The following is a 72,089-nucleotide window of genomic DNA, read 5'->3' as shown; positions in this document are numbered from 1 at the left end:
TTTGGCCCTAGTTATTTTGGAAATTATATTTCGACTCTTTAACTAAAGCATATTCAAGCTAGTGAAAAAATGTAGGACTTTAGGCTTTGGTTCATAAGTGAAGCATACTCTTTACTTTATGCTTTAGTTATTTCTTAAACCAAAGTCTATTAATTCCTATATATTTTTTTTAGAAAAATATTGTTTCAATTTTTTTCCCTCCTCAACATCCCAACATTTCCACCCTAGAACCACCACAGAACCATCATGCTCTCCACCAACAAATAAAGTCACCACAACCTTTTTCACCCCCACATTGAATAAAAGACATTAAAAAAATACTTGTATTAGGAAGAAAGGGTTATGAAACAGAAAAAAAATGCAAGATGAGAGAACAAACCTTTTTGCTGCTTTCAAAATAGAAAGGAAAGAGAGGCTCGCAGTGGTGACGTGACGACACAGTTTACATTGTCCATGAGGAAGGGAAGGGAGAAGAGTGGAAGAGTAATAGCGAAAACGACGATGTGGTTCGTGTTTGGCAACGAAGAAAGAAGTATAATGACTCTTGCAGTGAAGGAGTGATGTAACAACACAAATGGAAAAACTTTGACGAGAGTGCAAAATTTGTAAAATTTTAACTCTAACAGACAAATAGGCCTCGATTATTTAAATAACTTAAATCTATAGTTTTACAAATAATTTCAAAAATATCATTAGAAACATATACTAGTATAGACTTTAGTTATTTTAAAATTAAAACTTATATTTATAAAAAAAAATAAACATGTTACCTCATTTTAAAAGATTTCACTTTTTAAAAACTAAACCATATGAGATGATTTCGAAAGCATTATATAGTGATATCAGTGATTATACATACTACAATAACATATGTTTCGAAGGTAATTGATGGTTGTGTTTTTATTTGAATTTTGTTACTGTATGTTATGAGGACCTTCCAACTATAAGATGGTTGTATTATACAATTAAAGTATGTATATAGTTTACATATTTATAAAGTTTTATTAAGTGTTCGCTAGTATAATACAAACTTTTTTTAAATCACAACTTCTTATGATATTTTCATTTCAATTACCAAATTTCAATTGTTTGTTTATGCAAAGTAAGAAGGAAGGGAAGCACTAATGGCTTTGGAGAACAACATTCAATCTAAAATGGTTGGAGTGGGTCATAAGACCTAATATTAGTTGTCAAATTGGGATGAGAATGAATAAGATTTATTGCTTTGAAATAAGTAGGTCATGTGCCTCACTCACCAATTTATTGTATCAATACATTGGATGGTAATAAAATCAACAAATGAAGTTTAGGATAGAGTTACATTTGGCTATCTTGATGTGTAGGGCACTTTAAACGAAAAAATTCAAAAAAAAATCTTTCCATGTGAGAAAATAAAAAAAAAGTTACTATAATTTTAAAATTACAATTAAAAATATTTTCCACCAAAATTAAAACTTAAAAATAAGCATATATTTTGTAAGATTATTATTGATTATGATTGATAATATGATAAATTTAAAAATGACTATTACTGGTTTTACTAGTCTCAAGGAGTTATAATCTAAATTTTTCCAATTGTGATGCTATGGACTATCATTAAAAGGTATAATTTTTTTTTGTTACGAAAAATTACTCATTTTGTAAAAAATAGAACTATAAATATAAGCCACATAGTTATGTAAAAACTAAAAGTTAATCAGTATGATTAGACTATTTAAAATTCATCTTTAAGTTAATAAAAATATTATCGATATAAGTGAGAGTGCAAACAAAAAAAGTCTTCCAAATGAATTATTCAGCAAGCAATATATTATAAGACAGCAATAAAATTGACATTTTTTTCTTTGAACATGTCACTTTAGACTTATCCTTGGAAGGACCCAAACATATAAAAAGATTGCAGACATAACCTATTTCTTGTTTGACATAAGCATATTAATTTGGATTTCAGTATCTAAAACTACATGATTGATTTGACCGATACAAAAATAAGTGAGTGTGGACATGAATTTAAAGGAGAAAAAGCTGTGACCCAACAACTAGCTAAACTTGGATGTTATTTAAATTTATCTATCAGCAGAAGACTGTTGAAGTTCATTAATTGCAGCATGATAGCATACATGGGCAATATCTTATTGTGAACAAGGGTTAAAATCCACTCATCAATTCAGTCTACCATGGATTTAACTATTATTGAGTTTTAAAAAAATTATATTAAAAAATATAGTTTATTAACTTGTTTATAAATTTTAAATTATATTAAAAAATTAAAATTTTAAATTTAAATCTTTGTTAAATTTATCTATTTAAAAATATGATATTATAAATAGACCAGAGACATCTATAATTTGATATTAAATAATAATTTGTTTTATATTTTTGTGTTTTTAATTATATTTTCTAAATTATAAGTTTAATATTTTTAATTTTTTTATTAAACTTTATTTAAATTTTAAAAAAAGATATTAGTTTTTTTTGAAATTGAAAGAAAAAGTATAATTAAATAAACTTATAAAATATTTAATCTATTAACCAATAATAAATTTAAATTATATTTAAATTTTTTAGACTCGTTAATAAATAAATTAATAAATAAGTTTGGTTAAGGTTAATCTGTTTTAACAGTAACTTTGTTTTTTCTATAAATTCTTTCTTCTTAATGGAAAAATAAATTAAGAAATGGAATAATTTTTGCATAAATTAAAATTCTACATAAGAACTAATTTTGTAGAAACATTATGTACGGATTAATTTTAGTATATTAACTTGTCTAGTTATTTTTGGGTTATTTTCAATTTTGTCTTGCTCTTTATAAATTTCAATATACCAAGAAATCAGTTCTCTCTTTCACACTCAAATTAAGGATCACCATGGCTAGTGGCATCAAGCATAGGGACAACAATGAAAGTCTTCAAAGATCACTACGTCATAAGTATAATTCAATTTCATTGAACATCTAATTTCTAGATCGATTTATTGAATTTGGGTATAGTCCAAATTTAATATTTAAAATTTATATATAATTATTTAATTTATCGAACTTATCAAATATATATATATATATATATATATATATATATATATATGATAAATTAATTCGGATAGATTATTCAGTTTTCGAATTTATATTAAGTCAATTTGAAAAAAATATTTTTGTTTTAAATGAAGGAAATAAATTATTAACAGAAAAATGATATATGTGATTTTAATGATGATTTATGATTTTATATATTTTATCATTAAATTTTTAAAAAATATACCAATAATGAAATTTAAAATATTACTAAAATTTATAAATATTAAGATATGAATTTGGTTTGGGTTGGATATTAATAAAATTATAATCCAATTTCTGTAGCCGTGTAATTATTTTGAATCCAACCCAACTCTATACTTAAATTTATTTTTAATTTCTTCAAATTCAGTGTGATATGAATTTTTTTTTCTCAATACTTCTATAATATTGTTCTACTGCTATACAAGGGAAGTTAATACATGCTAAAATCTTCGAATCATTTATTTGTAACTCGTGACTTTCATTATGATACTAAGGGTTGCATCTAACACTTATTAGAGAAAACCTATAGTTGAAAATAAGAAGGCAACTGTTTTTAGTTAAAAGTAAGCATTGCTATTTAATTGTAATTTGACTTACGAGAGTTACACATTAAAAAATAATTAATGCACCACGTAATAATAATCCATGTGATTATTAAATATATGAAGAGCTTATCAAATATCTAAGTCAGTCTACAAATAAATAAAACATTCAAATTAATGTGATACTTTCATTTAACAATATAAATAGTGTCTCGTTTAATATCAAAATAGTCGTTGTAAAAATATATTTAATAAAAATAATATTACAAGATAATAACACATATTTTCAAAACTGTTTACGATTCAGAAACTAAAATAATATCTCACACATTTAAAGACTAGATTGATCATTTATTTACTTTTCTCTCTTCACAAGCTTTAATAAATGCAAAAAATATACCTTCAAGGTCATGGATAACACTAACAATTATTTGTGATAACGACAATTTTATATTATATAGAAAATAATTCTTATAATATTCTTTAATGATTTATATTTTTTAATAAATGATCAAATTAGTATCTTAAATGTGTAAGACAAATGTCTATTTAGTTAAAAAGCAAATTACAAAAATACTATGTTTCTTAAATATTTTTATTGGTGTTTGAGTAACATGTAGTACTAAATAAATGATATTGCAAGTGACATTAAGTAACAATGAAATCATAACTTTTAATTACTACTCTTGAATGAAAAGAGTCGTGTGTTTCATTTAAAATTTATAAACTTTTAGACTGATGCAATTTTTTTTTTATTTCTTTTGGTCTAAAATAAACGTTTACAATTTTTTTTTATCTTTTTAAGTGAATAATTGATCAATAAGTAACTCTATGGCTGACTGAACAGGATTGATACATATAATATTGTTAAGTAAATGATAAAGATCAAAACATATTTTTCTTATTAAAATTCAAAATATATATAAAAAATATTGAAAGCCATAAGCAAAATCATAAATTTATTTAATCTATAAAAATATATTTTAAAATGTAAACAACTTATAATTACTCTTTCAAATTGAATAAGAAATTACATTTTAAACATCAGTACACTAATAATTATAATTAAAATATAACTACTAACGTGGATCAAGGTCGACGGTTAAGTTTTTTATGTATCCTTTAAAGTTTAAGTTTTGTTTGGTAAAAATTTTTTATACCAAATTATTTGGATGGTTCTTGTAAAAGGTACTTCGGTACTAAAGTTAATACATGATCAATTGTATATTATTAATGTAATGATGCATGTGTTGCATGTTTAATGCATGCATCCAAAGTCATACCTTAGATTTTTATTAAAGTGATTGTTATGGTTTTTATTTTTTTGTCGTCCTAATCCCGACTCAATCATATCTTAATCGGTATTAACATGTTTATTTATGATTACCATTTTATTAATCCAATCATTATGTAATTAGTCGACAGGTTGGCCAACCGTGTTAATATGTCCAAGATAGTCGGCCAAATGTAGTAGATAAAATGTGGTCGGCCAAAGACAGTAAGCCAAATGTGATCGATCAAGAGTAATTGACAAAATGATCAATCTAAAAGTAGTTGGCCAAAAATGATTGATCTAGAATAATCGCATTCAAATATGATCAGTTATGGATGTTCGATGTAAGACTCGTGAAAAATATTTATAATAGTAAATTTTAGCATTTTATTTGTAATAATAATTTTATGGATAGAAAAAAAAAATTAAATTTTTGGATATAAAATTATTGTAATTTTAGAAGTCCAAATTTTTTTCTTATTCAGAATTTTTAAGAAAAGTGAATAGTGAACAGTGAATAGTAAAAAGAGAATAGTAAAAAAAAAAAAAATTTGGAAGGATAAGAATTCCTACGTAGCATGGAAGGAGATGGGATAAGATTTATCAAGTTGTTCATTAAAATACTATTTTTAAAATAATATTAAAATAATAAATAATATTAAAAAATTAATGAATAGTAAAATTTTTTACCTATAAATAGAGATCAGAGGAATGGAGTTTTTGCACCAAGAAGTAGAGAGAAATTAGGAGAAGAGAAGAAATTAGGAAGTTTTTGGAGTAGGAAGAAATTTTAGAGTAGAGGTTCTGAAGAGTTTTCGGGGAAGCAAATTCAGAGCAAGAGAAGTCTGGAATAGAGGTAGGGGAGCTAACCTTTCTAAGCTTTTATGTTATGATATAGTACTGTTTTATTACTATTCATGTCTTGAAATTATGTGTGAATACTGTTAATGCTTACTATTTATTTATCTTGAATTTCTGTGTCAATATTATATGCTGTTATTTTGAATCTGTAAATAAGAAATTTGTTAAAACTAGTTGAGGAACACTTTGGCTAAGGAAAGACTTGGTACTTAAGTTGTCCATTGTGACGCACCTCTCTTTCCTGGAAGTCTACTCGACAAACTTTTAACTTAATTCTTGTTGAACAGATTATGTACTGTTAAATTATTATGCAATATATCTCGTTGGAATGAATTTATGTTATATGTGTACGAAAATTGTGATGATTGTAATTTATTATATTGGATTTGAATTTATGCATCCGAACATGATATGAGTATTATGGGGAGATTTCGTAATAGTATAATGTGAGTTGAGGAATGTGAGCATTGTATGAGTCTCGTGGAGAGATTCTGTATTGATGTGGTAATTGTGTATATGTTGATGTTGAGGGTCCTGTAGTTGGAGGTTATCCTGATACTCTAATAATCATCCAGTCTCAAGTAGAGAAGGATGAATTATGTGGTGAGAGGAGCAGGAGGTCCTGGTCTATGTGCCGGTTTTGGACATAGTGAGGGGACTAACCTTGTGAATGGTATGAAGTATTTTGGAAGTGTATTTGTAAGAAGAAGTAGAAGTCATCACAAGTGCATAACCTCCCGTGACCGCTCATCAACGTATCATCCGGATGAGTGTCTTTTTGGGTATTGTGGGATGAGTGTCTTTTTGGGTATTGTGGGATGAGTGTCTTTTGGGTATTGTGGAACGAGTGTCTGATATGAATTATGGTATGATGGTTTGAGGGTGTATGACATAATTATTATATGATGTTAATATCAAATCAATTATGCATGTTTTATAAATGAGTGTTGCATGTTAGCTCACCCTACTTGTTTGTGTTGTTTGTGTTTGGGTATGTACGATGATCGTATAATTCGTTATACGGGAGTAGATGAAGGAATGTCGTATGATCCAGTACCAATGAAGAAAGAGATTGAAGAATAAGTTAGAAGAATTCGAGTTATATTTAGAAGTTTATAGTTGAAATCTGAGTTTAAAATATGTATAGATATATATCAGCTGTAAATCTTTAAGTGTGAGATTACGGAATGTTACCGTAAATGTAATGTTACAATATATAAATTATGAATTATCCAGTGTGAGATATTGGGATGTTACATTAATGGTATCAGAGCAATTCGTCCTTAGGATGACATGTGGGTTGTACGTTTAAGTTGCCTTTCAGAGAAGAGGGCTAAGTGACATGATTTGTCATGTGTTTTTAAGTTTAAATCGTAGAGTGAGTGCAACCTACTTAAGGTTTTAAGAACAGAAAAACGTCTTGATAAGAGTAATGAGGGTGCACACTCATGACTTTATCAGAGACGAATTTCCTTTCTTAATTCTTAAGGTTCGGGAGGGAAGAGTTATGGTCTGAGTCTTTTTGTGGTGTGCTCTATAGTGATAGAGGGATAGATTCAAGGATAACTTTACCTTTATACCTTCTTTAGATTTAATAAAAACCTTTGAGACAAGTTTTTTTTTTTTTTCTCAAAGATAGCTAGATGTTGTGTATTGGAGCTTGAAAGTAAAAACACCAGAGTTTTGGTCTTGAAGTATAGAACCGTCGTTTTTACTTGGAAGTGTTTCAAGAACCGAGCGAGAGGATCAGATATCAATAGTTGTACAATAAGAGTTAAGTTCAAAGGTTTAAATGAAATGAGTTTGGGGTAAGCATTAGTGTGGCAAGGTTTGAGAAATCAACTTAGTTCTGCATATAGGTGATGCTTGAAGATTGGAGAAAAGAAAATAGTGAAAGAGTTGAAGTTAAAGTTAAAAAAAAAAGATACGAATACTAAAGTAGATTAAGGAGAAATCAAATATTAGACGAAGAGTAGAGGAGGAGTTGTATAAGGCATATAGCGGATTTAGAGAAAGTTTAGTAGGAGAAGAAATTTATAAGTTAAGAGAACACGAGGTGTTTAGAAAAGAATGAAGTATTGAAAGGATTCTAAGCTAAGATGAATAAAAGGAAATGGTTAGATTTTTTCAGTGAATGTATTGGAGTTAAGATTTGAGAGTATGAGATTCTGGTATGATGAGCAGTGGAGAAAATCCAGGTACGAAAATTTTGGCTTTCGGCTTGTGCAACATGTTATAGTTGTTAATTCTCAAAGAAAAAAGTATGAGAGGATTAAAGGATCACGGTTCATGGTTTAATGGTGGTAAATCTTATTGGTTTTGAAATATTAAAGTAGTGTAGGTTGGATTAATATGAACATGGTAAGATAAACTGGAAGGGGAAGTGGTTCAAGTTTAAATTGGAAGTACAATTAGAAGTTGATTTGTTAAGTGTCAGTTTAAATAGTAATACAAGTTAATAAGGGTTGATACAAGTTTGGATGGCTATGTGTTATGAGAATGAGAGTTGTATTGCAAGAATTAGAGGATTAATTAGTACAACCATTAAACTATATTTTAATGTCATAAGGTGGATTTAACTTATGTGATATAAGCGGTTTATTTAAATGAGTAGGTGCAATATTGATAAGGTATGATAGTGGGAAATTAGTTAGTTTTAAATTCGGCCTTATCGAGATTAAAATATATGGTTTCAGAATTTATAACATTGGTGATATTGAGTGATCTGTTGAGTCTGATCAGAAAGGTATAATTGTTAGGTGCTAGGTTACAGACAATACTGAGTTTATAGGATTAGGTTAGGTTAGAAAGTGGGATTAAAATTGTTAACCTCAATGGTTATGTGAAAGATGGGTGAAGATGTGTATGTCTCACCTTGATCTTTGACTAGTGATGCGTGTGTGAGTTTATACTTATTACTCTTAATTCACATAAGATACAAATTTGAGATTCGGTTAATACTAAATATCCTTGGGATATGGTATTGGTCTAGGGAAGCACGTTACAATTGAGATGGCGTTGTTGTCATCAACCCTAATAAGCTCCCTAGAGAGAGTGGTGGGAAGTACACTTACACTTACCCGGTGTAGCTCCGGATGGGCGATGGGGGGGTGCGTTGTGTACTTGCCCTGATAAGCTCTTTGAGTGATAGGAATTGCCCTGACAATCTTTAGGCGAGTGGTGGGAAGTAACATGGTGGTTAAATGGTTGGGAAGGTGTAATTACCTGAAAGAGCTCTTGAATAGAGTGGTGGGAAGTGATACTTGCACAATGATTTTGTGTTATGACATGTTTTGGTGATCCATAAATTCCTTATACCTTTGGGTGTAAGGTTGTAAGAGGAGAAAATATGATATATAAATGTATACAAATTAGGGTGTTTCAAAGCCAGTCGTGATGCTTGAATGGATATATTGTTTGGCGCAGTTAGTAGTATAATTTGTATAGATACTTTGAAGGATATAATCTTATGTGCTCTTGTTTCATGATTGTGGTATTACTAATATGTGTTATGTGCCATATCAATAATTATGATCCTATAATATTCGATCCTTTTGAATTCTGTAAAGACGACATTAAATATGATTTTTAGCTTGGGTGGTCATGAAATTAAAAATTATGCTAGTTGTTCCGTTATAGTTTAAATTTGAGTTTGAATTACAAATATGTGTTAGCATAAGAGTATACAAACGAGAGCTATTCTCAAAGAAATTTCAATTTCATTATTGAAAATGAATAAAACAATGGTGTATGATATGACAAATATCATATATTTCAATAACTCAGGTCTATAAAGTCATTAGGACTACACAATTTTTCAATTGATGCAATTTTGTATTGTCCGAATCTCATAGGTATAACCAGATGCCTTAATCTTCATGTGAAAATGATATATCACCCATGTGCTAAGCAAACATATCTTATAGGGCTGTAAAAAAAAAAAAATTCATTAACTAGCAAAGCAGATAAATATCACAATGCATAAATAAAATAAAATGTTCACGTGTCGGCCACAAGTGGTCGTTAAGAGTACAGGCCATAAAAATATAATAATTAAATAAAAATAGTCTCCTTAAGGAGACTATTGATCGGCGAACGACAATCTCAAAGAAAGCTCTGTGGAAGGGGCTTTGATGCGAAACGGCATGGGTTGAGTAACTTTCTCTTCTTCTTCATGTATAGCGGGGATGGGAAAGAGATCTAGGAGCCTTGGAGCCTGTGGAATTACCCATGAAGGATCTCCGATGGTGCAAAAAAATAATAGTAGTCAGAGATAAATAAAATAAAAAATAAAGAAATTAGAAAAAAAAAAAGGAAAAGAAAGAAAGTTTACCATACATAAACGACGGAAGGAGGGAATATGAAGGTTCAGATGTACCAGGGACGTCTTGCGGCAAGCGTCGATGCTTCACCCGATTTCCATGGTTTTGAAACCAACAATAGACGCTATATTCTCCAACTTCTCCGTACTCCTTGAGTCGTTCTGTAATCTCGCGAATTTGATCTCGACTAGGATTAATGATCCCATGGTTGAAGATGTTCAACAAGATGTTAACTTGTTCCGGGGTGGACCGCCATCGTTTATAAACTGTCTTGGCTTTGATATCCATTTTTTTCTAAGTTTTTGTTCATAAAGTAAAGTAAAAGTAAAAAGATTTATTACGTTGAAGTCAAGTTTCCAATTTAAGTCAAGTTTTCCATTTTGCTTCTTCTCTTTTTAGTTTAATTTTCATTGTTCAGTCTTTGAAGTCTCAATGTCAGAAAATAGATCTGTTTCACGGTCCTCGCAATGGATCCTAACTAGATCTAAGTCCACAGAGTCCATATTTTTATTGTTGTTTAAGTAAAAGTTGTTTTGGTTCGTTTTAATTGGGGTACGTGGCGTTGTTCTACCCGAATGTCTCTTTCATACCTTCAAATGAAGGGAGATTAACAACGGTTTTCCAGCCTATATACCCCGTGCTTTAAGACAAAGTGTTCATTAATATGACAATATATATATATATATATATATATATATATATATATATATATATATATATATATATATATATATATATATAACGAGTAAGAAAAAGAGAAAAAGGAAAGAGAAGTAATGAATATAATACTAATCAAGCGTAAAGCAGAAAAACATAGAAGAAAAGCTTTAAGAAAGAGAAGAAGGGTTGAGAGAGAGAAAAACTTACGAACGAGGAAGTAGAGGCAGGGTCTCACTTGATAGAGGGTTCACTGAGAAGCTCTTAGACACGCTCGAAGGAGGATCTCACTCGTGTTCAGATCCCACAAGCTCTCACACTTAGAACTCTTAGCGCTCAGATCTCACTCACACCCAGAGGATCGCTCGAAAGCTCTCTCACTTAGAAAATCTCACACTCTCTCACACGCTTCAAAATCGCAACGCCCCAAAGTGTCGCTCAACGCGGTTCGCTCCTCCTTATATAGCCAAAATCTCACTGTGCCCACAGTTTCGGTCATGCATACCGGAGGCTTCAATAGTATCGGTAAAAAAAAAAATATAATAATAATAATAATAATAAATAAATGGTAGTAGTATCTAATCTTTTCTGCATTTTGGAAGTATAAAATATTCAAATTAGAAAGGATCTTCTAGTAAAAATTTAACCATTCGGTATAGAAGGTCATATGATAAAATGGTTTGGAGAAATATCAACTTAGTCAGGGTAGTTTGGGATAGGAGAACAGGTGACTCTACATGGGAGTTAGAAGAAGAAATGAAGCAATTATATCCTCAACTATTTTCTTGATGTATAGAATTTTCGAGGTCGAAAATTTTTGTTGGGGAGAATGTAAGACTCGTGAAAAATATTTATAATAGTAAATTTTAGCATTTTATTTGTAATAATAATTTTATGGATAGAAAAAAATTAAATTTTTGGATATAAAATTATTGTAATTTTAGAAGTCAAATTTTTTTCTTATTCAGAATTTTTAAGAAAAGTGAATAGTGAACAGTGAATAGTAAAAAGAGAATAGTAAAAAAAAAAAAAAATTGGAAGGATAAGAATTCCTACGTAGCATGGAAGGAGATGGGATAAGATTTATCAAGTTGTTCATTAAAATACTATTTTTAAAATAATATTAAAATAATAAATAATATTAAAAAATTAATGAATAGTAAAATTTTTACCTATAAATAGAGATCAGAGGAATGGAGTTTTTGCACCAAGAAGTAGAGAGAAATTAGGAGAAGAGAAGAAATTAGGAAGTTTTTGGAGTAGGAAGAAATTTTAGAGTAGAGGTTCTGAAGAGTTTTCGGGGAAGCAAATTCAAAGCAAGAGAAGTCTGGAATAGAGGTAGGGGAGCTAACCTTTCTAAGCTTTTATGTTATGATATAGTACTGTTTTATTACTATTCATGTCTTGAAATTATGTGTGAATACTGTTAATGCTTACTATTTATTTATCTTGAATTTCTGTGTCAATATTATATGCTGTTATTTTGAATCTGTAAATAAGAAATTTGTTAAAACTAGTTGAGGAACACTTTGGCTAAGGAAAGACTTGGTACTTAAGTTGTCCATTGTGACGCACCTCTCTTTCCTGGAAGTCTACTCGACAAACTTTTAACTTAATTCTTGTTGAACAGATTATGTACTGTTAAATTAATATGCAATATATCTCGTTGGAATGAATTTATGTTATTATGATAGATACGAAATTGTGATGATTGTAATTTATTATATTGGATTTGAATTTATGCATCCGAACATGATATGAGTATTATGGGGAGATTTCGTAATAGTATAATGTGAGTTGAGGAATGTGAGCATTGTATGAGTCTCGTGGAGAGATTCTGTATTGATGTGGTAATTGTGTATATGTTGATGTTGAGGGTCCTGTAGTTGGAGGTTATCCTGATACTCTAATAATCATCCAGTCTCAAGTAGAGAAGGATGAATTATGTGGTGAGAGGAGCAGGAGGTCCTGGTCTATGTGCCGGTTTTGGACATAGTGAGGGGACTAACCTTGTGAATGGTATGAAGTATTTTGGAAGTGTATTTGTAAGAAGAAGTAGAAGTCATCACAAGTGCATAACCTCCCGTGACCGCTCATCAACGTATCATCCGGATGAGTGTCTTTTTGGGTATTGTGGGATGAGTGTCTTTTTGGGTATTGTGGGATGAGTGTCTTTTGGGTATTGTGGAACGAGTGTCTGATATGAATTATGGTATGATGGTTTGAGGGTGTATGACATAATTATTATATGATGTTAATATCAAATCAATTATGCATGTTTTATAAATGAGTGTTGCATGTTAGCTCACCCTACTTGTTTGTGTTGTTTGTGTTTGGGTATGTACGATGATCGTATAATTCGTTATACGGGAGTAGATGAAGGAATGTCGTATGATCCAGTACCAATGAAGAAAGAGATTGAAGAATAAGTTAGAAGAATTCGAGTTATATTTAGAAGTTTATAGTTGAAATCTGAGTTTAAAATATGTATAGATATATATCAGCTGTAAATCTTTAAGTGTGAGATTACGGAATGTTACCGTAAATGTAATGTTACAATATATAAATTATGGAATTATCCAGTGTGACATGCTATTGGGACGTTACATTCGATAAATGACAATCAATTTATAGTAATCGACTAAATGTAGTCAATCATAGGTTATTGGAAAAAATGAAATCAGTTTAAAATTAAATTTGATCAGACCAATATTATCAATTATGTATTGAATGTACATTCTTTTATTCTATCATAATTTTAAAAAATGAATTTTTTTAACCAATAATTATAAGTACACTTATCCTGGGAAATAGTGATATCGAGTATTGTATCATTATTCGGTTGATATGTTCTTCAAAAACATTGTTTATTGTCTTTGTTTGTTGTTTATCCTTTTAGCATGTGAGAAGGTTGCTTTTGGTGTTGCCAAAAGGGCATAAAGGCAGAGTTTTTTTTATATAAACGAGTAAAATATATATTAATGTAAGGCAAAAGCAACATAACTAAACAAACAAAATTGTCCAGCACATGCCCTTACACCGAAACACACCCCAACAAAATTTTCTTTCATGATCGACCTTCCCTTTAACAGTACAAAATCAATAAGTATAACATAAATATCCAAACAACCCAGATGCGAAAGCAAATACCTAGTTTGTTTTTATCTTAAACAACTAATTCTACATTTTCTTTTAAATTAAAATATATGTTGTGACATCAATATTTAAATAAGATTAGATGGACACGTACTGTTCCTAATTTCAATTGCATAATAAAGTTGTAAAAAGAAAGGATAAGATTGAAGGTTGTGGTGGGCATGTGGCTGTTCTAAAGGAAAAGTGGATGCATTATTTCCCTTTTAATTATAATGGAGCACCGTCAACATTAGAGACCTTCACAAAGTGAATATTATTAAAGTTTAACCATAGATTTATATGTGAAAATATAAACTTCTTATATAAAGATTAACCTCTAACTAATTAATAATTCAAGTTAAAAAATTTTTAATACAAACAAGCGTGTTCATTCCCACATGTAAGAATTGACATATATTATATATAAAGAAGTTTATAACAACTTAATAGCGTATAATTTTGAGAGAGTTTATACCAACTCATGCACTAAATTTTGAAGAAATTTTTAGGAATGGTTTACCTAGTTGGCATAAATTTGTAGATAGAAAGATAATTAAGTATTTTTTTTTTTTGAATTTGTGCTAATATTATAAAAAAAATTGATCAAATATAACTATAAATAATATTAGTTTTTAAAATTGGATACGATATTTAGAATGATTATTTATATATATTTGATTAATTATTAATCTTAAATTTTTAATGTTTAATTTCTATTTTACTATTTGTTTCGGTTTATGGGATGATGTTGAATCTTCTTCCACAAATAATCTCCAAGTTTAAAGTTTAGGTCAAGATTTTGTCTTCAGTCTTCTCTTTACCGTTCGGTTCATTCGGTGATGCTAACGTCAATGTTTGTCTGAATGTTTTAACAATATATGTGTAGTAAAAGTAACCAATTACTTGAATATCAAACTTGTATTTATAGATTTTGGGATGAGCTTTTGATTAGTGCTAACCTAATTATGGCCCAAACAATATTATATGACTTGGGATTGATGTAACTATTCTTAGCACTAATTTTGTATTCTAACCATCCGGTCAACCGATCGTTCAATGTGAGACCAAAAATATCGTTGACTTCTCAATTCATGACAGACCAGGTGGTCATATTGTACGCTAATGAAAACACATATTAAGTGTATAACACAAAAAAAATGCTTTTAACATATTTTATTTTAGATCAGACGTCATAGTATAAGATGCCAAATTAGCGACTATTGTTTCTAACAGACGTCAATTAACATTTTACAAGTTTGTTTTATTTTGAATTTTTCATAATCTTTCTCCATTGAAATCATGGAAAATCAATATACAATACAATAATACACCACAAAAATTTCCAAAGTTTTAGAAATAATATGGATATCTAAAATAAAAGTGTAAAATATATAAAAATGGGTGAAAAATACTAAGAAAATAAAAATCATACCTTAAACAATGAATTTTTTTAAATTCCATAATATTATTGAGAAAAAAACCTCTTAAAAACAATGGTCAACGCTTTCAACAACTTTCATTTTTTGAGCGTCTTCCAAGGTTTATACCAAAAGTTATAATAATTTGAAGTTTACAAACGTAAGATTAAACTAAAAACACAAAAACTCAACCTTTTGGGCACGGAACAATAACTAGTGAATGAAAAACCAATGTGTAATTAGGAAGAATTAAAGTTTCAGCCCAAATGAGCACCATAATGACAAGATAAAGTGAAAGGGATTGAAGAACTTGTTCTTTTGAGTTTGACATCGTGACTATACTTTGGTGGTGTAACATCCCAAAATATAGGCATAAACCATATTAGAGTAGTCACAAAATAATATGATAGAACAGTTATGGACTAGTAAACAAAGTATTAACTTTACAGTCATCCAAAATAACCATAAAATTTAAAACTTTAAATACAAGGAGTTATCAAAACTATACATAAAGCTACTCTAAAGTGCAACTATGTTGAAGCATCCTCGCCATCCAGAGCTTGCTCCAGAGACACCTCTTCTCCCTCTGCTCACACCCACAAGGTGATCATCGCAAAGGAGAAACACCGAACATACAAAAGCAAAATCACAAACAAAAAGGTGAGCTAGATATAAAAGAATCCATATAATTACATATCATATAACATACACATGATTAATCAAGCAAGATAAACTAGTTCAAACATCCTAACATGTTATGACCTAGACGTGATTGTCCGGATTTAGAATGATTGTCAAGCTATGGCGGGTTGTGCACTCGTGGTGGCCTCTACTGCTTTGCAAAGTCATTGCTAATGGGTTTCACCCTACCACACTCACGAGGTTAGTCTGTACCATGCCTTGAGGCATACTGGAAGCCCTCAAGACTAAGACCTCCTGCTACTCCTCACGACATGGTTCAATCCTATTTACTTGAGAATGAAAAATCATTTGAGTTTTAGGATAACCCTAAAGACTGAGCTCATACATTCATTCTAAACAAACTTGAACCTCACCAAGAGATTCTACCTTGAAACTTACTTCCATCACTTAAAATTCACACAACTGCTCTTGGAAACATACTCATGATAGTAATCAATCATATACTGTAAAACACACTCAAACATACTTCATAATATACTACACACTTCATTTAAATTAAATTGACACAAAGAAGAAAAGAGAGAACTAAAACCTGAACCTTTCACTCAAAGCACCCTCTCGCATAGCAAATCTAGAGGTTTCTCATACAAAGACCCAAACTCGTTGTGCGAATAAACTTCCAATGGCACCAGACCTCAACCCCCTTAAATAGTGCCCCAAATCGATATGCGAAAGTTTAGACAGTGACCTAGACCCCCTAAACACTCGCTATGCACCACCTTTTGCTATTCGAATTAATTTTTTATTTACCCCAGACCACCTCCAGACGCTCAGCGCACTAATTCGCTGTGTGGATCATCAAACAGAGAGCAAACCTCTAAAACCATTCGCACAACGCATCTACTCGTTGTGCGAATGTTCAGGCAGAGAGCAAACTCCACAAGCATTCGCACAGAGCACCATCTCGCTGTGCGAATCGCTCAAATAGAGAGCAACTCGCCAAGACCACTCGTTGTGCGAATCCATTCGCTCAGCGAGTTTGCATAATTTTGCAGCAAAAATTCTGCAGAATTATCCAACTCAACCCAAGTTTACCAATTCTAACTATTTTTCCCAACTTCTAACACTCCTAAATTGTGTTATATACCTAATTATACTTGACTAAATGTTTCTAACCCTTCCTACCATCAATCTAAAGTGTTTAAGAGCCAATTCTCTCTTCAAAACTTCAAACTTCTCAACTTAAGAACCCAAATCTAATTCTACCACTTTTGACACATTTTTGTCCACTTTAAGGGCTTAAGCAAGTCACATTTGACTTGCTAAAGCTGCTCCAACTGACCAATTGAGCATCTAACCCCTACTTCTCATTTTCACTACCCCACTTCCTCACCAATGACCTAAAACAATTATAGATCACTTCAATTTCAAACTAAACACCTTCCTAACAGATTTTAAACTTTTCATACCACCACTTACATATCATACAACATCCAATCAAGCTTAATTTCACATATCATACATTTGCACATTACCACATTCAAGTTACACATCACATATATCTTAAAAATCAAATTCAGTTCAACCTAATCAATATTCCCAAATTCATCATGCATATACTACAAATTTCTAATTCAAAACAAATCTAGCCCCCCTTACCTCAAAGATATATTGCCCAGCTCTAGAAAACTCCAACCGATGCTTGCATCGCAAGGCAACTCTAAGAAACCCTACAAATCACCAATTGGTGATGAAAAAAAACCTTAAGACCTAATTGAAGTCAAGAATTGAAGGAGAACACTACTAGATATATGCAAACAGACTTTGTTGCATGATCAAAGTTTCAAAAACGTATAGAGAAAGAGGGGAAACGACTTACCGGCTAGAATCCCGAAATTGATCGGTCAGATGTGTAGCCCTTGACGTAGTGATCGTCTAGGTACCTCCTGATCGTCAAACAACAGACCGCCCAAGTGTGAGAAAATATAGAGAGAAGTCAGAGAAACGAAAGAGAATAGTGTTTTAGAGAGATAAAATTTATTTAGATAATGAATCGAGCTTTAGAAATTTCTATTTATATTATAAGATTATTTTAAAATAAAAATGTTCGTCTCATTATTTTAATACATCTATATACTCTAATACTCTATTTTTTAGATCCTTACATATGGGAGGTTTCGCAAAAACATAAAAGACATGAGTACATAATTTTATATCTTCTAATGTCATAGTATTGTCTTTGAAATTATAAAAGAATATTTTTGAATTAGTGGTAAATATTTTGTTTTGATAATTCCAACGTTTCATTATTTGTGCAAAATCAACAATACATTTGATTTTAACTAAATCATACGTAATTTAGTTCTTAACCATTTTCACTAAACAACTGTAGTTGTTTTTGTAACTTGTTTAGTATAAGTCAAGTTATATTTTGTAACAATTGATTAAAATGCCAATTTGTTTGAATAGACATTGTTCCTGAATTATCATATAGATCGACATTTGAGTTTTCCATTATGATAAGCTTTTGAACTGGTAATCCGAAATAAATTATTACTCATGTGGATGATATGAAATTTGAAAGGTTGAAGTAGGTAGACTTAAAAGACTGAATATTTGTTTTGTGTATCTGGTAAATTTAACCTACAATTTAATTATTATATTAATTGAAATTTGAGTTTTATAGTTTATCTCATTTTATAAATGTCTTTAATGTAAAATGAAATTTTTTATTGTTTTATAATTTAATAGTTTTTGGTTTTAAACTTAAAAAATAATGAATATATTTTTTTTAATTCAACAATATCAATTTCTTTTACGTTTTTCCAAAGTTGTATTTAAATGAAATATATGATATAAACAATTTAACGTCAATTATAACTAAAAATGCAATTTAACATGTTAAAAAACTTTATACAATTAAGTTGAAAAAATTCTATTTATTTATTTTTAAAAATTGAGGAAAAATCTGTATTAAAATTCGAAAAGAAAAACGAGTTTTAATTTTGAATCTAAATTTAAAGAAAAAAAAAATATTTAATCCAAAAACAAATATAATCCTCCAAATCTTTCATTGTTATTTAATATTAAACCAAAAGTATTTTGTTAATACTAAATTATTAATAATATTCTAATTTTTTACTTTAAATTTTATTTTTATAAAATATTGATGTAATTAATATTTAAAACATATAAATATAATAAGTAAGGATATAGGAAGAGCGATAAAAATAAATTTTCATATAAAGTAAATATAAATTTTTAATTAGGATACACAAGTATTTTAAAATATGTTAATGGCAGCGGTCCATCTCTATTGTGAGTTAACTTTTATGAATTTTATTGTCATATTCATTATTTTTAAGATGTTTTTGTAAATTTTATTCCTACATTTTATAAACTTACACTCTTAATATTTTATTTAGTTGTTAAGTTTGTTAGAAAGAAAAGATGGACATGTTGTTTCATTAAAGATTTTGATGATGATGTTTAATCGAGAATTGTTGAAGAATTAAAGAAGTGTTTGATTTTAGAAAATACTTTCAAGATTCAATAATTTAGTTGTTAAAATCTTATAATATATGTATTGTAATTAAATTAATTTAGTAGTTCAAAAATCAATAGGTAGAACCCAAACAATAGAGCACTAAGAAAAAATTTTATTTTTTTATTAAAGTACGTGATTATCTTCGAAAGCATGAATTACCAAACTTCCTAGATAATAAATTATCACTTATGATAGTTGATTATTAGTGACAGTTGCAAAACTGACTCTTAGTTTTTTGACCTAATTTTCAAATGTAAGACTATAAATACTTAACTTAAACATAACTTTAAAAAAAATCCGCTAAGGATATTAGACTTGTGTGTCTAATTTTTTGACCTAATTTTCAAATGTAAGACTATAAATACTTAACTTAAACATAACTTTAAAAAAAATTGCTAAGGATATTAGACTTGTGTGTCTAAGAGAAACTTTCTGTTTGTGAAAAGAGAGCTTGCTTTACTTTGTGCTTATAGAAGGAAATGTTCTTTCTTAGTGTGTTTAAGTGGTGAAATATACCTACAAAGCAAAGTCGAGTTATTCATCCTTTTGTGCGTCAGAAGGAGGTGTCTTTTATCTCTTATCTGTTAAGAGAGGTAGTTTCTAATCTCAATTTTTCTCTATTGTAAATTATTATTTATTTTAGTGGAAAGGTTAATCCCTCTTTTGAAGATATTAACAACTGGACATAGGGTCTTTTGATCCGAACTGGTATAAAAAAGTTACCTCTTAAATTTTTCTCCTTCCTTTTCTCCTTTGTTTATTTTCTTTTATTCAAATTAACATTTTAGATTTATTAAAGAAAATTTTAAAAGGAAACTTTTAAAAAAAGAAGTATTTTTTAACTTAAAACAATTCACTTCTCTCCTCTTAGTTTTGTTCAAACACGCTTTTAAACATTTTGCTACGTGATATCAATTCCACGTAATATCAATTTCAACAATGTTTTCTTTTATCATATTAGTATAATCCAATTAAAAGAATGTATAATCGGATAGTCTTAATTTTTCGATTATGTACAAGACGTGTGATAAGAGTTATGGTAGAATAATATAACTTTGTACTTATTTGACATAATAAAAAAGTAAAAAATAATATTAAATAATATTAAATGAATGTAAAAGTGAAAAGAGTTTCTTTGTTTGCTCATAGTTTGATTATTTAAAAGTTATTATGAAATTGCTAAAGTGAAGCGAGCAAGGCTCCATCTGAAGATGGTGGTGTATTAAATAAGGAAATTAGTGTAGTGGTTGCCAAAAGAGAAATAGAGTGACACTTTGAGGTCTATTTTTGATAACTAGACATCGTTTAAATAGAAACAACTAAATTTAGGTGAGTGTCACTAATGCTGGACTTTGATTTTTTTATATAGATGTATAAATTAATGTTATAATATTCATTATAGATTATTCTAAGAGCTTAGTTACCAATTTTAATTAATTGTGAGTATTAAAATAATTTTACTTCCGAAAACATTTTAAAAAATTACAAATTTAAAGAAATAATCTTAGTTTTGCCAAAATTAAAATAAAATTTTACAAAAGAAAAATCGTTATGTGTCAAGGATTTGGTTAGCAGTTGAAATGATCTGGCTACAAATTTTGCTTGATAGAGACAGACCATCACTTTTAGGTTGCTATCCACAACAAGTATTCAATTTAGAATTTTTAATAGTTTTTAAACGAATAAAATAATATATAATTGTTTCATAACTTACTATCATTATTTTAAAGTGTGAACAGATAAATAGGGATATTTTACAAAATAGAATTTGGCTGTTTATTTTTAAATGAAAAAAATAATTTCCCTAAAAATACTTTAAATTGAATTCCAGTTCTCGGGCAGTCTAGATATTCACGAAGGGTCAACGAATATTAGTGATTTTTAAAAAAAAATTACAATAACACGAATATAGTAACAAATTGTGATCTCGCTATTTGAAAAGTTTATTTTAAAAACTGTTGTATTTGTTTAATTTATAAATGGCTACTTATTTATAGATTAAAAAAGTCTGAAAAGAGCAATATTTTAAATTTCAAAGGAACTGAAATAATTATAGGATGTTTTCGTTTTAAATTTTTAAAACTTATAAAAACAATAATAATTAATAATTAAAAAATCGAAACATCGTGTCTAAAAGTTAATAATTAAGATCTTTCATCACTAAACATAGAAAAGTTAAAAAAGTAAAATTAACTTAAATTTAAATTGTAAATTTTGTATATTATAAGTACCAAACAAATAGTAAAAAGTAGTAATGATTTTAAAAAATTCACTTTTGATTATTTTGTTATTTAAAACATTAATTATAAATAAAAAAATTAATCGAATTTAATTTTAAAAATTATTATTTCTCTCTGAAACTTTTTTATACAATCTTCTCTCTAGTTTCTTTTTAAATCTTTGATTTCATTTGTTAAAGATCACATCAAATCGACCATAATTTAAAACATAGTAAGTTTATTTTTTTCTCCTTTATGAATTATGAATTAGTGAATTGTTTTGATTGTATGTGACTTTTTTTGTCTATGCATGTAATTCTTTGGCATATGCATATGAATTAAAATAACTCAAGATTAATTTTTGTTTGTTTGTGATTCTGAGGATGTGTTTTTATCTTTCATAGAGATTTTCTTTGTGTAGTTAAAGTGTCATGTGAGAACTAGAGATGTAGGAGCAACCTTTGAGTTAAGGGTTTTTACTCCTGGTAAGGAAAACTAGTTTAATTATAATTTGAATAATGCTTTATGAATGAATTATGATGAGAAAATGATATTGTTGGTAATTTCTAATGTGTATGTTTGTATGTTAAATTAGATTGATGTTATTGATTATTTGATTGAATGGAAATTGGTATCCGTGAAAATGATTATTTGTAGTAGGATAGTCCAATTTGCTTTATTTAAGGTTTATTTTGAATTAAAACTGGTATTTTGATCTAAGGAAGATATAGAATTGTCTAGATAAGTAAATTGGGTAACATGTTGTAGTTAGTGAGGATCTTAGTCTTGATATAGCACTAGATGGTACCTTAAAACTATTGGATGCTGAAAATTTGAAGTCAGAGAACTAGAGTGGTTCATGGTGTCGGACATTGATTAGGGATCATTGGGCGTCATTTTGATTATGAATCACAATGAGTCTCAAGGGTCTATGACAATGGACACCCATAGAAACCACTGGGTACTCAACCGTAGCGTTAGGCGCTAGAACCATTACGCTAAGGGATCATATGGAATTAAATTTTAGGAAGATCCAAGGGCTTAGGATGTTGGGTGTCACTATTGGGTGCTACCTGTTGTATTTGATAATTTATGTTTTAGACTTTTTAATTGTGCATGTGTTCATTTATTGTTAATAATGAATAGTTTAATGTGAGATATATGATGTTTGGTTTGTATGGATGAAGAGACTTTAGTGACTTCCAAGGAGAAATTTCTACACTAAATTAGGGTTTATGGTGTATTTAATTGTGATTTAATGAGATTATTTTTTTTATGTTAATATCTAACTCATATAGAAAAAGATATATAATTTTGAAAGCCGAGAGAGGTTCCTACACTCTAATGCTTTGGTATGAAGCAGGATTGAACCACGTAGGTATAATAAATTTGGATAAAGAATCTTCAAGAGGTACGAATTTGGAGACAAATTCTCTTCAAGAAGAAGGATATGATAGATGATTATTTCCTGAAACATATATGAGAAAAACTTGAAGAAGAATATTTGCAATTCAAAGGACCTATGACAATGTCAAAGATCAAAACATGTCTCCTTGAATCTTGAATAATATAATCTTCCATGAAGAAAGGAATTTAAAGAACATGAATATCATGAGCACAATTGAAGAATAATTTAGGAAATTAAATAAATTTTTATTTTATTTTAATTGCAAACAATTTGTTCTATTTTTCAAGTTCTTTTTGGACTCAATGTCTTTGGACTTTCTTTTAGGGTTTCTTAGGTGCCTTAACATTTGTACCTATATACAGGGGCACCAAATACATATGTAAACACTTTTGAGTCATAATATATGCATTTTCATTTTTGAGAGAAGATTCTTAGTTCATAGATTAGAACTCTGATTCTTATAAAAGATTAACATCTTTGTGATGAATCTTCACTTTGACTTATCAATTTGCTAAATTGTGGCGTCCTCGTCTCTGTCTTATTCTGCGTTCTTTTTTGATTTATTTTATTATGCCCTTGAGATTCAATTTTAGAAAATATCGTACTCTTCCTGAACAAGATCGTATCAAATTTATCCTATCATACTTGAGGAGAACATTTGTCCTAATTTATTGCTCTATAAGAGCATGCTCCTTGGGAGTGTGAGATGACATGACAAATGCAAAATTCAAAGTCTACTAAATAGATATGTCTTTCGAAAGTAGAGTCAAATGTCTAGGTCTCATGAGTTATTATTGAACATGTCTTGTAGAAATTTGATTGTCGTTAAAAGTATTGATAGTTGAATTGATAAAAATTTAATTCACTATAATATGATAGCTTGAAATTGATATGAACTATTATAATTGCACTATCTTACTTTCTTATTTTTCTTATTTTGTGGTTTATGCATCTACTATTGTAAGTAATATTGTAAGTTATACATGAGTAAATATGGTATTAGTGAAAGTATTGATCACTAATTAAAAGGACTATTAGTTGATAGTTAAGGCTTATAACTTCATATATTATATATATATATATTATATATATATATATATATATATATATATATATATATATATATATTATTTGAAGAACATCTCATAAATTCCATTTTGAAAGACTCTTAGAACTTCAAATACAATTATAATAATTTGAATGTTATGTTTAATATCTTATCTGTGATACTTCGTTAGTAGGATTGTTATACTAATATAAGATGTTAGATATATCATATTATGTTAATATTTTTTAAAAAGCCTTAATATGAAGTAAAACAATTAATTAACTAATATAAAATTATTAACTACAATATTTTATTAATTTTTTAAAATAGTTATTTAATGTAATCAGACGGGAACATAAATTAATTAAATTGAAGGAATCAAATCAATATATGTTGGACAAATTCACCGTTTTAAATAGTTTTAAAATACAAAATAAGAGGAGTAACATAAAATTTAGTCAAAAGGCACACATTATTTAGAGCAATCAATACATGTACCACAACGCATCAATCATTAAAAAAATTCAACAAACGCGTAAAAGACAAAAGTTTATAAAGATATTGATATCATGATTATCTCATTTGTCCAAAAGCTAGAGACATTGGTACGCAAACATTTTATTATTTTATTTTTTCCTTACATAAAACTTTTCCCTTTTTGAACTTAATAACATTAATTTAATTTATATTTGTAGTTTACTTTCTTTATCTACAACTAACTTAATTTCTACTAGAGAGAAATCAAAACTAACTTCAGGGCAAGAAATACCATACATGTCTAATGCACATGCATGCATTAATTCCAACATAATCAGGAGGTAGCACTATTTTTTTTGTTTTCTAATTAAAATGGAAGTTTAATTTGGTTATCACATGATCTTCTAATATAACTTTCTATAAATTGTTAAACAATTAATTCCAATTAAATAACAGCACAAACACAATTTAAATTATAACACAATAATATACATTCCTTCACAACCATTCTACTAAATATATTTTGTCTTAATTTTCAATGAAAAATGAAATTAATTTATCTTTCAAATTTTAGATTAACTTAGATTTTCTAGAATTGCGTAAATTTAATTTTTTAATCAAATTTGTTAAATTTATTTGAAGTTTTAAATGCATTATCAATTAATGTTAAAAACAAAATATGTGAAGCAATAAACAACTTAAATACTAGAGCTGTCAAAACGAACCTCGGTCCGACCTGGTCCTGCCTACCACTGCTACGTCACTTAGTGAGTCAACCCAACCAGACTCATTTATTAGCGAGCCAAAAAATTTGAACCCGGCTCGACCCACCATGGGTTGGTGGGTAAACGAATTAGCTCACTTAATTACAATTTTTTTAAAATAAAAAATTACAAACTTTCTACAATTCAAATCTAAACAAATTTCACTCTCAACATGAGTGTGTAATTAATTTTGAAAATAAGGAACTTAAATAATTTTTTCAAGCAAAAAAAATAATAATATTTTTTTATAAAATTAAAATTAAATTTTAATAAAATAAAATTAGGTAGGTGAGTTGGTGGGCCAATCCGATCCACCACGGGTTCAACCCGCATAAGCCGGGTTGAAATCTGACCCGCATAAAAAAATACAATTTTTTCAAACCCACCCGAACCCGTGGTGAGCTGGTTGACCCGGAGGTTCTGACCCATTTTGATAGCTCTATTAAATACTATTATGAAAAACATTTGAAACATAAAATAAACTTAACAAAATTTGTTTAAAAAATTAAATTCATACATTTTAAAAAATTGAGAAACTAAATTGAATCAAAGTTTCAAAAGAATAATTCTAAATTTTACTGAAAACTAAAGAATAAAATTTATATTTAATCTAGATAAAAATAATATTGTTTCAATTTTAAAAAATAATAATAATATTTCCTAAAAAAAATAAAGCTCACCTTTTACCTATACTATAATATAAATAAGTTAAATTAAAAAAAAAAAAAAATGATTGATTGATACCGTTATATTAGAGTGAAAGACAAGCACCATGAATTCTCCCATAGAGGGAGACCGCACGTAATCTATCATTTTTTTATGATGTTTATGTCATTTGTAACGCCTCTCCGTGAAACATGTATTTAATTTCAACTACTCTCTATGACTTTTATAGTGAATTAGATTTAAAAGTTTAACTTGTACGCTTAAAGGGAGTATCTCGTGAAAAGATAGATGTCTTGGAATAAATTTTTAGATTTATCATAGATATAATATTGATAGGATACCTAGGCTAAGAGTCTTCAAAGCAACATTCAACTAAATTATCATAAAGACAAGTTTTAAATAAGGGAGATGTCATCTTTACATGAAAAACTCAATTTTTAACTCCTATAAATGCCATACAACCATTTTGGTTTAAATTGTTCCTTGTCAAAATATAAGTAGGTGCAATAAGTGTATGTTGTGGCATAAATATGTGACTAATAAATGTTTAAATTGTGTTGGGAAAAAGTAAGAAAATTCAAGCATGTTAATGAATTAGGTGTTAGATATGTGTGTGAGTAGTGAATATTATCCGAAAATTATAATTTTTGGAAAGATTTGGACGATTAGTATTTATTATATATATATATATATATATATAGATATATAATATATATATATAGATATATATATATATATATATTTAAGTAACTAGTTTTGATGTAACAAATATGATAAGTATTTTATCTAAGTCATATCAATCTTGTAGTGTGTATTTTATGAAGCAAGTTATGAGTTCTATAACAAAATCTTCAGTGGTTCATATCTTGAGCAAGACAAACTACCATTTCATTTAAATTAAGACAATCGAAACACGTAGTTTAGCTACAATTAGAAATTTTTTTTATATAAAGGTGAATACATATTTGGTAATATTTAATTTCTATAAATTCAAGTAATCATAATTCAAGAATACCTTATCAAATATATTTTTTATAGTTCCTTTCTACAATTCAAAGCTATATAAAATGCAACCTTCCATTTTGGGATGTTGATCAATGAGCAACACAATCTTATTTACATAGCAACTAAATTTACAAATGAATTTTCAGTCAAATTTCTAATGTGAATCTTGTTTGAAAAAAATATATATATAAAAACTTATGGTATTAGAAAAACAAAATGATGTTCAATGTGGTAAACACTCTTCCGAGTGCTTAATATTAATGGTAAGTTTTGTTTGCCTCTTGAAAGATTGGTGTACAAGATATTTTTATTAAGTTTATCATTCTTAAATAATATAAAAATGATTTTTAACGTGTGTTATTTTTTATTTTTTATGTTAGAGAAAAATTCAAAAAATATTTATATAATTAAAATATTATTTTTAACATCTTTTTTATCTCATGTTTATTGAACTCAATTATAACAAATCTTATATTAAAACATTTTTTAAAACACAAAAACCAATTAAGAATCCAATATTATAAGAAATGAGAGTATAAATATGCACTCATCACTTACCCACAAAACTAATTAAATTGGAAACATATGTTAATTAATAACAATCTATACTAAGGAAATGGTATGAAAAAAGTAACACTTACGTTTTGTAGCATGAATTTCAAATGATTTTTCACCTTCCTATGTAGAGAACAAAATCAGACAACTATGCATTCTCTTGGATTGATGACCATTAGTTGCCTATTGGACCTATCAAGAATCACAAATAGTTAGTCGAATAATTAACATTACTTTATAAATATTACATTTAATAAGACTTACCTATCCATGTAGGGCACAAGGTACTTCGACACAGTCATTATGGACCGGTCAGATTTCATGTATATTTATTGAACCTCAAACCATCCCAAATTTTGGAAATACAGTTGAGTATACATAAACATATTTACAAGCATGAATGTCTAAGTCACAAAGATTAAGTCTAAATTAAAAAATATATATTATAATATATAAATATGGAAAACAATGAAGAACTTACTTGAAATATTTATCATCTTGTCTTTCAAAATCACCTTTTATTGCATCATTTAACAAAATGTACACTGGACATGACACTGGAGACCAAATACTCTTAACTTTCACTTTAACTCATATCGATTCTGTTCAACTTGTTTAATTTCATCATGAGCTTTGTTATAAGATCGTCATCTCCTTCTGTCATGTCATCATCTTCACGGATAACAACTCTTCCTTTAGGCTTTGTTTACTTGAATGGATTTGGGGGAAAGTGATCGAGAGGATTTGAAGGTAAATTTTTTTGTTGTTTATTTGAGTGGATTTGGAGGTAAATGAGAATGGATTTGGAAGTAAAGTTTGTGAGAATTAGTATAGGATTTGATTGATGAGACATATTAGAAAAATTTACTTCCAAATCCACTCAAATAAACAAAAAAAAAATACTTTCAAATCCTCTTAAATTCCCTCAATCACTCTCTCTCAAATCCATTCAAGTGAACAAAACCTTAGAGAAACATATAAATGGACACTTCCAAAAAATTTCTTCACCAACATCTTGTACCATGTTTTCTAAATGATCACTCATCCATTCATCCACATAATTTATTCCTCGTAATACTTCTTCATGCGAAGTCCAAATTGTATAACTCCTCACTATACCAAAAATGAATAAATAATCATGCACTGTGTCTAAGTCCTAACGTATTTTATTAAGACAATAAACACAAGGACAAAAATATGCTTTGTTCATAGGGATTTCGTGTTCGTGAACATATTGCAAGAACTCATAACCCTCTTTTTCATACTCTTCACTAATGTGATGTTCATTTATCCAGTTTCGATCCATCAATCTAAAATTTTTAAGTCTCAAAAGGTGAGGCTTTTCCCATTAAAAGAAAAAACATAATTTTGTAACATGTATACGAAGAAGTCTAACATCATAAATTTGATAAAATTTTGATAACATTTCACATTGGTTTCTGAAGTACACAAAATGAAAGTAATCACTCATGACTACAATACAAAATGTTCTCAACCAAAATTTAATCAAATATATACATAAACTCCAATGTACACCTTATAACGAATTATGAAAAATAAATTTTTCAAACTATCTCATCAGACAATTCAATATTTAATATAAACAATTAATGTTTAATTATTTGTACTAAATCTCAAACGAAAACTAAGATTCGTTCGATGTTTAACTAAAATTAGAATAAATCTTAATATAAAATAACAATGCACTTAATAATTTTAAAAAATATAATAAATCTAAAATTATTTAAACATACAACATCTAATAATAAATCTAAACTTGATACTCCAAATAGTCTAAAAATTTAAATAAAAAAAAAAATGCCAATAAAAACTACTAAATAAATTGTCCAAGATAACAAAAATAGTAGAAAAGACAAAATATAATCAATAACCACACATGCAACCAAGACACAAAGTGCCATTTATGGAAACTAAGACTAATATTACAGTAAAACCAACATCTGATAACAAAGTTGGAGGATGACATTAGGACCTTGTCATTGTCGTTGGAGGGTAGCCTTAGGACTTCGTTGCTGCCATTGGTGTTGGCAACAAGAAGGCAAAAGTTGACAACTTTTTTAAACTCTTTATCTTTCTATTGCGGTTTTTCAAATGAATTGTTACAAGTATTTATCGGCAAAATGTTTACCTCTTCAAATGCCAGAGATAACTCATGATGCATGTTCACCTAACGTCATTAATATTATTCTAGGAATACCAACCAGCAAGAAATAAATTTCCTAATTTAAGTTTTACAACAAATCTCCCCCTTAAACTTAAATATTCTTCCCATTTCTCATTCCAATCAGCCTTTTACAATTCTCCAGCAGTGTGGTCGGCAGTGGTTTGGTGAATACATCCAAGGCTTGAGCTCGACTTTCAACATGCTCCAGCTTAACCTTTCCTTCTCTGACTTGATCTCGGATGAAATGAAAATGGACGTCGATGTGCTTGCTCCTTTCGTGATTAACTGGGTTCTTTGTCAACTCGATCGCCGACTTGTTATCAACTCGGATCACAGTCCCTTCATCTCGGATCACTCCCAGATGCCTTAATAGATTTAAAAGCCAGACTGCATGACACACGCTCCAAGAGGCCGCCACATACTCTGCCTCGCAGGTAGACAGGGTTACAATGGGTTGCTTCTTTCACAGCCAAGTAAAAGTTGTATTTCCGAGTAGGAATACGTAACCCGAAGTACTTTTTTGGTCATCAACATCACCACACCAATCGCTATTCAAGTAACCCACTAGTCGATAGTCATCCAATTTTGAATAGAAAAGACCAAGTGAAAGGGTTCCTCGAATATATTTCAGAATTATCTTTAAGGCCTTCCAATGTGTATAGCTTGGATCCTCCATGAATCTGCTCGTTATCCCAACACTCAAAATTAAGTCGGGTCTCGTGCTTGTAAGGTAGCTCAGACTTCCGATTAAACTTTGATATCTCCCAAAATTAGCTCGTTCTCCTCCATCAAACTTTAAGAGTTTAGTGCCTGGTTCCATTGGAGTAGAAACCGGGTTGCAGTCCTCCATTTTAAACTTCTTTAAAATTTCAAGCGCATACCTCTCTTGGGATATAAAAATCCCTTCCTCCGATTGCTTCACTTCCAGGCCAAGAAAATATTTCATCAGGCCTAAGTCTGTCATCTCGAACTCTTTTTTCATTATCTCCTTAAACTCCTTAATCAGCTTCGTGTTGCTTCCGATGAATATGAGGTCATCGACACAGAGCAACTACCATCATATCCTTTTTGATTTCTTTGTGTACAAAGCATGTTCGTACGGACATTGCTCGTACCCGGTTTTCTTGAAATACCCATCAATTCTCTCATTCCAGACACGGGGAGCCTACTTCAGTCAATAGAGGGCTTTTCTCAATCTCAACACTTTCTTCTCATCCCCTCTCTTCATGTACCCGAGTGGTTGCTCGACGTACACCTCCTCTTTCAGCACTCCATTTAGAAAGGTCGACTTCACATCCAATTGTAGAATTGGCCATTGGTTCTGAGTAGCTAACGAGATCAAGAGTCGGATTGACTCCATTCTCGTGACAAGAGCAAATACTTCATCATAGTTTATCCCCTCATTTTGTCTATAGCCCTTTATCGCAAGTCGAGTCTTATAACGCTCAACCTCTCCCTCAACATTCATCTTTTTTTTGTACACCCATTTTACTCCAATGGGTCGAGCTCCTTTAGAAAGGTCGATCAATTCCCAAGTTTTGTTGCGTTCAATCGCTCCGATCTCCTCATCCATGGATGTTCTCCACTTCTCATCTTGGACAACTTTCTCAAAACTCAAGTCTTCAGAGTCGGCTAGAAGACATACAACATAAACTTCATTTGTAGTGTCATATATTTCCTATAGACTTCTCATCCTAAGCTGTTGTGGTTGTGTTTCTTCATTTGAGGACTAGGTGGTTGGTGTTGCTGTAGGTACAACAATCTCTGAGCTAGTTTCTTTTTCGACCGGTTTACTTTAGCATCACTCCTTCGTTTCCTCCATCTGAACATCTCGGCTTACCACTACTTTATTGTTAACCGGATCAAACAATTTATATGCTTTATATTTTTTACCATACCCGATAAATATGTACTTCTTGCTCCGATCTTCTAATTTTGTCATGTGCTGACTTGGCACTTGCGCATAGGCCACGCTACCGAACACCTTTAGATGAGAGACAATCGACTTCACACCACTCCAAATCTCTTGAGGCGTCTTTTCGCCCAACTTTGCATGTGGATATCTATTTTGCACATAGACTGCGCATTGCACCGCTCTACCCAAAACTTCTTCAACATATTCTTCCCTTTCAACATAGATCGAACCATGTCAAGAATGGTTCGGTTCTTTCGTTCTGCTACACCGTTTTGCTGCAGAGAATATGGAGCCGTCAAGAAACGCTTGATTCCATGTTCCTCGCAGTATTTGTTGAACTCGACAGAAATGAACTCGCCTCCTCTGTCGGATCGAACTGTTTTGATGACTTTGTTTGTTTCTTTCTCTACCATCACTTTGAAATTCTTGAAAGTTTCAAACACTTCTGACTTCTCGTTTAGAAAGTGAACCCACGTCTTTCTTGAGAAATCATCAATGAAAGAGACGAAGTATCTCCTACCACTAAATGATTCTGGAGTTATTGGCCACACAAATCGATATGGATCAGTTCGAGCTGGTCCTTTGCTCGGTACTCGGAGCTCCGTGGGAAAGAAGTCCTCGCTTGCTTTCCGATCACACATATTTCACATAACCTCTTTTCGAATTCCATTTTAGGCAGTCCGAGCACCATCTCCTTTTTCACCAGCTCGGTCAACCCTCCGAAGTGAAGATGACCAAACTGCAAATGCCACTTCATGGCCTCATCCTCCATATCAAGTTGCATGCATTTATCTTGAACTATTTTCAACTCATGTTTGTACATGCGATTTTTCTTCATTTCTACTTGAGCGATGAGCCTCCCGAGTTTATCCCTCAGTTGTAATTCTCGGTCCTTCATTAGAAACGAGTACCCCTTCTCCATTATCTGTCCCATGCTCACTATGTTGCTTTTGAGATTGAGTACGTAGTATACATCTCTGACCTCTGATTCACCCATTTTTCTGTTGATACCAGATCGTTCCTCAACCTTTGACGGTTACTTTTGAAGCATCGCCGAAAGGAACGGATCCGAACTCCACCTTTGAAAGTACTTTGAATAAACTCTCGTCGCCACACATATGGTTACTTGCATCGGTGTCCAAGTACCAAACCGAGTTATTAGAACAGTTCGGTTTGACCTCGGTTTCTGGAATGTTTGTTACCAGTAGCAATCCTTCTTCTTCTTTCTCTGCAAGGAAGTTTTTTGGCTCCTCCTTTTCCTTCTCGGACCTACAATCCTTGGAAATACGGCCCATCTTTCCACAGTTGTAGCATTTTACCGAGTAGCAATCCTTGGCAACATGCCCATACCTCCCATAGTTATAGCATTCAATGTTGTTTGTGTTTGTCCGACCACCTCGAGTCTGACCTTGGCCACCTCGGGCCTGACCTCGGCCGCACCAGTTTTCTTGGCCGCACCTCTTCCTCTACCACCTTGGTTTCTGCCCTTTCTTGGCCTCTAGTACTTTGAGCTTAAAACACATTATCTTTTTTTATTGTCGCCTTCCCTTGGAGAGCCTGTTCAAGGGACTCCCTCCTCTTGTTTTTTTGTCTCTACTCATGTGCTTCCAAGGACTCAATAAGCTCTTCAAGGGTAAGCGTTGATAGGTCCTTGGACTCCTCTATTGCGCATACGATGTTATCGAAATCATCTGTCAATGACCTCAGAATCTTTTCAACAACTCAGTTAGATGAAAGACTCTCACCATTCTGATTCAGTTTGTTAACCACGGTCTCCACCCGAGTAATGAACTCGGATACGCTTTTAGACTCTTTCATCCTCATGTATTCCAGCTCGCCCCTAAGGGTTTGAAGTCGGACTTGCTTCACTCGTTTGTCTCCTTTGTTTGCCTTTTCGAGTATATCCCATGCTACTTTGGAAGATTTTGCATTTGCTATCTTCTCAAAGCCGTATTCATCAAAAGCTCGGTATAGCAAAGACAAGGTTGCCTTGTCTTTAGCTCGAACAACCTTCAACGCGTTCAATTGGGCATTTGAATATCCGTCTATGCTTGTTGGTTCCTCATACCCAGTCTCGACCACATCCCAGTTATCTTGGAGTCGAGAAGGGCCTTTATCTGCACCTTCCAGTTGTCATAGTTAACGTCTTTCGTCAACTTGGGTAGTGGGATGCCATTGGTTTGACCTGTCATTTCTCTTAAGTGTTTACACTCAACTCACACACAGCTCACAAAACTCTCAATCGTACCTCTATCTCTATCAGCACACACCGCGACATTCTCTCTTGAGCTTGGTAGGGTCTCTTACTTTCACCTTACACACACACGCTCTGATGCCAATTTGTTGACAACAAGAAGGCAAAATTTGGCAGCTTTTTTAAACTCTATCTTTCTTCTGCGTTTTTTCAAATGAATTGTTACAAGTATTTATCAACAAAAGGTTTGTCTCTTCAAATGTTAGAGATAACTCATGATGTTTGTTCACCCAACGCCATTAATACTATTCTAGGAATACCAACAAGTAAGAAATAATTTTTTTAATTTAAGTTTTACAACATGCCTTGGAACCTTGAAAATGCATTGCACGAAAATCAATAAGGGAAAACGAAAAAAAAAACTACATAAATGAAAGCGAAACAACTTGAATGTGAGTGAAATGAAGAAAAACTCACCTTATGGCCTCATCGGCGTAGTTGTTGGGTTTCCTTCCAAAGTCGCATGAAAGAACAGTTAAGATCGAAGCTCACATTGTTTCTTTTAATTTTTTTAAAACATGTTTGATGTCGAACACAACATGCATGAAAACGCCATTAACATCAGACAGAGGTTGTGCCCATGTTAATGTACTTCAGATCTAGGGTGAGCCAACATCAATTTTATTTTTTATGTCTGTTCTATAGGATTCAACGTCAATTTTTTGTATTTTAATTACAAAAACGTCGCTATATTTTTTATGTTGAGTTTTTGGTGAGCTGATGTCAAATAAGTGACATTATAAGCATTTTTTTCGTTAGGGTTTAGAACCGTCATTATTTAAAAGAATTGTGAATTTGCATGGAAATTTAGCTCAAATTATTTGGTAATATAGATAACTATAATATTGGTTAATTAACATCCTATTTGATAGAAACCTCCAATTTTAAATGTTGACAATCTTTTGATCGCCTTGGAAATGGAAAAATAACATGATCTTCACACATATCATTAGAATATATATCTTATACATAGATTTCTATACAACAAACCATCTTGAAATTCCATTGCTACTTCTTAAACATAATGAAAAGTAGCCTACAGATAATATTTGAACCTCTCAAACTCGAGATAAAAGAAATAACGGATAAAATTCTTAAGAGATATTAATTGAATATATACACATAATGGGTATGTGTATTTTAATAACCTACTTGTTCATAGAATATAGATGTAAATATTATACTATCTAACTTGTGGATACAATCAATCATTAATAATTTTTATTTGAAAATTTTGAGAAAATTAAGTAAAAATAAAATTTATTAATAAAAGAAATATTAATCATTACAGAGTTGTCTAACATTTGATTTTATATATTTTTATTTATGTTTAAATCTATAAAATTGAAGTTCTTAATAAAAAGATTAGTGATCTAAAATTTATATTATATTGTGTAACTTTTTAAAATTTTTATTTTATTAAACAAACTAAAGTTATCTGTTCCAACAATTTATAATGTAATTTTATTTAAAATTATACTTTAAAATTAATTTTAATTTAGTTTATATTTTAAAGAATTATTTTTAAATAAATTTATTTGAAATAAACATGAAAATATAAAATATTTATAGGTATGCATACGTAAACTTCTAAAAATAAATTGGAAATGTTCTTTTACTGATATCCGTAAATAGCATGACAATAAATTAGGCAAAAGATTTTGAATGGAGTGGACCAAGATAAAAAGTATGTCAAATTAAATATTAATGAAATATAGTTAAACCATGATCACTACAAAAATATTGAATTTTAGAAGGGATTATTTTCCGGCGGTTTTGAAAACCCTGAAAAGTTCTGGCGATTATAAGCAAAAACCGCCCCTAAATTATTTTTTTATTTTTTAAATAATTTTCCAAAAATATTTACCTGGCTCCCCTTCTCCTAAAATACTTCGCGACACATTTCTGTTCCTAATTTTCCCTAAACTTTAATTCTTTCTCTCAATTCATTTCTGTCTTCATACATTTTTCTCCAAAAAGTTCAGCATAATCATTTTCCTCCAAGTCCCACACCATCTTCTTGTTGGTCTTCCCCTGTGTTGTGTTCGTCGTCGAGGCGTTGTGGCTGCGTAGGTCGTTTTCGCTCTCGGAATTCCTCACATCTGCGTAGGTCACTTTATTTTCATTTCATTCATTGATTCGGGGAAGAGCACGATTACAGGTTCACTGTGTTCAAGGCTAACTTGCGCCATGCTTGGCGCCACCAGAGCTTGAATCCTTCTGCGGTTCACGGCGTGACTCAGTTCTCCGACCTTACGCCGACAGAGTTCCGAAATAAGGTTTTGGGCCTAAATTTGGTATATTGTATAAACCTAAATTTTTAGCGTATTTATTCCAACATAATCTCGCAGTACAGTTTTTTTTTTCTTTCTGTTTTTCAATTAAAATAAAAGTTTAATTTGGATTATTCACATAATCTTCTAATACATACTTTTTATGATTAATAAAAAATTAAAAATACCAATTGAATAATAACGATTTAAAATTTATAAAATCAATACTAACATTACATCATACCACTAATATATCTCCTTAAACTTTTGTTAAACACATGCCAATAATTGTAGATAAAAATAGTAGTTTTCCAATTTCCAAAAAAAAAATAAAAGTATTTCGTGAAAGAATAAACTAATATTTTAGGCGTGCTAGAAACATGTTTTAAATCTTAAAATGAAAAATATACAATTTATTATCTGTAAATGACGGAGATAACTATAATTTTATAGACTAAATATTGTATAACCCTCTCCAATATCGTCTAAGAAATGTTCAATCGATCGATGAGTAGTTAATTAATAATAATTGAGCAATAATAGCTATTAAAGAATAATTAATAAGAATAATAGTCATTAATTGAAAATTAATAAAATAAAAATCATTTATTGTAATTAATGGTAAGAGCTAATTGTAAACTCATTGTAATATGTTTGACATGGTAGGTCAGATAAATAATTCTATTTACTATCTTTATTATAAATTATTATGTAAAGTCATTGACTTGTGCATCAGAGTGAGAGTATCTCTCACATGCCTTGAACAAGAATGAGAGAGAACTTGAATGATAGAAAACCATTAGGGAGCCCACCCGGTCTTCAGGATAGCTTGGAGTGCTTTGAATAAGGAACCTCAACCCCTTACTCGAAACATTTTGGTGCCCATAATGGCTGAGCAACATCCCCTATAGCTACAAGGAACCAAAAGAATAGTATAATGGAAAACAATTACCCAGTTGCCTAACCCCAACACTATCATTGTGTAATGTGAGAATTGAAGCCATTGAAGTGAGTGAGTGAGTTTTTCGAAGGAAGAAGAAGATTGGTGGTGTGACTTCTTTAATGGCGGCAAAGTTGGTGTTTCTCCCTTCGAGTCCGCCATCGTACAAGCTGGTGAAGGAGGAGGCCACGAGGCTGGTGCTCATGGAGCCTTTCTCGCACTGCGAGAACGTGGAGGTTCTCTGTTTCCTGAGGCACAAAGATCTTCGCCACCCCACCTCTAAGTTTGTCATCCTTTACTCCCACGATAACGTAACTGATATTGGTCAGATGTACGAGCATAATACTTATGTTGAGCATCTACCTTTGCGTTAATCTCGTTGGATATGATTATTCTGGCTATGGACAGTCATTAGGGAAGCCAAGTGAGCATAATACTTATGCTGACATTGAAGCTATTTATAAGTATCTTGAATAGAACTATATATAGTGCTACGCAGGAAGATATCATCCTTTATAGCCAATTTGTTGGAAGTGGTCCACTTTGGGTCTTGCTTCCCTTTTACCCGACTAAGGGTTGTTGTTCTCCACAGTCTTATACTTTTAGGGTTGAGATTCATGTACCCTGTGAAACCGACATACTGGTTTGACATTTATAAGAATATTGATAAAATTCCATTAGTGAAGTGTCTGGTGCTAGTAATTCATGGTATAGCTCGAGCAGACCTTGGTCTCTCTCCGCTCGGTCAATATGACTACATATGTTCAACCTTGTCAAGCTCCAATGGCTTGGCTCTCATTTAAGCCTCAACTTGGCACCTCAATCCTTGTTTAGCATATCCTGAGTGATGCCTATTTGTACCGTCACAGCCAACGTCATCAGCTTTTTTGCAAGTCACAAGATATTAAGCATTAACATATCAATCGTTATACATCCTAATATGGATTCCTCATTTTGGTCTTCAAACGTTTAACTGAAGACCGTATTATCTCGCTTGTTTGGCCATCCAGCCTTATAACCTAAGTTACCTTGATATTAATTGTCTAAACTAGTAAATGTGTTGGCTTGATTGACTACACTTTTTCTAACCGTTCAAATTTGAATTGTTACTTTTCTTTAGTGCAGGTTACAAGACCCTACATACAAACCACTTGGACAACTTTGAGCAATCAACCGCAGAGAATGTTTTTCAAACTCCTATCGAGCCCTTCAAAAGTGATTAGTGAACATTTTTTCAACTCCTGACTTACCTTCAACCAACCAATAGATAATTTTTTCCAAACTCCTGTCGAGCCCTTCACGGGTGGTTAAAGAACGTTTCTCAACTCTTGACTTACCTTCAACCAAGTGACACAGAACGTTTTTCAAACTCCTGCCGAGCCCTTCACAGGTGGTTAGGGAACGCTTTTCAACTCCTAACTTACCTTCAACCAGTCGGCAGAGAATGTTTTTCAAACTCCTATCGAGCCCTTCATAAGTGGTCAGGGAACGTTTTTCAACTCCTGACTTACCTTCAACCAGTCGGCAAAGAACGTTTTTCAACTCCTGTCGAGCCCTTCAAAGGTGGTCAGGGAACGTCTTTCAAATTCACGACTTACCTTCAACCAACTTGTATGGAACATTTTTTAACTCTTGTCTTACTTACAATGAGTGGTTGATGAAGTTCGTGACCTTAATCAACGTACAACAACACACAAAGACAAGTGTCAAAGGTAAAACTAATCTATATCAAAAGCGGACTACCTAAAACCCCTTTGCACATTATATTGTGCTTTAGACTTGGGGGGCTTGTGTACTATACGTCCACCCGATTAGGCAAGAATCGGACGATTGACCATCTAACAAATGACCGACCGATCAGGAACAATTAATTAATCTGAGCAATAACAACTATTAATAGGCAATTAATAGGAATAATAATTATTAATTAGAAATTAATAGAAATAATGAAAGTCATTTATTGGTAATTAATGGGTCAGACCTAATTGTATACCCATTATAATATGTTTGACAGCGGAGGTCAGGTAATTAATTTTGATTACTCATCTTTATTACAACATTATTACACAAAGTCACTAACTTGAGCGTAGAGTGTCTTTGATAGGTATCCTCTCACATGGCTTAGACAAGAAGGAACAACATAACTTGGATGATTAAGGTCCCTTACTCAAAGCAGTTTAATTAGCGTATCAAGGATGTTTTTATTATCACTATAACTTATCTTTTGATGGAGTTGTAGTTGACTTTAAGGTTTGTAGGTAGATCGGTTGTTTGATCGGACTATATGTGATCGTTTTTTACCATGCAGATAGTTTTGGCAGACTCTATTGTCGTCTTATCTTAATGATCTTTTCTATATGAATAATGTTGGCTCAGGAAAAATTTACTTGTTGTTATTGACTTAGGTAGGCTTCACTTCATGTTGTCGACTTAGGCAGTCTCTGATGCCGACTTAGACAGGCTTATGCTCGATGTTGCTCACTTAGGCATGCTTTGCTTGGTGTTGTTGACTTAAGTAGGCTTATGCTCAATGTTGTCGACTTAGGTATACTTTGTTTGGTGTCATCGACTTAGACAATTTGCTCTCCTTTAATTTTCATCCTGATGGGCTTATTATCCTTCCTTGTTCTCTTAGTGATAAGGTGTTCTCTCGACCTAGTGAGGAGGAGGACAATTTTGTCTATGTTTACGAGTATATAAAGGAATTTGACATTTCTTTTTCTTTGTCTAATTTTGAGAGTGATCTTTTGTCCATCTTCTTTGTCATCCTTAGTCAACTTCACCCCAACAATAAGGGTTTCGTAAAGGCTTTTTAAATTGTGTGTGACTAGTTCAATCCTCTACTCCTCACATGTTCATGTTCTTGTATCAAATGAAGCATGAGTTAAGGTCTATTGAGTGTCTTTGAACATTGTTCCAGTGTGATTTTTTGTTCACACTTTATAATAAAATTGAATGAACGGACTACAATACTTAACATATTTCTTAAACTAAGTATGTACAAATATCTTTATAGTTTTCTAAATTTAAACATAAAATTGGAATTCTTCCTTATTTTAAACTTTAATATATTTCAAACTTTAATATATTTTCACTACAAATTTTAAAAATAAATAAATATAATACTTTTCATTCAACACAGTTTATGTTTTTATGTTTTAAATGATATTTCAATCTATCCATTAAAATATAACATCTAAATAATTCAAACATCAATAAAAAATTTAAATAAAATAAAATTAAAATAAATATATTTATTATTTTTAAAAATAAATAAATATAATTATTTTAATTTAACAACATCAATTTTTTTTCATGATAAATAATGTAACATCCCAAAATATAGTATAACTATATAATAGAGTTATCACATAATATGATACAATAGATCAGTCGGCTACTAATTAAATAAAGTATTAACAGTACAGTTATCTAAAAATAACAATAAAATTAAAACTTTACAAAGAACGCATAACAACCAAAGACTATTAACGCAACTGATCGGTCCAAAATCAATCTTCTAATGATCGATCGGTCCTAATCTATAATGATGATTTTCTCCGTCCAACACCTGCTCCACCGAAACTTCATAATCCTCTGCTCTCATCCACTGATGATCATTGCACAGAAGAATCTACCGAATGACAACATAACAACACAGAAAATAAGGGTAAGCTAAAGAAAAATAAAATCATTTTAACATACAATTCAAAACAACCAAAGCATATAAAATAATTAAACACAAGTAGAAAAACATAAACAACCACTTTAACCGATCGTTTGGACTAGTATGAATATGTAGCTTTGGCCGTTTGTGCACTCGTGGGTGTAGTAGCCGGAAACCCATAGCTGCCACACGAGGTTAACCCGTTATTACTCACCGTAGGACCCCCTCCTCGGCTAGGGCCTCCTGCTATTCTCACGACATGACTTACCCATCTCTACTTGAGACTTGGTAATCATCAGAATGTCAGGATGAACGCCATAGATTTCGCTATCCATATTCATACTATAACAACACTCTTGCTTATCCAATCACTGAGACATTCCTCCTTGGAATTCTCTTTTATACCAGTTGGAACATCATACCTTCTTCGAACATTAATACAATTTCTCATACATAGTAAGTCAAGACAACTATAATAAGAAATCAGAATCAAACTGTGAAATCAGCATTTGAACACCAAATAACATTTCGTAGAATAAGAACGAACGACAACAACCCAACCCCTGAATACGACCGAACGGAAAAGATCAATATAATCTACGAACAAGACTGAACGGGAGAACACTCCCAATATGTGAACATGACCGAACGGTTATTTAGAGAATATGACTCAAGCATAAGTCGAACACTTAAATCTTATATTGAACACATATAGCTTAGGCCGAACGCTAACTCTATCATAATTGCTAGTACGAGACCGAGCACTACCAAGAACAAGCGCTAGTACGAGACCGAGCACTACCAAGAACGAGCGCTAGTACGAGACCGAGCATTACCAAGAACGAGAGCTAACACTAGATAATACTGCTAGTACAAGACCGAGCGCTATCACTAGCATAATGGCTAGTACACGATCAAGCGCTAACACTAGCATAACTGCTAGTACAAGACCGAGCACTTCTGAGACCGAGTGTTGGTATCTGAGCGAGCACTACCAAGACAGTACATGACTGAGCGGTCATTAACAGTTAAAGCCTATAACAGACCGAATGCAGTTAAAATCAAAGGCCATGAATAGACCAAATGCTATGTTCAATTGGATATTAACACAAGACCGATCGATCATTAACTGAGAATCCACAATAGCATAACTCAGTTAAGACCGAGCACCAGAGGGAAGTCGAACGGTCAATTAAAAACTCTTAGCGAATTGCATAATTCTGTAGAATGACTGCCAAATTATGATAAACACCTATCCTTACCAATTTCACTACATTCACCCAACTTCTAATCCTCCAAACTTATATCATACACATCCTTACACCTTACTTAAGATTTTCTAAGCCTTTCTAACATTATTAAGAGAGTTTCATCACAGATTTGAGAGTCGATTCTGCATAATCATGAACTCAATGACTGAGAATCAGATTTTTATTTTTGAGTGACATAAGAATTCTAACAAGTCTTTAAACAACTTACCCAAATTTCCTATATAAACCAAACTCAAATCGAACATAATTCCCCCATTTTCACTACCACACTTCCTTCCAATTTCACTCGGCCACTGAACCATAATCATGCAAAAACACAATCATCATAAAAACAACATCAATATTCCACACTAACAGCACCGAACACCAAATCATTCAATTTCACATACATGCAACATCATCAAACAACATTTTCATACATCAAAACTAATAATTAAATTATCTAACTTCTCTTACCTCGAATAACCAGATAACTTCTACACATCCACAGTCCTGCCGAACCTACAAGTAACTTCTAAGAAAGCCAAACAAGTTCTGATCGGTGAAAAGGAACCAACCAGAAAATAAAAGATAGAAAATGAAATAAGAGGAGGAGATGAACACATGCAAGTCGAAAAGTGCTTCCATTTAACAGAAAACTCAAAACTTCAAAGCACGAAGGAATTGAACTTACCAACTCCAAAACTATAACTTGATCGGTACAAATCTAAGTTCTTGACACCAGGAATACTCATGCAATTTCTGATTGTTTATCAGAAGAAGAAGAAGTGATAATTTGTAGAAAAAGAAGAAGAATTGTAGAGAGAAGAAAGAGAAAATGAACTCAGAAACTTAGAGAGAAGAAGTGCATGTAGAATAGAGTGGCACGAAATTTTGAAAAGTTTCTTTATATACTACCGTCAAAATCGATCGGGCACTCAGCTTTGCACACATGTTTTCCACTTTCTGAATTTCTGAATCCTTATACATACACCTGACTTTCACTCTCTGCTGAATTTAATGGTCCTTACAAATAACACTTCAATTTGTTATTTAAAATATAAGATGATCTAAATAACTGAAACATGAATATAAAAAATAATTTATAATAAAGTTACAATAAAATAAATATAATTATTACTTTTAAAATTTAAAACCAAATTATATCGAAATTTTGAAAAAAACAAAAACAAATTCGAATTTAGAGTGGGATATTAAAATGTCCAACATTGGAAGTGAAAAGGAAATAGATAAACGCAAACCGTCAATTCCCCTTGGTAAACGCACTTCGCCACTTCCCTCTCCTTTCTTCTACGGTATTAAGAACCCACGCTCCCTTCTCACCTCTAATCATTCAACACACACTCTCTCTTTCTCTCTCCCTCTCTCTCTCTCCCTCTCTCTCTCTCTCCCTCTCTCCCTCTCCCTCTCTCTCTCTCTCTCCCTCTCTCTCCCTCTCTCTCTCGTTCGTTCTCTCTGGGTATGTCTTTTGATCTTACATTTTCCTTTTACAGCTAATTAATTTTTCAAAACTCCCTTTTATGCATTTCAGCGTTCCAATTTCTCTCCAAGTGTGTGCGCTTTCACAATTTCTTCGATCTGTTTTCTGTTTTTGTTGTTTACATCGATGGGTGGATGGATCGATCGTAAGAACAGTTCCCTCGCTCGGCACCTTCACTTCATCACTCTTGCTTCATTATTCGGGTTTTGATACTTGATTTATGGATGCTGCTGTGCTGTGAATTAGTTTTCAGAGTAGATGTTTCCCCTGATTGTGTATGGATGAAGTGATATAAATAAATATGATCCTTTTTTATACCCCTTTTACTCTCTTTTCCTTTCTCTCGATGGCTCTGCTTTGTATTTCAGTTCTGTATTGGGTAATTTGGGATCTGCTTTTATTTATATGTTCTTTATGGGTAATTAATTGCGTTTGATTTCTGACCGATACTCAATGCGTGCAGTGATATGGTCGTCTCCGTTTTTGCTCTTTTGGTGTTTTTTTTTTATTTCTCATGATTTATTAGGCAATATGCATATGCTGAAGTCTCAATTTGTTTCTTCTTTAATTTAATTTCCTCTTGTGTGATGATGTCTGCTTGTTAGCGTCTACCTGTTGTGAGATGGATTGGGGTGACTAAAGAGGCAACAAAATCGAAAGGTAGTAAGTAATGTGATACAAAGAAAGAGAGAAATGAAAAGAAAGTAGGGTGGCTGGAATGTAGTAAAAAAAGAGAGTAGATCAGGGAACAAATGTTTTTTTATCTATTTACTTTAGGGAAACTTTGGATGTGGTTCTTTTTTTTTTTTGATTCATGAATCTTGTTATATGTAACATTAAACTTCATAAATTTGAAACATACTTGAACCAAAAAAAATTAAAATAAAACGAAATAAGGAGTTAAAATATGTTCTTAATGTGTTTAAATTTTTAAAATCTAAAGATCACAATATCTTGTGTTGATTTTTACCATAGTAAAGAGTAACTTTAAACTTATCACGATATTTTCAACCCTATATGTATCTATAAATGATCCTGTTATGACATTTCTTTAATTTTGTGTAGTAAATCGGTTTGGTGATGGATTGATCTCTTGTGTACTCAGGTCAGGGCTAGATAAGGACTGGCAACCAAAATTCTGATAAGGGTTCTTTAATGGCCTTTGAGCACTGCGTTTCGCAGCAATGGAAAACCATCCCTAGCCCCGTGACTATGACAGAAAATTTTGATGGGTGTTTTGATTGCAACATCTGCTTAGATTTTGCGCATGAACCAATTGTTACCCTTTGTGGTCACCTATACTGCTGGCCTTGCATCTACAAGTGGCTCCATGTCCAAAGTGCATCTCTTGCACCTGATGAGCACCCACAATGCCCTGTTTGCAAGGAAGATATATGCCACACCACAATGGTTCCTCTCTATGGCCGTGGCCAGGCCATAGCTCCTAGTGACCGTGATGTGAAGGCTTCCTATAGAGGTGTTTTCATCCCACCAAGACCACCTGCTTTGGGTACTCAATCTCTCATGCCAACATCATCTCAAAGTGGCCAGCAACTTCCATATCGCAATCCGTATCAGAGTCAGCATTTCAATCCTCCTTTATACCAAGAAGAGGATGAATCATCAACACAAATGCTTCTCAGTCCTGGTGCCATGGCACCAGGGTTCCCCCACCTTGTGGTTGGGATGTTTGGAGAGATGTTTTATACCCGAGTCTTTGGCAACTCAGAAAATGTATACACTTACCCAAATTCTTATCACCTGGCAGGAAGTAACAGCCCCAGGTTGAGAAGGCAAGAGATCCAGGCAGACAAATCACTGAACAGAATTTCTATTTTTCTCTTCTGTTGCTTCCTTCTGTGTCTCATCGTCTTCTAAGCAAGTAATTGGATTGTTCTGTATTTCTCCGTTGTATAATTTGTAAAGAAGAACGGGTTCAAAAGAACGAGATAGATTGAGTAATTGTATTTTAGGTTAAAAGAACTGATGTTCTTCAACATTTACTACAATATATTAGAGCTCCATTTTAAGGAAAGTCATTCTGTATGACTCTTGAGAAGTATTGTATTGAACTCAATTCTGTTTCATACTGCAGTTTTAAAAATTGAAATTTCACGTGTCTAGCTCAAAGTTTTGAGCACTTATTGGTTAAAGAGAACATATCAATCCAACCAAGATGATTGAACATAGACTGAGACATTTGGTCTGTTTACTTTGTAGAAATTAAAGGTCACATGCTGGTTAAATTATTGTCTTTGTTTTGTTGTGAATTTTGATTTGCAGATAAATGATGGCTGTATTACTGCCATAATCGCAGTTACAAACAGTTTTTTCAGACCTTGATCTCAGATGGAGTTATGGCTATTTCCTCTCTGAAGTTATTAGGGCTGAGAAGAGGAGGAACAATTTTCAACTCACAAAATCAAGAATGTAAGAGCTTTCCCAAGATTTAACCTGTTTGAATAAGAGGTGTTTTTAAATAATCGAAACAGTTAAAATGATAAAATTACTTATTTTCAAAAAAAGACATTATATAAACATATAAATAACAAAAATAACAAAAGATATCGATACTTTGACAATATTTTAACATTATTTATGTGTCATTATGTGATTTGGTTCATACTAATATTTATGATTATTATTATTGATTATAAAGTAATTTTAGACCAAACACATATAATATAATATATAATATATATATATATATATATATATATATATATATATATATATATATTAAAATGTTGTAAAAAATGTTAGCATCATTATCCAAAGAAAAATATACTTATTTTAATTGAATAATCACTCTTCTTTTAAAAAAAAATTAAACGAAAGTCAAGATATTATAACAGGTTGATCCAATCAGGCTAAGAAATGAATATAAAAAATGCTTCTGACAACACAATAATTGTAAGGATAAAATTTGTGTGGTGAAGCAATGAGTTGTCCAGGATCCGCCATTATCAACCAATAAACGTCCAAAATTCATGTGAAACTTGAAATGTCTGAGTTCTGTTTTCTGGGAAGAACTACAAAACGACGGAGCTAGTTTCTGAACAAAAGAACGTTTATGTCCAGCTTTATTTTCTCTGATGATGTTTTGGACTCCGTTTGTTTAAGTTTCAATACGTTGACCTTGGCCAGTGTAACATATGGAAAAAGAAAAAGAAATAATAATCTTATAATATAATAAATTAGTAACAAAAAGTAAAAAGGAAGAACTTTTTTTTTTTCAATGATTATAACACAATAATATTTTGACACAAGTCATTTTTTAATTAGGTTTAGAATAATAATAAAGGAATAATATAATACTGAAAAAAATATACATGTGTTTTGCTAAAATGTCAAAAACTCAATGTCAATATTTTTTTTCTTTTTTTCACTGACTATACACGCTTCTCATCTCTTCCTTCTCTTTCATTTTTAATTTCCAATCTTTGTATTTTTAAAAATTAATCACACCAATGAGAAATTTGGAAGTTAAGAAGTATTTTGAATCGATCAGATTTAAAAACAGAGTAAATTTCTATTTATCCTATAGAATCATTTCTCTTTAGTTTTCTTCTTGTTTTAGTCATCAATATTAATAGGAATACTTGATAGAAGTGATCTTTCAGCTTATTCTATCATGTATTGATATTCTGTTTTATTTTGATAACCTTATTATAGGTCTCTGATCGAATAACAATGTTTTTGTCGGAGCTTATTTTTAAAGAAGAGTCAATCTTAAGCTAAGGAAACTTAATAAAGATTCTAAAATATAATTGTTTTAACATTTTGATAACATTGAAATGCATGTGATGAAAACCTTTGGAGTTTGTTTGATTGTTTGGATTTTGTTTCTAGATATTATTTTTATTTATTCATGCTGAAATCATTATTTGATTTCTTCTATTCATGGTGATAATGATAAAGTTGTGGTAACTATGATTGTTTATGCTATGATTAAAATTTAGTGGCATGGTTTTTGAGTTGTTCTATTGAGTTGTTTTTCCTCATGTTGAATTGAGTAATTAGGGTGTAATTTTTATAAAGAAATGGGATTAGAAAAAAGCCTATATAAGAAAACTTTGAAATAACTTAAATATACCTAATAAACAAGTTTAAATCATGTTAAAATTCTTATATTTGTCATAGCATAGGGTGGTACCATAAAATTGCTCGATGCCAAGTGATAAACCTAAAACAATGAGTTTTAGTGGTCCAGAGTGTCGGACGCCACTCTAGGACCGTTGGATGCTCAAAAGTCAGTGGGTTCCAAGGTTCTAGTGTTGCAAGCAACATTTTTGCTCTTGGCTACACCTTGACTTGTTTTACTTAGATGTCTCAGTAAAATCAAGTTTCTTATTTTGTTAACAATTAAATTGAGCTGAAATTTTAACAATTAATTCAAGACACATAATTCTTTATATGATTATGGAGATTTTTTATTGAAGGTTTGTGATTGGAAAAATGATTTTCACAATTTTGATATAATCCATGCATAGAGACACTCTTTGTCCATGCGCATAAGTGTGAGTAGACATGGAAATATAGGGCTTGATGGCTAAGGGCAAAAACAAATCTTTGAACAAAAAAGGTTTGAATGTTTCTGCCTGATGTAATATGATCAAAATCTTTTAACTTCAGATTCACTTGTCTGGAAATCATTTTTAGAACATTCCGGATAATCGAAAGAATGAATCCAAATAATACAAAAAAAAACCCAAATAAGAAATGAAAAAAAAAAAATATATATATATATATATGTTTAATCATTGGACATATCCTACTTTTGGGTGAGAATATCAACTTAGTCATCTTCTTTTTCGGCGTCTTAATTGGGTCCTTATTTTGTGAAAATTACAAAAATTAGACCTCTGCCGTTAAATTGGTTCCAACAACATTAATCTTGGTTGACGTGCCATGTTCATATTTATTTTTAAATGACGTGCTCATTTATTTACTAAAAGGAAAGTCTGACATGGATTTTTATTTTTTTAAAATTAAAAAAAATGGAAAAAGTTAATTACACATACTTGGAAATCAAGAGAAATTGAAAATTTAGTTTTAGGGTTCATTTGAATATCGCGATTTGGTTTTATTTTGATGAGAAAGTTTAGTTTTATTTTGATGGAAGAGATCGCGATAAAGGATTTTGCAATTTTAGGGTTTCTTTTTTGCGCGAATTTAAGAGTTTTTCCTGCTTCTTATTTCGAATTCTCTTTCTCTACAGGTTGCGATTATTATTTGAAAGGGAATATTGAGGGTTGCAGTTGGGGTTTGAACGCTTGTGAGGAAGGTGGTTGTGTGACATCACGATTCAGATGCGATTTGTGACCATGGAGAGCTCAAACGCGATTTAGGGTTTGAAAGGGTTTTTCGAATTGGAAATTTTTCTGGATTAGAGCTCCTTTGCATTTGATTTGCAAGTGCAAGGCACGATGCTCTCTGATGAAATTGATTTTTGTTTTCTATGATTAGGTTTGGTGGTGTTTCATGGAGGTTGACGCGCCGCGATGGTGCTCACGATTTATGTTGCACTATTGGAGGCTTGTGTGGTGGCTATTTTGCAAAGAAGATGATGCGTTGAAGGTAGTGGTCGACGCAAGGAAAAGCCACATGATTCATGGTGGCGGCCTGGGGGTTTGGATGTGCGAGGAAGATGATGCTCGAAGATGGTGGCAGCTGGAGGTTGCAGCGGTGGTGGTTCGGCGTCCTGCGCGTGACGACGACGACTAAGGTTAGATTGTTGCTTTGGGTGGTCACTACGACAGTGCATATGGTGGCCAAGGCAAAAAACGTCTTTCCTTATATCTTCTTTAAGAAAATAATTTCAGAGGTAGTTCCACTGTTATGATTTTGTTGTATGTGTTAATTCCTTCAACCTTGTATTATGATTTCAAATATAATTCTTGCATAATCTTCCTCTAAAGAATCTGAGCCAACATCAGAAGCTGAGTCCAAGGCAGAAGCATCAATGAGAACAATTTCTGAAATTAATTCCTAATTTGTATGAACCCTAAAATCAAACTTCATTTTCCAATCCCTAATTCAACAAAGTATGCAGTTTAATGTTTAATTCATATTTACCAATTTGTTTTATTAAAAAAAATCAAAAGACACATCAAAATCACATACATCAAATAAGATACTCCACGTCATTTAAAAATGAAAGTTAGCATGCCACGTCAACCATAGATTAACGTCGTTAGACCCAATTTAACGACAGGGGTCTAATTGTTGCAATTTTCATAAAACAAACCCAATTGAGACGTCGAAAAAGAAGAGGATCAATTTGAGATTCCCACCCAAAAATAGGACCTGTCGAATGATTAAACCACTTCCGTAGTCCATATTTACGTTTGGTTTTTCCCAATTAGATCATGGTACTATTGGTTTCCCTAATTTAGTCCTTAAAAGAAAAATTGACTCAATTGGGTCCTTGCCGTTAAATTGACTTAACGATATTAAGTTTTTATGACCTAGCACCTTGACGTGGTAAGTTTTTAGTACATGGCATTCAGATAGGTTTATACGTGAATATATAACAAACAAAAATTCTGAAAATTGAAACCCAAATTAGGGTTCATCATCTTCAACCTTACCTTTCATCATCTTCTACCCTAGCGATTGATGCTCAGGGTTCATCATAAAATTTGATTTTCATGAAACCAAAAAAGTTTCTAAAATATGAAATTAAGCACCACCAAATTAGGGTTTATCAAAATCAAATTAGGTTCAAGATTGGAGTGGAGTCCAATATCTCTCAGGGCCTCTCCTTCGAGATTGGGGGTTTTCTCATGTTTTCCGTGAGAGAGATGAACTCGCAATGGGTTTCTTTTTCTGTGTTTTGGATAGGCAAAATTCAAAGGAAAAACCTACACATTTGGATGACGCCAAAGCTAGATTATTTTGTTGGATTTATCTCAGATGATAGAGTTGTAGAGAGGGATGGAGACGTCGTGAATGGAATTAGGGAATAAGCGGCGCGAAGGGTGAAGAGGCGTTTAGGGACGATGATTACCATTTCGTCAGAGAAAAGGAAGAAACATTGGGAGTGACTGAGGAGAGCATTCTTTTGCTACATCTTCATAATTCAAAGAAACCCTAACCATTTTAGGGGTTTTACAATTTAAATGTAACAAATTAATTTGAGTTAGGGCAACCAGGTTTCAAGCACACTCGGCAATCCAGCCTCATTATAAAACAGCCAACCCTTCTTCTCTTGAAAAATACATAGGGGCTTCTTCTTCGCCAAAAATCCCCTAAATTGCGACCACCACAAGTTCCCTCTCACTCCTGCACTCACCACTTCCAACGGGTCCTCCACGCACCAATCACGTCACGACCTGTAACCAGAGGCAACGCCGGTCGGAAGCGTCGTTGGCCTGTTCCCTTCCTCTTCCAAAATGGGTTCACCAAATCACGAGAAACGCCGAATCGTGCATCCACCACTGGCGCTCCAACAACCATTTTCACTCTTCTTTACCAATTGCTTCCTTCTTCTATTTTCTTTAGAATATGAATTTCTTCTCTCTCTCTCTGTTGTGTCTTAGGCTTGATGCATAGGGAAAAGGATTTTTGGGTGATGCACAGGAAAGAGGATTTCTGGGTGGTGATTCATTGTAATGGAGGATGACCTTTTTTTTATTTTTTAATTAAACATTTTTCACGTCAAACTTAAAAAATTTCACATAACACCTTACTTATGCAAGGTATAATAAACTTACAACGTCAACGTCCCATCTAATAAAAATTTTAACCCTATTAAATCAACTTAACGGCAGAGTCCCAATTAAATCAATTTTTCACTTTTAAGGAATAAATTGGGAGTTAACCTATCTATATATATATATATGAGTTGCGGATTCATCTCCGAAAAAGAAATTATTTTTTAAACCATTTCGAAACACATTTTCGGATATGAAAATAATATTTTTCGAACCACTTTTGGAAATTTTTTATATTCCAAATATGAAAAAGAAAATTTAAAACAAATATTTTTTAAGGTGTTTTCAGATCTGAAAATGTGTATACTGTTTCAAGTTTTTTCTTTTTATATATATTTTAGAATAAGTATAATGAAATATAAAAAAATTTGAAAAATATTTTTCATTTCGAAAATACTTTTCAAAACACTTATTAAGATTCTGAATTAAATGTTCTAAAAAGTATTTCGATATTCGAATATACATTTTTGAAACATAAAATCCAAAAAATATTAAAACTAAGAAAATCTAGAAATTTTTATTGTATTTTTAACGGGTGTAATTTGGTAATTACAACTTGTATGGGTGTGTAGGAAGAGCAAAGTGGAGTGCAAGCAGCCATTGGGTATTGGTTATCAATGATAACTTATCTAATATTGGCATTTTCTGCCTACACCCCTACTATTAGTAATTGGACCGCTTACTAACAAAAAAAGATTAATACACCTTCACTCATTGCACCATGTCACCACTGTTTCATCATCATTATAATTGTACTTCCGTTCTCCACTGCACTTTTTTTAGAGGAAGAAGAAGAGAGAATGCTTGTTCTAGAAAAAAAAAACTCATTTTTGAAGATTCTTAAACTGGAAGACAAATTTATAAAGGGTAAAATTATCATTTTAAAAATCACGAGGATGCAGTTAAAAATTATAGGAAGAAAAAGTCGTCATGTTTTTCCATCCTAGAGACAAGTTTTTCTTCCTGCTTTTTCAATGCTTTTTCTTTCTCTTATTTTTAGTTTTCTCTATCTCTTTTTTTCTCTGACCTCAGATTTTTTATCGGGTTTTTGGGTAATGCTTTCGACTGAATATTAAAATATATAATGTTAGTACTTAAAAATAATTTTAATATACTTTAAAATCTTAAAATCAGTGCCCAGTGTAGAAAATTGCAACAGAAAAATTCTCTTTTTCTTCTCCTACAGCGACAATGATAATGATGACATAATCCAGGAAAGAGGATATCTTAATTTTTTTTTCTGTTAGTATGGGAGTGAAATTCACAATAGGGGTGTTGCTCTCTCCACCACCGTTTTTGCTCCCTCTATTTTCCCAACTTTCTATAAAAAAACTTCAATTACAAAATTAATCTTTTTTACTTTTTAACTCTATATAGTTACTCTTCTTTACTCTTCATAAACCCTAAACTGTGCAACCCCACTCCCTTTTCTTTTCTCTCTTTCCAAATTCCTATCCCCTCCATCTCAGCTATGTTTCCCTCCAACTCTCAGATCCGTTATTTCTCTTCCATATCCGTTTGTTTGTTTCCTGTCTCCGTCTCTGTTTGGGTTTCGTGGTTCGGCGGTGTGGCGGTGAGAGGGTGCGGCTGTGTGTGCGGTGTTCAGTGGTGCTTCGCGACTTGAGTCTACGAGAGGTTAGTTTGTTCTTTGTTGTGTGCTTGATGATGTTGTTTTGGGTTTTCTCTGCTCTATGATTTCTCTGTGTGCTCTTGTGATTTCTCTGTGTGTGCGTGTGTGCAGAGCAGGAGAAAGAAGATAACACGAACGGATGTCGCATATCCGTTTGAGCCTGAAACGGATGTTGATATCCGTCAACGGATATGCGACATCTATTCAGGTCTGGATGTTTTTTTTTAATTTTTTTAGTATGCTCCTCTCAATCCTCTTTTGCCTTATGAATGAATGAGAACCTCACTGAGAAAGGTGCATTATGTGATGTATTTAATAGAGTATGAGGCAGGGACACATTCAAAAGGCAATCATACCTCTTATCTTAGAATAATCAAACTGCTGATAATTGAGTATAACATTGTTGTCAAACCTTCTTAAGGCCTAGTTAATAATCATATGACCTCAACAACTTATTGGTGCCTGACGACTTTTTTTATTAAGAACAAATATATCAACTACTTAAACAAAAATGTGCACGTTCTATTTAACATATTTCGAGAAAATCGCTTTTCATATTTTACAACTTTCGTGAGTGAGTGCATTAGTTTTAGCTGCTTAATATATGCTTGCAAATTGCAAAAAATTATAAGGATGTTTCTATTTCAAAAGGTACACCTTTTTTAATGAAACAAAAAGGATTCTTATCAAGAATATATTAGCAATTAATGATGACCTAGTGTAGCAAAGTATTGTCATTATCGTGGTCTGGCTTGTAAAGAGGAAATCATATCCAAAACTCAGCAACATAATGGCTAGTTGTGGATCCTTAAGTACTTAAAAACCATTAAAATGCATCATTTCATATTTTCATATGAACTCATTGGTGATGTTCCTCATATTTGCACAAATGCAGTTTCCTGTTCTCGGCTGGATTGTTGTACGAGGTTAACAAGATTTCTGGGTCTGCTGTCTCAACAAGCGACATCAAGACTAAAAAGCAAAGTGGAAGAGCTTTTAAGCATATGTATGCTTCCTATAAAGGCATCTTTAGAAAATTTTCCCCAGTAGTATTAGTTTTATAACCCTAGTATCATCATAAATTATAAGAGTGTTTTAAGCTTGTTTGACATTTCTTAGTACAATTTCAATGATATATGATTTGAACGATCTGCGTCTAACGAAAAAACGATCATTCATTTTTTTTCACAGGTGGGCTTGTTTAATTCATCAAATAATAACCATAAATAGGGATTTAAACTTCTGATGGATCCAACTTCATATATACCGAATGGTTCTGGATTTTGTTCCCTGACAAGTTTGCCATTTACACTATTATCTGATATTGCCAAGAATGAAATACCAAAATCAGTCAGTGTTACTTAACTGTGGCAGGATCTTGGAATTCTATCAACTCGAGCGAGAAAGAACTCTCCACCTCCTTTGAAGTGGCATAGCCTAGGTACTAAGTTGGTGTGGTGTGCATCGCCAGAGATTCGTGTTTAGGGATTCGTGTTTAGAGGAGTCATTTCTGGATTTAATGGAAACTAAAACTTAAAGGAAATTGAACTTCAAAAATGGAAACTTTCCCGAATCTCTCGTTTGGATATTAGTAAAATAAATTTTACAATGCAAAAACTTTCGCAAAAACGTTTCGGATAATTATAAAATTGTTAAACAAGAATACAAGTAAATATATATTATACATTCATGTAGGAGATTGGAGTAGATAAAAATTTAAAAATATTAACCTTAAAAGTAAAATTTTACTCAAGGATAAATCAGGAATAAAAAGGTAGAGGGAGGGGTAAAAGAGAAACAGGGAGGTGGAGGGAACAAGGGGTGGTGGTGGAGTGGTGGTGGAGGGAGACACACCCGAGTTGTACTAATCAAAAGCCCTTAAAAGACAGGTGATGAGAATGGCCCAACGAGGACTACATTATCGACTTGAGGAATGATAAAACATGTTTGGGTGCTTCTCCCTCCACTTTTAATTCTTTTTTCTCCACCTCAAAGTGACCATGGTACCTTTCGAAAAAGAAACACTTAGGTTATTACTATTTACCAACTCGCATTTACTTAGGTTATTACTATTTACCAACTCGCATTTACTTCTTACCTAACCCCAAGTTTACAGCTTCATTTTTGTCTTTGTCTTTCTGCTTTGTTATTGTTATGCTTCGTTCTTGTTTGTTGCTTTTGTTCGTGGTTTCTATTTTTTTTCTTGTGTGATGGTGAATTTTGGTTGCTTTTTCACCAGCAGTTAACGTTCATCTTCTTCTTTATTTGATATCATTCAGGTGTAATCGTTTAAGTTTGTTTAGTTTATTATAGTTTTCTCTATCGTGCACACTATTTAGAAAACAAACTGGATTTTGAACACCGATTTAAAAAGTCATTGGATTTGGACCAACGAATTTCAAAACTAATCAAATTTTGAAATCTGGTTTACAAAATCATTGAATTTCAAAATTCGAGTAAAAAATTCATTACATTTCAAAATTAACTAGATTTTGAAATTCGATTAAGGTCTTCACCAAATTTCAAAACTAAGCCGATATCGAAATCTAGTTTATAAAGTTACCACATTTCGAAATTCGATTTAGGATGTTTATGGATTTTAAAGTCCAGTTAAGAACTTCACTTGTTTCAAAATCTGATTAAGGACTTTACTAGATTTTGAAATTCGATTAAAGTTTTCACCAAATTTCAAAATTCAATTACTTCCTAAATTTCTTATTTTATTTTTTTTAAATAATTTTTTGAGGTATTATTAGTATTGTTATTGAAGAAGTAGGGTATTTAATGGTAATGATGTTGTGTTATAGGTGGTGATATTTAAGATAGAAAATTATCCTTTTAGTTTAATGAATTTACAAGTAAATTCGAGTTTCGTGTCATGTTCTCTTCTTTCATTAGTGAAATGTGCAAAAGAGATTATACAAATAATTTTACAATTGATTAGAATTTTGCATAATGTGATGACTTAATTGTGTGAGTTCAATGTATTATTTTTTATTTTGGGTTTGTTGTGATAATTATAAGATATGATAAAGTTGGTCAATCTGGGAGAGATATGTTTGTGTTGTTAGGATATGAAATGGGTGAAATGTACAGGAAATACAAACATGATGTTCAATCGAGTATATACGACACAAGAAAATGTGAGTGTCTTTTTAAGTTGAGGGGCAAGTCAAATTCTAATGGAGATGGATAAATATTAAAGGTTATATGTGAATATCATAACCATGATTTGACACAAAGTTTAGTTTGTCACCCTTTTCCTAAGAGGTTAAATCTCGTTGAACAGTCATTACTTGTTGATATGATTAAGAGTCAAGTGAAACTTGCAAATATCATATTAACTCTAAAATAAAATAATGATTATAATGTCACAACAATCAAATAAATATATAATGCAAGGTATACTTACAAACAATCATTGAGAGGGTCGAGAACTAAATTGTAGCAGTTGATGATCATGTTGGATCATGATAAATACATCCATTAAAATAAATGTGTTGACGAATTTGAGGTGGTAAGTGACCTCTTTTTGGACACATCTATAGCACCCATGGTTACATAAGAAATGTATTGAATCGATTCAATTGCAACTTCAAATATGGAATTCAAAGGTATCAAATAGGAAATGATACTCTGAATCATCGAATTAGAATGAAATACACGATCAACCAACATTTATCAACTTTGAAAAAGAGTCAGAAGAAATGGTTTGATCCTCTTATTTTGATTTCTCGAACGGAGAGATCTATGAATTGGGATCCTAATGTATATAAATACAGATGTAGTTAAATTGGTGAATGTATTTAATGTTGTTTTCTTGATGGATATGACATACAAAACTAATAAATATTGGTTATCAGCAGTCTTTGCATTCTTATCAAGTGAATGGAAAAATAATTTCACCTAAGCTTTGAAAACGCTTAGAGGATTATTTTTGACACATGAGAGTGATTCACATGTCATTGTTAGAAATAAAGACCTAGATTTGATGAATATCATTGGCTTTCACATTAAAAAAATGTGAAAGTTAAATGTAAAATGTTAGTGAATCATTTTAAGGCTTGGGATTTCATGATGGAAGCATGGAAAAATATCATGGATTGTAAACAAGAGTTAATGTTTACTAGTTATGTTGTCACCTTCATCATGTCTGCATTTCATGGCCTTTATTATTTGAATATGTGAATGAGTCTTGGATCATTCCGTATAAGTCATACTTTGTAAAGGTTTGGACAAACCGAGTTATGTATTTAGGAAATACAACATCAAACATGTATGTTTTAATATTATTTTATTTAGTTGTTTTTGTTATATGTATTATGATATTGTTCATTGCATTTGTATCAAGGTTGAGTTTGTTCACTAGAGCCTCAAGAATATATATTGGGCAACAGTACGAGAGACATTTGTTAGTGTTGGGATGCAATTTGTAACATAATCATCCTACAACATAATGAGATAAATGCGTCTTTTGAAAAAAAAAATAATCTTATAAGTGACACTTTTAAAGGAAACAAATATAGAATAGTGGTTGGACATGTATCAATATATGTTATGAGACACATTACTAAGGAGTTTGATTGAGTAAAGCATATAAATTTTTATAGTGAAAGTTTTGGATGTGTTTTGAGACGAACATATGGTCTACCCTATGTTTGTGAATTAGCATAATATGACCATGTGATGACTCCTTTAGTTGGAATTCATATCATGTGGACTAGATTGAACTTTTTAAATAATTTATCAAATGAATCACAACCAAATTTATGCATTCTACGTGAACTTGATCTAGTGCAAGAATTTTTCAAAGAAGTTGACATTGTAAAAAATTGAACATCAAATATAAGTTACTTATATTGTTTATGACATTTATGGTACCTCCATTGCATAAACTTAAGACGAAGGGTGCATAGAAGAGTAAAGTTCATCGATCTGAAAGGTCTATAAGGTGTGAATCCTTATATTTTGAGCACGTAGACGCATTGCATTTCATCCATGAAACTTCATTACAAAAAAAAAACAAATGCAATATAAGGCTAAATATATGTCACAAAGGAAAGTACCTATGTTAGATCAGTTTCATCCTATTTGTCACCCTTACATTGTCGATGTTACTGATGATTATTGTGGTTATAAATACATTGCTGCTTTGTTGAGGTTGGATAAAAAGTCATGGCCCCTTATCTAACATGACCTGTTTAAAGAACTTAGTTAGTGGTGTGATGAATTCACAAGAGTAGTGGGAATATATGATCGTTTAAAAGAACTAGGAAAGTCTTTTCTAGTCAATTCACAATCAATAGTTGACACTTTACTTATTATTTTTTACCTTTTTCTTTCATAATAATTTATTTCATTACTTACATGCTAATATGAGCAAGTGGATGACCATACTAAACATTGATATGGGCACCATACCGCCCCATCATATGTAAGTGCATCTAAATGTGCCCTAACCTCAAGTAGGTTAGAAATTTGACTCTCTATCATCCGACCTGCAGCACGATGTCTATCTTCATCATAAGTCGACAACATAAATCTCATTTTACATCCGAGGAAAATGCTTATAAATCTAACTCTAAAAAAATTAATTAGAAAAAGGTTTGTCAATATTGAAAAAATAAAGATTAATTTGTTATTCATATCCCATTTTGAAATTTGTTATATTTTTATTAAAATAAATATATCAATATAGAAAGAGAGGAACAAGAACCACAAACAATAGCCATTGTATGAGATAATTGTATTATTACAATCCATTATTATACAACATACTGAAAATTATTGTTATTACAAAGGTTTAATCATTTCGGACATCCCTATTTGTGTAGGGTTGTCTCAAATAGGTCCTCATATTTATTTTTATCTCAATTAGGTCCCTATTTTTGTAAAATTGAGTCAATTGGAACCTTGCCGTTAATTTCAATAGACAGCGTTAAATTTATTGAGTCGTGGCACGCTGACGAAGCAAATTTTAATGACGTGGATCAAATTCATTTGCACCCACTGAAACCTCTACCACATCATCACCATCTTCCACCCACTGAAACCCTAGTCTCCTTACCATCTTCTCCCTAGCGTCGTCGACAACATCACCGCCGCACAACCCCGGACCACCGTCAACCTTCAAACAGTGCCACCAGCCTCCATCAAAACCGCGAGAGCAGCCACCCAGAATCGCGATCCTCATCGCGTCTCTCTTCGCGAGTTCGGCAATCTCGAACCACCATCATCTTCGCCACAGCACCACTGCAAACAACATCATGCCACCGCACCGCCAGCCACAAGTCATCATCACCGTGCCACCATTCATTTTCCCAATCATCATCTCAGACCTGCATATCCAAAAACCCAATCCGATCTGAAAAATCCTTCGAACCCTAAACGCCGAAATCAAACTCCAAGCCAGAATCCCAATTCATTTCGCCACCATCTCCTTCACGCGAGCCCTTGCCTGACCGCCGCACAACCCCGGACCACCGTCAACCTTCAAACAGTGCCACCAGCCTCCGTCAAAACTGCGAGAACAGCTACCCAGAATCGCGATCCTCATCGCGTCTCTCTTCGCGAGTTCGGCAATCTCGAACCACCATCATCTTCGCCACAGCACCATCGCAAACAACATCAAAGGTGAGGAGAGCGACGAGGGCGTGATCGGGGAAGTGGTGGTGGAGGAGGAGGTCCTTCTTGAGGGAGAGCAGTTGGTCGTCGTCGTCGGGGGAGGAAAGATCGATGAGAAAGACGAAGGCGGGGGAGAGAGAGGGGGGGAGGAGGAGGGGAGAGAAGCTGTAGGTCCACGTGCAAATGAATTTGATCCACGTCATTAAAATTTGCTTCGTCAGCGTGCCACGACTCAATAAATGTAACGCCGTCTATTGAAATTAACGACAAGGTTCCAATTGACTCAATTTTACAAAAATAGGGACCTAATTGATATAAAAATAAATACGAGGATCTATTTGAGACAACCCTACACAAATCGGGATGTCTGAAAGGATTAAACCTATTACAAAATAAGTTTTATTATTTAATTAAATTGTTATTATTTAAATTCACAAGTTAAAAGCTATATTTTCATTGTATAACGTTTTCGAATTATGGTAAATAGACAAGTTTTAATAGAAAATATTATATGTAATAAATTAAAAAAGCAAAAAGCTGAATTTATAAAATTCGCAAAATTGATGTAAAACAAGTTGTTAAAAGTTGGTTTGATTCGATTTAATTTTAAAACATTAGTAAATTCCATAGAAATTCATCTTGAAAGCAATAACAATTTTAATTTAAAATAATGATAAATAATAAAAATATTTTAATCAATTAAAAAGTAAAACAACCTAATTAAAAAGACACTAAGAACAATTAAAATAGTTATATTGTAATAAGGAGTGTGAACTGAAAATAGTTATATCATAAAAATTGTTTGTACAAGTATAAATATATGCTCGATGTGTCAACATTTGTGAAATAATAATAAAATTATATGAAGTATGAAGAATGTACAAAACAAAAGCAATTGTTGGTGTTTATGAAGTATTTTTAGAACAGAACTATAGATTATTTGGCAAAAGAAGAATTTTGTATTGAAAGTAAATTGTAAGAAAATTCATTGCTTAACTTGCAAGTTTATTTTTTACGGTGAGGTCATAGAAAGAGAAGAAGAGAAACAGAGGAACGTTTGGCATTAACATTTCATAGCATAGCATAGCTGTTTGTGGCATAGCTCTCCCGCGCCATTCCCATTGCGGTTTGATCTGCAGGTGCAACAAGAGCAGAGCAAGATCCGCGTGAAGATAAAAATTGCGAGTATGTTCGGTTCATCGTCTTCCGCTCCGTTCAAGATGAGAGTCACCAACACGCCCTCCAGCGACCTCGTTCTCACCAACCTCGCCTACTGTTCCCCCTCCGATCTTCGCAACTTCGCTGTCCCCGGTCACAAAAACCTCTACCTCGCCACCGTCGCCGATTCCTTCGTCCTGTCTCTCTCATATCCTTTTTTTCTTCAATCTATTGTACTTTATTTTTTTTTCTTTAATTTAATTTAATTATTGTGTTCCACGATTGCATTGAGTTGAATTGGTTACTTGTTAATTTTCTGTTATTAATTATGCCAATGCCGAATGGTGGATGTTATTTCGTGGATTAATTAGATTAATGATTCTTTTGTGGCCTTAACCGAGAGATACTGCTCATGACAACATAGGCAGCGACCAGATTGGGTTGAACTCCATTCAACGGCGGTGTGCCAAAGTTTCTAGTGGTGATTCCGTACAATTGACCCGGTTAGTTCGCTTTAATTTGTGTTTTTCAGATTGGTGTTTAAGTATTGACGATTATTGACTCTCTTTTTTTCTGTTAGTTTCTTCTGATTTGATTTTTTTCGCTGTTGCTTAAGATTTATGCCTCCCGACGACTTCAACCTCGCACTGCTTACCATTGATTTGGAATTTGTTAAAAAGGGGAATAAGAGTGAGCAGGCATGTTGATTTTGAAAAAAGTGCTCGTTTTGTTGTCTTTAATTTGTTGCTGATTAGGGTGGTGTGGTATTAAAATGGTTGCTGTTTCTTTGTCTTGTAGATTGATGCTGTTCTACTGGCTAAGCAACTCCGGAAGAGATTTTCAAACCAGGTAGGGTCTTTTCATGGTTATTTGCGCCTTTAACTTGGTTAATAATGGTGGTGTTTTAGTTATCATTGATTTGTTACTTTTTGATTGTCTTTTCTGATTATAACACTTGAAAACGCACGTTATGGTTGCTAGAGGTTAATGATACTAATGGCAGAGTGTTATTTCAAAAACTTATTGTCTAGACTGATTACCGTTGGACAGGGGAAAGGAAAATGTTTTGTAGTTGTTGAATGGCTTCTTTTGTTATTATTTACATAAATAAGTGTTTATCATTTCCCAGAAAGTTAATGCATATAATACTTAGTTGTTCACTATAACGAAGCCTTTCCTTTATTAGTAATGCGTGGATCTTGTTTGGTTTATTTTTTTTTTATTGTAGGAGAATAGTTTTCTATTAAGGGAAGATAGGGGTGGGTCGAGGTAGTAGGGAAAGGAGGGTGTTCTGTCGTTGTAATTTCCTCCAGTCATGATATATTTTTTGTGTATACTGTATAGTTGGCTGAAAATTGACACTTTTTCTAAAGTCCATCAGCTTGCCCATATCTATTTTGTCTGATATCTCGTGCATGTTTTTCTGGTTGTAAGCTTTCTCGTATCTTACACTATTTCCACAGCTTATTAAATTGTTTTTTAATTCTTAGGAGGCTTGGGAACATTCTTTATCCTGGGTCTCTATATTCTCTCTTTCTTGAACATTCATTTTGTTTGGTGTTCTATACTCTGGTTCAATTTGTTAATCTGCATTATTTTGTACAGGTTATGACTGTGGGGCAAAAAGTGTTATTTGAGTACCATGGAAATAACTATAGCTTTACTGTCAGTCAAGCTACTGTTGAAGGCCAACAAAAGTCCAATTCTCTTGAAAGAGGGATGATTTCTGATGACACGTACATTGTTTTTGAAACATCACGTGATAGTGGAATTAAGGTGAGTTTCCTATTTTGCTTTTGACATCTATATATCTTGTTCTGGTCATAATAGATTTGGTATATTTAGAGAAAATGAACAAAAGTGAAATACTTATTATTCCTAAGAAAAAGTGAGGAGTACATATTTATGGTGCCATGAATTTGAGAAACGCCTTGAGGAAGCTATCTACAGTGCTAACTCAACACTGATGTGACTTGTAACTAAAACTGTAACAAATTGAGATGCAGTTACAGTGTAGGAAATCACCTACTACTAAGACTACAGCTAATATTGAATACTCATTAATCATATACACTTAGCTATCCTTTGATGCTTGATCAGTAAAGAAGTTAACAAACCTTTAACTTCAAATGTAAATCACAATGATGGAACAAAAATCTCACATTTCAAATAAGTTTCATGTAAATTACTCACACAGAGCTAATCAAGTACCTTAAATTCTAACCTCAAGTAAATATCAAGATCTATGCTTCCCAAGACCAAAATGCAGAATCAGTATTGTAGTTGTGCTGTAAAAAGAGATTCTGTTGGAGAACTGCCTTAATGAGATCACATCTCAAGCCTATCAAAGCTCACTCCTGTCTGTCTATTTTTATAGATGCCTCACCATAAAAAGCTGAGAGCAGCAACAAATTTAGCAGCCAAACAGTTTTGACACCCCAAAGTTCAGATCAGCTTATCTACAGGAAAATTGTAAAAGCCATGAAGATGCAAATAGTTATTCATTGTTTAGTTACATAGACTTCACTGATTGGGATTTATTGAATTTTCAGCTAATGTTGATGTTAATTCTGAATATTTACTTGGTTTTTTGTAATATCTTCTGTATTTTTCATTTAGAAAGCTAATCCCTTACTTCGTATTGGTTATTATTTTATATAATCTAGGTAAGATAATAGTGAATACATTGCTAAGTGTATGAGGACTCTTAACTGTGCTCTATTGGTTGTAATTATCCTTGTATTTACCGGTTTATGTTGTGCTTTGCAGATTGTCAACCAACGGGAGGGGGCAACTAGCAACATTTTCAAGCAGAAAGAATTTAACCTTCAGTCACTGGGTATTGGTGGCTTGAGTGCAGAATTTGCAGATATATTTCGAAGAGCTTTTGCCTCTCGTGTTTTCCCTCCCCATGTGACATCTAAGTAATACTTAATATACTGTGATTCATTAATGTGTTGCTTATGTCGTATATCATGTTCTTACTTGAACGCCTTTGAACTTTCAGATTAGGAATCAAGCATGTGAAGGGCATGCTTCTTTATGGGCCTCCTGGAACTGGAAAGACACTTATGGCACGTCAAATTGGAAAAATTTTGAATGGGAAGGAACCAAAGGTTTGGAAATTACTCCTTATTCTTGTGAGAAATTTGAACAAGTACATCTATATAAAATTATTATGTATGCAATCAGCTACAGTATAAAGATCTTATAATTGTAATTTCTTTGAATTAATAGTCTCCTAATTATTGTTAATAGTGGGCTAGGAATTGCCTAGGAATATGCTTTTATTTTCATGGTTCTACTATCTTCTTATTTCTTAAAATTAGACTAAATGGCTGTTTTCATGTGTTATCATGGATAAGGAATCTGGACTTGATTTGACAATATTGAATTTGAATCTTACTGCCTGTCCTGCAATCATCTCCTTTATTCTTATGGACGTAACTTGTGACTTTTATCGGAGTATTTGTAACTTTCTCCAAACATATTAAATGTTCTCATGCTTCATTTTTTCCTTCTCTTCTTACTACATTTTGTGACATTTTTACTATGTCCTGTGATCGATTCTTTAAGTAATTGACTTTATTGAATAGCTTCAAAATCTGAGCGTGATACCTGTAGGTTGGTAAATTATATTTTGCTGTCTTAATTTTTCTTTTCTATGTCTTGTATTAGATTGTAAATGGTCCTGAAGTTTTGAGCAAATTTGTTGGGGAAACTGAAAAGAATGTGAGAGACCTTTTTGCTGACGCCGAACAGGATCAGAGGACCCGAGGTGATGGATATATTATCCCATTGTATATTTCTTAAGTTAAATTTTCAAATAATTCACTTTATTTGTTCACTGTTTTCCAGGGGATGAAAGTGATTTGCATGTTATAATCTTTGATGAAATTGATGCTATTTGCAAGGTATAAGGTTTTTTAACTTTAGTTCAACATCAATCATCTACTGCATTGCTATTGCGAGTTTATCAATAACAGTTAATCAGCAACAACTGAGTTTGCAATAACTGGTGGAATATCTTTATACGATACCTTAAACTAACTTGATTGTGGTCACTTATCAATGTTTATTTTTATATTCATTTTGTCTTGGTGTACCTAACTAGTGGAAAATGTATGTTTATCTTGGTTTATACGACAAAGTGCACAAGTATGATTAAAGGGGAACATGACAACATTTAAATCTGGGGTGCATGTAGTTTCTTGAGTAATCATGTTCATGAGCATCGTATATGTTGATTTGTGTGGTACTATAATCACTCTGTTTCTTTTCATGCGCAGTCAAGGGGTTCAACTCGGGATGGTACTGGAGTTCATGACAGCATAGTAAATCAGCTTCTGACTAAGGTCAGTAAAGTTTTTGAATGCTTTTATTGATAGAAGAGATACTGTTTCTATAGTAGTCACTGTTTCTATAGTAGTCATATCAGAAATTCTAAGACAATCTGCTTGGTTTACAGATAGATGGTGTGGAGTCACTCAATAATGTTTTGCTTATTGGAATGACTAACAGAAAGGATATGCTTGATGAAGCTCTCTTAAGGTCTTCATATCTTCTTCCCCTGTTATGCTCTTTGAATTTACTTCCCCAAGAAAATATAAATGTTGACAGTCAAAATTATATATCAATAGTTGTGATCCAATCTACTGCCACTCTGATTGCTTGTTATAGAATTTGAAGAGTTTACACACATATATATTTGTATTATTTATGATATTAATTAGAAGAGGAATAATGTCCTAAATTAAGGGTAATCAGCGGCAGTAAACTTTGGGCCAGTATTAGCTAATATTGCTATCTATACTCGTGATTAATACAGTCACTCAATGCTAAGCTAACATTCTCCCTCAAGTTGAAGGATGTATGTCATATGTACTAAAGTCAAACTAATACCTTGTAAGACATTCAATAAGTATAACAGCTAACTAGTTGTTGGAGTTTACAAATTTAGTAATGAACTTGCCTTTTAAAAAAAAATACTTTGACTAAATATAGTGAATCGCTTTGTGTCTTGTCCTTTCATGAAAGATTGGGTTAGAAGCAAGAAGTAAATGCTGTTAAGTTGTCACACATCATTTTCATTACCTTAATGTCTCACAACTTGAGCTGTTAAAGCTATTGCTTTAACCCCAAGTTCATTGGTTGCTGCTTCCTTGGCATGATACTTTGCATTTGTATTGACCTAGCAGCTTTGTTCTATTTCTAGCTACTGTGTCATTAATAACAAATACTTCAACCTGCCTATTCATGTGCTCAATTCTAATGCTTAATCTTGACTCCTGTAATTGGTTTGTATGGTAGCTATCTGCATAAGTGGCTCTCATCTTTTAGTCATTTATCATTTACTTGTGTCATGTAGACCGGGGAGATTGGAAGTCCAGGTTGAGATAAGCCTTCCTGATGAAAATGGTCGACTACAAATTCTTCAAATTCACACCAACAAAATGAAAGAGAATTCTTTTCTAGCTCCTGATGTGAACCTTCAAGAGCTTGGTATGTGTTCTGTGATGCCTAGTCTTGTCTTACAGATGTATAAGTTTACTTTTTGGATTAAATGAAAGTAATAAAAGCTTTCTTATTGTGCTTGTTTGCATTAGCACATGCTTTATTCATTGAAGGATATTATTCATGATTTACCATAAACCCTTTTATTTGGTAGTTTTATCATATGAAACCAGGAGGGAAGTCTGGCAAATTAAAGACTATTTCACGTCTGTTTTAGTTCCAAGCAATTTGTAAAGTTATTTGTTTGAATTGGTTTTGAAATCACCTAAGCATGGACAAGCTGAACGCAGCACTAACACTGACCTACACATTATATTTAAGAATTGTGACAACAATGTGAGGTGTACATTTACTTTTTACATATTTAGTCGTGTGTCTAACGTGGAGATGATCACTGTCTCAGTGTCTGTTCAGAGAAAACAAAACTAGTTTGTCTAAAATTTGATTTTATACTAATTTTTACCAAATATAAAACTTAGTTTGTGTGTTTTTTTTTTAAATTAAAAAAATTAAGGCAGATTATTTTTTCATGCATAAAGTGAAAGAGTGTGAACTGACTAAACAGTTTTTTTGTTAAAATAAGTTTTTTAGTTAAATAATCAGAAAACAAGAATTGAATTTATAATATTGAATCATTATTAATCTTAAAAATACTCTAGAACCAATTCTCCTATATCTAATTAGCTATTTGGTTTTCGGAGTATAACAAACATCTTCTCAAGAGGCAAAGAGATTTGCAGAACCATAAATACATTCTTGTCTTTGTGATAACTCCTTTATTTGAAAATTACCAACACTTTTTTGGTTAATGGTTTGAGTTTGTAACATGATATAATTAATGGTTGAAGTGCGAATAAGATACTCAGAAAGATATTTTTTGTAGTCCGTTATTTTGGTCATGCCAATGTAGAATTTGCAAATACTGATGGCAAGATTATTTTTATTTTTAACAGAAATTGGAAAAATAAAATTATCTAAATCCACATGGTTTGGATTCTTGGGATGCTTACTCTGGGTTTACTTTTCTTGTCTTGTGCAGCTGCTCGAACAAAAAACTACAGTGGTGCAGAACTTGAAGGTGTTGTGAAAAGTGCCGTGTCATATGCTTTAAATAGACAATTAAGTCTAGATGATCTCACTAAGCAAGTGGAGGAAGAGAACATTAAGGTTACAATGGAAGACTTTTTGAATGCACTCCAAGAAGTTATTCCGGCATTTGGTGCTTCAACCGATGATCTTGAAAGATGCAGGTACTACTTCTACTCGCAAGGATGAAAGTTTGTTGGAAATAAGTTAAGCCTTTTCATTTTATTTACTCTTTGCTCATTATCATTTTATAAATTTACATAAAATTTAGGCAGTCTAGGTTGAATACTTCATGGTGCATCACATAAAGAGCTACTGATATGTTACAACAGACTACATCCTAGAAGTTCAAAGGAACTCCTATTCTGACTAACTCTGTAGGAATAAATATATATATCCTAATTGCATGATTACTGGAATTAAGTAGATCCTAGAATAGGCCTATGACTAAAAGCCCAAGATGCAATATCTCTAAATATCTAACACTCTCATGCTAGAGCATACTAATCACATGCATCAAGCTAGTTACATAGATATGAATTTGAGGATCCCTCATACACTATGTGAAGATATCAGTCAATTATTGGAATTGATAAAATTAATGATGTCTTGTGATAAAATCTTCTCTTTTAATGAAGTGACTGTGAAAATACCTCGAAATGCTTAGTCCTCTCTCAGACCACCAAATTTGAAGCAATACGCAAGGCATAACCTGATTGACACAAATGAGCATCATTTGGATAACCTCCCCAAACTTTGGTTCTTTGACTAATGACCAATTGTTTAAACCAAAATGGTCCACAAGTGGTTGAAGTCACAGCTTGATGCTCCACTTTTGTACAGGGCCTTGCAACAATGTTCTGTTAATTATTTTCCCAGAACCATCTTCTCAGCAATAAAAATACATTATCCGAAGGTGGATCATTATTAGCTAGATAGCCAGTCTAATCTGCGTTTGAATATCCCATAACACAAGTTTGCACTTTGTATTCATACAAGAGACCTTTTCCTAGAACTTCTTTGATATATTTTAGAATACGGATGACTACATCCTAGTGTTCTGCACAAGGAGAGTTATGAAATTGACTTACCTCATTGATGTTAAAGGAGATATCTGGTTGGGTGACAATGAGGTAATTTGGTTTCTCAACCAGTTGCTTGTGCTTCTCTATGTCTTGAAGTGGCTCCTCTAACCTGGTAGAAGTTTGGAATTTGGATTCATGGAATTGTGAACAGGCTTAGCATTAATCAGTCTTGTTTCCTCTAAAATTGCATCTACCTTTAAGGGATGACAATATCCCTCTTTGACTGTGTAGCTTAAATCCTCAAGAAATAACAGAATCTACCAAAATCTTTTGTTTGAAAGTATTGACATTGGTGTTCCTCTAATTTGTGATGCTGGTGATCTACCTGTAACAAGTTATAGCATTGCTGTCAACATAATATACCACCAAGTAGATACATCTCACAATGGAATGGCAGTAGAAGATTGAATGGTCAGCCTCATTCTTAGTCATGATAAATTGTTGAACCATGGTACTGAATTTACCAAACCATGCCCTAATGGAATTCTTGAGGCCATATAGAAATTTGTAAAGATGATATACTAATAATAATCTTAGAGAATCACATGAGCAATAACGCAAGGAGGTTGCTCTGTATAACTTTAGTGAGATCATATTATATCATATATATATATATATATATATATATATATATATATATATATATATATATATATATATATATATATATATATATATTAATTTGACCATATTTTTAGTCGATATGAGATGTCTAATTTGTACTATAACGAATAACATCAATAGACAAAAATAACTTGAGAAAATACATTTTCACTAAAGGGAAAAAAATGTCAAAGTGATACTTATATATATATATATATATATATATATATATATATATATATATCATTTGACCATATTTTTAATCAATATGAGATCTCTAATTGGTACTATAAAGAAATAACATCAATAAACAAAAACAACTTGAGAAAATACATTTTTACTAAAGGGGAATTAATGTCAAAGTAATACCTATATAGAACCTTTGGCTACCAAATGGGCCTTCAGGGGATCAATTGTTTCTATCGGTGGGCCACCTTTAATAGTGAAAACTAGTCTACAGCCAACCAAGGGTTTTTCTAAAGGAAGGGGAACAAGGTCCCAAGTACCTTTGCTCTAGGGTGCACAAATGTCATCAGATATTGCTTGCTTCCAACTAAGGTGATTGAAAACTTCACCTATAATTTTAGGAATAGGAACAAATGACAAAGCGAAAAGAATATATGATGAGAAGGGGACAAATGATTATAAAAGTGTCATATAGGGTTGAAGGATTACAAGTTGAGCAAACACCATTTTGAAGAGGATTTGGAAAATCAATCTTTGATGGAAGGGCCAAAGAGGTCAAGAATTGGAGGTAAAGGTGAGTCAAAAATGTTCCCAACATTAAGTGGTGTTGCCAAAGCAGGAGGAGGCAACAAATGGTGCTGCACTTGTAAGGAATGTATGAGAGGTGGATCAAACATCTTTGGTGGGGTTAGGAATGACAATGGTGGCGCAGACATGGGCAGTACTTATTTGGTGCCTATTCCGTTTAAAAGAATCTGTGTATTACTGATAGAACACCCAGAATTACAAAAAATACCTAGATTCTTGAATGTTTTATTAGGAACAGAACACAACAACAAAGTATACCAGAAAACAAAGGTCTTTCGAGAGGACCCTAACTCTCCTAGTTCCCCTTTTCCTCCAAAAGCCCCAAAAAAACTCCCTTCTCACCTCCTGATGCGACTATTTATAATAGTATGCTACAGTTATGTAATTACAAATTTACTTACTACTTCTTTTATAAACGGTATCAAACTTATCAATTACCTGCCAGGATTTTGTTTGAAAAGTACCTGTGGATTATGTAATGAAGTCTATGTTATATACTAAAATAAAGGAACAATTATAGATATCCTAATTACTTGATAGCCATAGTTGTGTATATCCTGAAATAGGCTGATAGAAATGCCAAAGTTACAATATCTAACCGTAAGCAACAAGTACAGCAGACACTAACATATTCTATAGCTGATCTGGCGACAAACACTCAGTTACATGGTTATCACTACTTTTGCCTCCATTATTATAGCAAAAAGGCTATGTATCCTCTTATCCACCTGAAATAAAGTGAAGCATAAAAAAGGTTATGTCCCTTGATAAATATAAGTATTTGGGAGAGCATATGAAAATAACTATAGATATGTGCAAAAGTTGTTTTACAGTGTATTTGGATTGACATCATAAATGTGTATTCCTTTACTTTTCTGCATCAAATCCACTAAAATTGTGAAAGTGGCTCTAAAACAGATGCGGATTTAATTTTAGGAATCCAACATGTAGTTAAACTTATTTCAATAAGCTCTCCAGGATACCTAGTGAAATCAATTTATAACTTTAAATGAAATCACTTTAACTTTATTTGCTCGTCGACCATGAATACAACTTTTATGTGAGCATTACATGATAAGAACTTATTTAAGCACTTAATTTAGCTATTTTCCCAAAGACCATAAGTAAATTAATGCAGATTTTGTGAGTTCGCTTCTGGATAGTTATTCGCAAATAATTTTGTAATGTTTTTGTAATTAATGCTGATTTATAATGTTTTACTTGTTTTCAAAAGTAATTATTTAGTTTTATGAAGAATGTGGTATAATTGAAATCTAAGTTTATTGGAAGTATTGTGGAAACCAACAAATTTGCTGTGTTATTGTTAACATATTTTTATGATATTTGATTTATAGACTACATGGCATGGTGGAGTGTGGTGATCGTCATAAACACATTTACCAAAGAGCAATGCTACTTGTGGAGCAAGTTAAAGTGAGTAAAGGAAGCCCACTTGTCACTTGTCTCCTGGAAGGATCCCGTGGCAGGTAAGTGATATATCATTGTTCATCTTAATCTGATCTTTATTATACAATGTTTCTAACTTACTTTGTTCTCACAGTGGTAAAACTGCACTAGCAGCTACTGTTGGTATTGACAGTGATTTCCCGTATGTCAAGATAGTAAGTTCATTTATCTTTAGATATTTTTCTCAAGAAATCGGCATTGTATTTTGACTATAATTATGGCCACCTGTAATTCATCTTCTGTGATTGGGTAGGTTTCAGCTGAAACAATGATTGGTCTACATGAGAGCACCAAATGTGCACAGATTATCAAGGTTTGTCATAACTAATACTTTTTGAGCCTTTTGAATCTACTGAGTTGATAGTGTATACAGTTTCCGAAGACTGTTACTGATAGGATTTAATATGATAGGTTATAATGGGTATTAGGTGTGCAGGAGAGAGAAAACAGTTGAAGAATTAATTGTTCAGTTTAGGAATTAATTGTTGTTGGGTAGTTAGAAGTGGGCTGCCTTTATAAGAAGGCAAGGGAGGGTCTGGTAGAGGAGGAGTTTTTGATATCAATTGTATAGACAGGAACCTTGATCCTGTGGAGGGGGATTATGCTCCCAGTTACTGGTTGTACATGACATTGGTTGATGTGAATACATATTTTCATTCTTTTCTTACCATTTGGGTGCTATTGGTGAGTGTGTGCTGTGAGACAGTTAGGTTTCATAACCAGAAACCTAACAATTTGGTCCGACCTGCCGGATCAAAGTCGGGTGAAGGATCAAGAAGTTGCTCCGCTTAGGAGGGGACTGCCGGATCAAGAAGGGATCAAGAAGTGATCAAGAAAGGGTGGAAGCA

General features: G+C 32.1%; 2 protein-coding genes, 1 long non-coding RNA gene and 1 pseudogene across 7 annotated transcripts in view; all 4 read left to right on the top strand.

Moving 5' to 3' along the window:
• Positions 1-36,993: 36,993 nt before the first annotated feature.
• LOC124847559 (uncharacterized) lies at positions 36,994-37,967 on the top strand (annotated as a pseudogene).
• A 5,488-nt stretch (positions 37,968-43,455) lies between these two features.
• LOC124847560 (E3 ubiquitin-protein ligase RMA1H1-like) lies at positions 43,456-45,641 on the top strand. Of its 4 annotated transcripts, none has more exons than XM_047325076.2 (2): positions 43,456-43,561; positions 44,688-45,641. In XM_047325076.2, exon 2 carries the CDS (start codon positions 44,738-44,740, stop codon positions 45,458-45,460), a length of 723 nt encoding a protein of 240 aa, XP_047181032.2. In that variant the 5' UTR covers positions 43,456-43,561; positions 44,688-44,737; the 3' UTR covers positions 45,461-45,641. The 4 variants fall into 4 exon arrangements, with proteins under 4 accessions (XP_047181032.2, XP_047181030.2, XP_047181029.2 ...); XM_047325074.2 differs by lacking the exon at positions 43,456-43,561 and adding an exon at positions 43,568-43,857; XM_047325073.2 differs by lacking the exon at positions 43,456-43,561 and adding an exon at positions 43,568-44,242.
• A 6,469-nt stretch (positions 45,642-52,110) lies between these two features.
• Positions 52,111-54,079, top strand: LOC124847561 (uncharacterized). 2 transcript variants are annotated; one of them, XR_015782060.1, is made up of 3 exons: positions 52,414-52,935; positions 53,042-53,138; positions 53,826-54,079. It is a non-coding gene; the product is annotated as an uncharacterized LOC124847561 (long non-coding RNA). The 2 variants fall into 2 exon arrangements; XR_007029634.2 differs by lacking the exon at positions 53,042-53,138 and having other exon boundaries at positions 52,111-52,935.
• A 6,557-nt stretch (positions 54,080-60,636) lies between these two features.
• The window catches only part of LOC148193122 (vesicle-fusing ATPase-like), a 14,250-nt gene continuing 2,797 nt past the window's right edge, over positions 60,637-72,089 (top strand). The window contains exons 1-16 of the mRNA XM_088099683.1: positions 60,637-60,920; positions 61,120-61,215; positions 61,329-61,410; positions 61,511-61,561; positions 62,318-62,488; positions 63,482-63,636; positions 63,720-63,828; positions 64,391-64,490; positions 64,571-64,626; positions 65,002-65,067; positions 65,181-65,263; positions 66,081-66,214; positions 67,266-67,476; positions 71,130-71,261; positions 71,336-71,396; positions 71,495-71,554. Of these exons, the coding sequence (XP_087955809.1) occupies positions 60,742-60,920; positions 61,120-61,215; positions 61,329-61,410; positions 61,511-61,561; positions 62,318-62,488; positions 63,482-63,636; positions 63,720-63,828; positions 64,391-64,490; positions 64,571-64,626; positions 65,002-65,067; positions 65,181-65,263; positions 66,081-66,214; positions 67,266-67,476; positions 71,130-71,261; positions 71,336-71,396; positions 71,495-71,554 (1,746 nt within the window). The 5' untranslated portion in view covers positions 60,637-60,741. The remainder of the gene's footprint in view (positions 60,921-61,119; positions 61,216-61,328; positions 61,411-61,510; positions 61,562-62,317; positions 62,489-63,481; positions 63,637-63,719; positions 63,829-64,390; positions 64,491-64,570; positions 64,627-65,001; positions 65,068-65,180; positions 65,264-66,080; positions 66,215-67,265; positions 67,477-71,129; positions 71,262-71,335; positions 71,397-71,494; positions 71,555-72,089) is intronic.

Source organism: Vigna umbellata, chromosome 9 (genome assembly GCF_029865625.1).
Source record: "Vigna umbellata cultivar VRB3 chromosome 9, Vumbellata_1.0, whole genome shotgun sequence".
Taxonomy (NCBI): Eukaryota; Viridiplantae; Streptophyta; class Magnoliopsida; order Fabales; family Fabaceae; genus Vigna; species Vigna umbellata.
This window is presented reverse-complemented; position numbering and strand designations above follow the sequence as displayed.

Excerpts from the sequence above, each read along its gene's own strand:
- LOC124847560 (XM_047325076.2), top strand. The coding sequence starts at position 44,738 with ATGGCCTTTGAGCACTGCGTTTCGCAGCAATGGAAAACCATCCCTAGC.